This window comes from Lacerta agilis, chromosome 1 (assembly GCF_009819535.1).
Source record: "Lacerta agilis isolate rLacAgi1 chromosome 1, rLacAgi1.pri, whole genome shotgun sequence".
In the NCBI taxonomy this organism is placed as follows: Eukaryota; Metazoa; Chordata; class Lepidosauria; order Squamata; family Lacertidae; genus Lacerta; species Lacerta agilis.
In genome coordinates, this window is record NC_046312.1 from 72397338 (window position 1) to 72469426 (window position 72089).

The following is a 72089-nucleotide window of genomic DNA, read 5'->3' on the forward strand; positions in this document are numbered from 1 at the left end:
AAGGGTGTGGCATGTTTGGAGCTTGGGCGAACATGGATAAAGCCTTTATTACAACATGTTAAACTGAAAGGTGATGTGTGTGTGTGTATGTGTGTGTGTGTGTGTGTGTGGTTTATGATTAATAATATAAAAGAAGACTATTCTTAATTCTTAGTCCGGGCAAAGTTGCTGCATCAAGTTTGTTTGTTTCTTAAGTGAGTTTTTAATAGCCTGCTGCCTGTTAAACACACATTCTGACTTTGTGTATATAGGCTGCAACTGGTCATACTTCCTGTCTGCCGTTGATGATCTTTTTGTATTATATGCTTTGGGAAGTCCTTTCCTTTTCAGACTGAATGACATAATTGCTTGCTTGATAAAGAGGCCTAGCTCCACACCTGCCCTTTTACAGTGCCTTTTAGTCATCTTTTGTCCTGTATATACAGTTTTGGATTTCTCCATATCTAATCAGGAAAAAGAGTTTTCCTCTGGGCGTGTTATTTTCAGTTTAAAACTGATAAAGTCAGTTTTAAACAGAAGGCGGTGTAGTTTCAGCCTTCCAGATACAATTCTAGCCATGTCTACTCAGCATTAAATAATATTGAAAGCAATGGGGTTTATTCTTAGGTAAGAAGGGTTTGGATTAAGCAATTAGTTTTAAGCTGTTGAATACATCAATGTTCTTCCAGGTTACCCAGCAAAGAGGCTGAGTAGGTGGTATTTTATTCTAGTCCCACTCAGAGTAGCTACTCCCTGAAGTTAAGAAAAATGATTGACTTCATTTCAATGGGTTTTTCATTTCAATGGGTTTTTCTCATTCATTTCAATGGGTTTTTCTTGAGCAGGACTTAGCTGAATACAGCTGGGGTAGGGAATCTTTTTTAGCCCAAGGGTCATATTTTATTCTGGGCTGTCTTCTGATGGGCAAGTGGGTCTGATCAAAAGCTAAGTGGGAGTGGCCAAATGCAACTGAATTTTATTTTCACCGGAGCATTTTTTAATGTGTACATTGAAACTTGAATGCAACCCTCCTCCCCCCCAAAAACCCCCACAGGGAGAGCATTTTAAATCTGCAGCTCCATACTTAAATGCAACGAAAAAATGTTCACACAGAAAGAGCAAAACAGCCACATCACAATTTTATAACTAAATACATAAACCAAAATAAAAGTTCATTTGGTGAAAAATAGAGATAACTGGGGGAAAAAACTTATCCATCCTTAAAGAAATCAGGCCTGAGTGCTCACTGGAAGGACAGATCCTGAAGTTGAGGCTCCAGTACTTTGGCCACCTCATGAGAAGAGAATACTCCCTGGAAAAGATGTTGGGAAAGATGGAGGGCACAAGGAGAAGGAGGAGGAGTTTGGATTTGATATCCCGCTTTTCACTACCTGAAGGAGTCTCAAAGCCGCTAACATTCTCCTTTCCCTTCCTGCCCCACAACAAACACTCTGTGAGGTGAGTGGGGCTGAGAGACTTCAAAGAAGTGTGACTAGCCCAAGGTCACCCAGCAGCTGCATGTGGAGGAGTGGAGATACGAACCCGGTTCCCCAGATTACGAGTCTACCGCTCTTAACCACTACACCACACTGGCTCTCAGTGGGGACGACAGAGGACAAGATGGTTGGACAGTGTTCTCGAAGCGACTGGCATGAGTTTGGCCAAACTGCGGGAGGCAGTGAAAGATAGGCGTGCCTGGCGTGCTCTGGTCCATGGGGTCACAAAGAGTCGGACACGACTGAACGACTGAACAACAACAATTGTTATGGATTCCAAAGATATATTTTTTAATTTTAATTGCTTAAAATATTTATATACCACTTAATATTTCAAAAGTTTCTTAAGCCAACAACCAATGACATATCATTTAAAGACTGAACAAAAACACAACCTAAAAATCAGTAAAGCAGCAAGGGCAAAAAGCTAGGTCTTTAGAAGAGATCTGAAGCAACTCTTGGTTGCTGCTTCATGCACAACAGAGGGAAGGGCATTCAAAGAACATGGGCAACAACAGAAAATGCCTGTTTTTTGGGGTCACCACCCTATGATCTTCTGCAAGGTCCATTGCTAGGAGTAATATTTCCCCCCAGGTGATCTAAGTGATGTACCAGGTCCACACAGGGGCAGGTGGTCTCTCAAGTAGCTGCTAGGCAGAGTGGGCTACCTTCTCCTTGAGGTTGGGAAGAAATGAGGAGTTTGGGAGAGCATCAGTCGCTGGATCTGTCCTTTGAGTGGTGCTGTTTTATGCTTCCTTTTCGATGTAGAAGCAAGTTGCCACCTTGCGCTATCATTTATTCATCGCCTGACCTCAAAATCCCTTTTCCTTTCACGAAAAACAGCAAGTGCACTTGCGAACAGCAGACTTCGCAGGAAATTAAACCACTGTCCTCCTCCCACTCCATGTAAGCAAATACCACCACTGATGGAATTGTGTCAAAAAAGAGAGGAGCTTGCTAGCAATTTTCATGTTTTCTCCTCCTTTTTTGATGCCTAGAACAGTTAAACAAAATAGTAACCAAGAGAGTTGGCAGGGGGCCCTTTTTATTATTAAAAAAATACATTAGTGAAGAGAATAAAAGAGCCATGTAACGTATTTACATTTCCCTCCAATGTCTTGTTATCTCTCCTTCCCCCTTCCCCTTCATCTATATTTTTAAAACCACTAGAAGGGTGTAAACATGAGAGGAGAGGAAAGGAAATGGCTTGAGATGGCCAGAGCAGGAGCACAGCAATGAATAACAGAACGGACAGGCGATGGAAGGCAATTATTGGCCAAAAGTCATAAAGGTACATGGGGCTTCAGGTGGAGTTCCAGTGTTCAGATTTGTGTCTCCCTCCCACCACAAGTGAATGGCACCTGGCATGTGCAGGAGGACACAGGCAAGCGCTTTTTCTAATACCATGCTGGAAAATTCTCCCACTTTTGCTTTTAATCATTATCCATCAATGAAGGATGTCTTGCCAGAGTGGTGCATGCTCTAGTTATCTCCCGCTTGAACTACTGTAACACACTCTACGTGGGGCTACCTTTGAAAGTGACCCAGAAAATACAACTAATCCAGAATGTGGCAGCTAGACTGGTGACTGGGAGCGGCCGCCAAGACTGGTCCTGAAAGACCTACATTGGCTCCCAGGATGTTTCCGAGCACAATTCAAAGTGTTGGTGCTGACCTTTAAAGCCCTAAATGGCCTCGGCCCAGTATACTTGAAGGCGCGTCTCCACCCCCATCGATCTACCCAGACACTGAGGTCCAGCGCCGAGGGCCTTCTGGCAGTTCCCTCACTGCAAGAAGCCAAGTTACAGGGAACCAGGCAGAGGGGCTTCTCGGTAGTGGCGCCCGCCCTGTGAAACGCCCTGCCACCAGATGTCAAAGAAATAAACAACTATCTGACTTTTGAAGACATCTGAAGGCAGCCCTGTTTAGGGAAGTTTTTAATGACTGATGTTTTAGTGTATTTTAAATCTTTTGTTGGAAGCCGCCCAAAGTGGCTGGGGAATGAATAACTAACTAACTAACTAACTAAATATTATTAGAATAGAAAATGTGTTTGAAATTTATCACAATGGAGAGAGATATGCTTGGGGAAATTCTCATTGCTGGGGTGCAGGGTTCTTGCTCTGCTCACCTGTGGTGCTCTTGAAATCAGATGAAAAGAACTGATGCTGTGGTTCCTCCCCTTGCCAGCACTACGCTCCCAGAAACTAAGCTGGCCTGTGTGGAGCCACAGCGCCAGGTCCTCCCATGAGGTACCAGACTCCTGATGTTAGGAGAGTAGCATGAGAAAGATACATGTTGAGGAAGGTTCCACCCTGCTAAGGTAATGTCAGAACAGATTCACCCACTAACAGATTCAACCCACTAACTTGTCTTCTGTGTTGCCAGTAGAAGAGAATGGTAATGCAGGGCACATTACCAGAAAGACTTGGAGCTTGTCAGTCACTTCCAGCAATGGAATGCTTAGGACAGGATCCAAGTGAGGAGTCTCATCAGCAGAAGCCCAGTGTAAGGACTTCCAGTTGTGCTCTGGGCTTCCCTCTTCTTCTCAGCTTGGAGAGTGCATGACAGGGTCGGGGCAGTGGGATCATTCCATCTGGCAAACCAAAACGCTGATGCTGATGGAACACGGTGTAGATTTCAAAGGAGGATACATCTCCATTCTCTTATTGTTTTGGAAAGTGTGAATTTGAGAGATACATCTTTGAATGCAAACTGAAACTAATTTCGCCCCACCCCTCCTCCCCGGTAGATGTATATAGAACTGCAACCCCCTTCCTTCTGTTAGTATAGAAATTTTCCCTCCATTTTAAAAAAAATTAGATAGCGCTTATCTGGTACCCCTTCTCTTCTCAAAAACTCCCAGGGTCAAATACATTTTAAAAGTCTTCTGGTGACACTGAGGCATTGAGAACTGGAGTTGGTTGGGATTCAGGGAGACTATTACATTTGTGTTAATGCTGCAACCTGGTTAGAAAATTCTAGCGGCCATGTTAAAACCTATCATTTTCTAAACCTGCTATTCATTTATCCTAGAGCAGTTTTATTTTATTTTTTATTTTTTGGCTATGCTTCCAGAAACAAACATTATATAGTCTTCTGATACCTGCATTCTTGCAATAATTGCCCCCGTATTCTTGAAATATTTTAACTGATAAAATGCAGCCTCCTGCAGTCTTCACAAATGACTGCTAAAACATCGCAGAAGTGCCTCACATTGGCCTCACATGAAGAACTGGAAGCATTTGCAGAGAATTATCTGGGATTTAACTTGTCTCGCTGAAATTTCTCTAGAAGAATATGGATGATCAGCTCTCCTCCAGCTCAAGAGAATAGGGGTCTCCCCATGCAGCCAGCACTTATTATAGGGGAATCTACATGGCAGAACTGTTTTTCAGTTATGAGAATCCAGATGTCATTCCTAAAGAGAGCACTTCTGCTGTAGGGAAAATTTTTCCTAGTATGGACAATGACAAAATATTATTACTGGGCAAATGTGTTCATCACCAACACACCCCAACCCCGCTTTCCTGATACAGCTTCCAGCAGCGTAGCGTGGGTTGCCGGTGCCTGGGGCGGGGCAAGTGTTGCGCTCCCCCCGGTGGACTGGGCAACTGGAGTGGGGGCACGCGCTGGGGGGGCACACACAGAGCCCATGGGGAGGGTGAACAGAGCCCGCCTCCCACAGGCTCCTCACCTGCTGCCTCCACCCACCAGCCCAGTAGACCAACCTGCCCACCGCCACAGCTCAGCTGCTGGAGCTGACAGCTACCTGTCATGGGGGTGCCTGACTGCTTCCCCACAAAAAATTGTGCCCGGGACCATGCCCCCCCCCTGCCCCCATGCTACGCCTCTGACAGCTTCTGTTGCTAACATTATGGGATTACAGTGTTCTTCTTACTTGTTAGAGTGCACACTTTGGATTGCACATATACTGTTATATGAACACTTTACCCAGCTATATGCAGCCAACTTCTCCTTACCCTAGCCAGCAGTTCATTCCGTCCCATGTTCTCAATGCTCTTTCTTCACTCCAGAGCAATGCCTTAAAAGAAGAATTACTGTATGTGATGGTGCCAAGGGGGCCCAAGCAGCCTGGGTGATTTTTCTTCTGGGATTCACGGAGATACAGATCTAGGTTGCTGGGATGGTGCCAAGGCAACATTCTTTCTGACATCACTGGAGGAACAACAACCATCATGTGAATGGATGTAACTATTTACTCAGGTACAAGGAAGTGGGTTGCTAGAAGAGCTCACAATTTTTTTCTGATTTTGGAAAGATTAGCAAACTCTATATGGAATGGAAATATTATGCCTGTATTTTATGTGTTTTGTATAAGATGGCCTTCAGGGGACATCGGTTAGGCACTGAAATCAGTAGGCACTAAGCTTGACACAGGAGGGAAGTCTAATTTTTGAAGTGTGTGCCCAAATACTGGGGCTTCAGAAAATATGTATCATTCTTAGGGTTAGCAGCTGATTAATCATTAGTTGATTAACCACCTGCCTTTTTCGCTGAGTAGCACTGAGTAACTGACTTATTGATTAAATGTAAATATATCCGCATAATACTAATACCTCAACAAAGGTGTTTTTCTACAAATTGAAGGAAGGATGTGATAACCGAGTAATCAAACCCATTGTTCATTGTTAGGAAATATCATCTCATATTTTATTTTCCATTCCCTATTATGGTAATGTATTGGAACAACCCCCACCCCCAAAAGCAAGGCTTTTATATCTTATACCCCCTGATTAAAACTGGCTCTACTGATTAACCTATTAAAACTTGAATTGCTTCATCTTCCAATTAAATCCCCAGTTGTTATTAGATATAAATATAATGTACCATTAATATAGATTTCAATTGGAAGATGAAGACGTTATTTTCGTTGATGATTACGTTGTTGTTATTATTCACCATACGTTTCTGGGGTGGTTTTTTTGCAGCAATTTAAAATGTAGTTTAATGCAATGCATTCTCAAGTTCAGGAGATCCCTTAAAATTGCTAGGGGTCCATAAAATTGGCCCCGGCTATATTCTCTGAAATCCAAAATTACTGAAGAATGAGATATTTTGGCAAATCACTCACCCTTTCAAATGCCCTTCCTTGATTAGTTTGTGAGACAGAAACAGTAATGGCTTTTAAATAGCTCTTAAAAACATACACATTTACCCAAGCTTTCATGGACTCTGATTTGTGATTTTTTGTTTTGTACATTGTTCAGTTTCATTTATAATACATAGTTTTGTTTTGGTTTTATCCAGTGTTTAGGAAATGTTATTGAATAGTGCTGTATTTATAAAAAAAAAATTATGTAAACCGCCTAGACATTTTTTATTATATTAAGTTATATTAAAATTTATAGACAGCTAGGTAAGCCTTGTCCGGTATGCCCACTTACGATGGAACATGTTGATTTTAAAGGGCTGGAATGGGATTGCAAGCGTAGCCTTCTATCTAACGAATAAAATAACAGTTCTCTTCAGCAAGGTTTCTTCCTAAAACAAACAGAAAACATACCTAGCAGACTCTTCATCCGCTTTGTAAAATAAGATAAATGTTTTGCTCCTAGGGCTGCGTGTAACAACTAGCTTTAAAGCTGATGGCAGAATTTACTCAGTGCTACTTCCCAACCAAAAAATATTCCCCCTGCCAACAGCGAGTGCATAGGTCATTCCTGTGCACCTGATGTTTTGCTGGGAAATGTCCTTGGCTTGGAGATATAAAGAAGGCCAATGTAAAAAGAAAGTGGGAGTAATTACAGTTATCAAAGGCGTTTACTATATAACAGTAGTGGTTTCTGGCCAGTTACGCTTCTATCAAAGCAGGAGTGGGGTATGGGATGAATGCTTTAGGTTTCCTAACAAATGTAATCCTTTCTCTTTCTGTTGAGCAGGTGGCTGATTATCGAAGACGTCCTTGAACTTGGAAGCTTGCCTTCAATCAACTGTTTTGGGGCCGTGGCCACGAATCAACATGATAAAACTGCTCGCACCTAAAGTGATTCAAAGAATAAAGTTGGCCCAAATAGGATTGCATCCAACTGATGTGGGACTGTGCTTAATGGTTCACGTTTGCAAATCTAATCTGAGACACGAACTCCTTCTTGCCAGAGCTGGTGTGGTAAGCAATTCTGTTGATGTTTTGTTAATTGGCCAAAGCTCACTAAATTAGTTAGGCCACCTGAAGTAAACAAACCTCCGGCTTTTAGATATTAATATTTTATCCTGTGACCCTTGCTAAGGGGACCCTTTCACAGGAAGAGCTTATTCCAGACGGGATCTAGTTTGAACATTTGTCGATCTGCAAATCTGAGCAGATATCATAGAAGCTTTATGTATTGCCCCCACTTACAATCCCCAATACATACAACCACATGCAGCTATACTCGGAGTATCATTGGCCTCTAAATGATGCGTTGGCCACTATTGAAGGATGCAAACATTTTAAATAGGGTCTGAAGACTGGGATACCTGAAGTAACTATGTAAGAACATTAAAAGTGTGGAATCATGAACGATGACTGATGTGGTTCATTCTGTAATGCAGCTTGGCTTCTGCCAATGATAGAGCTAAGTGATGAATTCTTTGGCTTTGGAGAGATTATTGAGCTCAATGGGATGCTGTTGTGTTGTAACAAGAAGATAGGGAGTGCCTTACATTGTTTTATCAGTAACTATCCAGGTTTTATTTCTGTGGTGAAATTGCACACACTGTGGATGGGCAGAAAAAGAACTGCTTGTGGCAAAGCATGCTGCTCCACCCTGAACAGGCCCCAACCCCAGGGCTTAAAACTGTTAATGGGTCATTTAGGTATCACATACTCATTGCAGGTAACAAGGTGGGCTTTTTATTAAACTTCGTGGATTTTCCACAGGAAGGGAAAGTCCTGATTAAAATGGGGTGAAGAAATACAGGTTGGTATGTTGATGCTGATGATGTCATGTGATTGCTGGGGTGGGGCGGACCTTCATGCTTGAGCAGCACTGATCACACAATAAACACCTATCTGGAAGCATCTTGATTTAGTGTGTTTGTGTGTGTAAAGATTGTTCAGCCAAACCATGGTTGGCATTCAATTCAAATGAGCACGTAGAAATTCTAAAGGGATGGGGGTGGTGCTGTGGTCTAAACCACTGAGCCTAGGGCTTACTGACCAGAAGGTGGGCGGTTTGAATCCCCATGACGGGGTGAGCTCCCGTTGCTCGGTCCCAGCTCCTGCCCACCTAGCAGTTCAAAAGCACGTCAACGTGCAAGTAGATAAATAGGTACTGCTCAGGTGAGAAGGTAAACACCGTTTCCATGTGCTGCTCTGGTTTGCCAGAAGTGGCTTAGTCATGCTAGCCACATGACCCGGAAGCTGTCTGCAGACAAACGCCGGCTCCCTCGGCTTATAGAGCAAGATGAGTGCGCAACCCCAGAGACGTCTGCGACTGGACCTGATGGTCAGGGGTACCTTTACCTTTACCTTTAGAAATTCTACAGATGCCCACTTGAAGCTTACCTGAGAATTGCAGCAGAGGAGGATACTGAAACAACAATCCTAAGGAAAAACACTCTGCGTGATCCTGCTGCACAGGTTATTAGAAAGAGCAGCAAATGGGAATTCAGACAGGGTATATGGCCAAGCTGATAAGCAAAAAGTACTGGTAAACGCTGTGGCAAATAGCTTGACTGGGGGTGAGAAACACTGATTTCTGGAGGTGAAAGTTGCCTGATCTTCTTTATCCATGTGACACAAAACACCCAACTCAAATTCACACATTACAGGAAACAGTTGGTTTCTTCCATAGTCTCTCCATATGTGAAGCCTGCGATATATGAGCAGAACACCCCATGTCGGGGCCTTCTAACATTCTGAAAGGGAAGTTGCACCCATATTAACTAGGTGGTACCCTTTTAGCCTGAAAGAATACACGTCTGTGAGATAGTGGCACAAGGGCTTCCACTGTCTTCCTGGATCCTCGGGGTCCAATGTCTAAAAACAAGATTGATGTCAGGTACACACATTACTAACCTTTGATGTAGGAGTTAATGGTGAACAGAACATACATAGGTAAAGGTAAAGGGACCCCTGACCGTTAGGTCCAGTCGCGAACGGCTCTGGGGTTGCGGCGCTCATCTCGCTCTATAGGCCGAGGGAGCCGGCGTTTGTCCGCAGACAGCTTCCGGGTCATGTGGCCAGCATGACTAAGCCACTTCTGGCGAACCAGAGCAGCGCACGGAAACGCCGTTTACCTTCCCGCCAGAGCGGTACCTATAGGAGATACTAAAATACTGCTTCAACAAAGAGCTATTTTTGTAATAGCTGTACAAAAATATATTTAAAAGCACTTGGGTGTGTGTGTGTGTGTGTGTGTGTGTGTGTGTAGGCAACAGTCTAGGTGAGTGGAGAAAAATATTTATGGCTTCTTTCCCTCTTGTTCCACATTGATTACAGACTTTTGTCTGTCTCGTGGGGCACAGGCACACTTTATTAGCATGCATTGCCCACCTCTTCTTCTTAACAAATTCCAGACTAGGTCACTGGGTTTACTTGAGAATGGGGGTCTGTTTACACTCTGTGTATAAACTATTTCCCAGCAATATTAAGAAATGATGTCATTTTATAACTTTTATTGCTTAACGTTGCAAAGATTCAGACAAGGCATTTTATGCCCTATTAATTATAAAAAGAATTTTATGGCAATGTTAATAGATCTAGCTACTTTTAACCTTCAGCTAAAGCACCAGAAATGTGAAATACTATTTTTTTTCTTAGAGAGAGAGAGAGAGAGAAAAATCCTCACTGCTATTACTATAGAAGTCTAGAAGGAAGCATAGGAACATTAGTTTCCAGGGTGCATAGCATAGTCTCAAGTGGTGCCAAAATGCTGTTAGTTTTCCAGTTCAGTGACATTTCCCCAGTGGTGCGTGGTAATATCAGATGGAGACAACATGGACAGATACAGTGCTCACCTTCCACTCTTGCTTCTCCAACCCACAGAGCCTTGTGCACACTGATGTGGCAAGAAACAGAACAAATATTTATATGATTTTAGTAGGTTGATACTAACAGGATACTTGAGAGCAGCCCTGCTAGACCCTCCACTGCCTAGTAAAGAAATGGAATTCAGTTCTCCCATGGCCTGATGATTACCAGCTTGTGGTGACACAGAGGTGGACTTTTTTCAGTGGTGGTACTACTGTGCTGGAATGCTCTCTCTTCTGGAATATGAAAGGCTTCATCAGTACAGTATTGGCATCCTGCAGGATCTTGAAGATGCATCTGTTCACACAAGTGCTCTCTTGCTTTCCTGACAAGAGTTACCTGGTTTTCATTGCTTTAATAGGTTTCTTTGTTGTACATTTTAGTTATGGACGTTTCAGTGAAATTTTTATTGTGCATTTTAATTATGTTTCACCATATTTTTATAACTCATTTTATACTGAGAAACCATTTTGACAAGGAAGTCAGAAACAAACAAACAAAAGTGAACTGCCATCTAGTCCAGCATTCCATTTCCAAAAGTGGCCTGCCATATGTTCCAGTATCACTTGTCCACCAGCAGCTCATATTTTGAAGTATACTGCCATATGGAGGTTCCATTTGGACATCACAGGTATTGATGGACCTACCTTCCTTCCATGCATCAAGCCAGAGATAGCCAATGAAGTGCCCTCCTGATGTTGTGGATTACAAATTCCATCCGTCCCAGCAAGCAGGGACGGTGTGAGTTTTAGTCCTGAACATCTGGATGGCATCACATTGGCTACCCCTGTTTTAATCCCTTTTTTTAAAAGCCACCTGACCTACTGGCCATCATCACATATTGTCATAACAATTTTCATAGGTTAATTATGCAACAACAATAATAATTTGTTTGTCTCAGAACTACTGCCCAACAGTTCCATTGTATGACACTGAGACAGGAAGGGGGGGGCAACATGGAGTTGCTGCATAGGTGCAATAGCTTACCTATCAACTGCATCCATGACACAATTTATGTTCCATGGGATGGTGCATATCAGTGCAAAGCTGGTGCACAACAAAGGATCTTGTTTTGCACGTACGTGTGAAACAATTGCTGCAATCTTTGTAGTCCCATTCCCATCTTGGTAGTTTTATTTGCCTTTAATTTATACATAGCAGGGGAGCAGTAGGAAGGAGCAATCGTTTCCTGTCAGGAATTTTCAGATTATGAGCCTCTGAAAAGTTCAAAAACAGTTCCATCCAAATTGTGGGGACTGTTTGTTCCCAATCTTGGCGGCTTTTGAATGATGCATGAACAGCATCCCTTCATTAGTCTAATATGCTGCACCAGCTTAGGGCTGGCAGGGAAAGTTTTCTAGTGTGTTTCTTTTTAAGGATGAAGGAATGAATATAAAACCCCTGATATTTTGTTTATGTTGCTTGGTGAACTGATGAACTCTGTTCTGATTGGCTGGTGTGAATCACTAGGGAGTTATGGTGGTATATCCACACCAAGCAGTACTGCAGCCAATATGGATGTCTGCTTGGCAGCTGCATTAAGAAAAACGTTCCATAATTGTGTGCAGGTTGATTTTACTGCTTGGACCAGAAAAGCAGAAGGAATTGCCATATACATAGTCTCATGTTCTCCCGCTCAAATACACAGTCTTGTTTCCCAACCATTACAGCTGTGAAAAACTTTAAAAGAACCTAAGAATAGTCCTCTGGATCAGACCAAGGGCCCATCTACTCCAGCATCCTCTTCTCGCCATAGCCAACCAGATGCCTGTGGGAAACCTGCAAGCAGGACCCGAATGCTTTGCCTCTGTGAGATGGGACCAAGGCAATATGAGCTGTCAAAAATGCAGAACTTGCCCCAAGGATACCCTAATGGTTATTATCAACATAAAAGATAGGGGACATAAAGTAGCAGACCAGGCTGGCCCTTTGCTCTCCCTTTCATCATTTTTATTTTTGGCACGGGAAGTACACAGTTCCTATTCTTTTGCTGTATGGGATCTAAGCAAATTCCTCAAGGCACCACGTCTGTTGCAGCAAGATCTCCATCTCCCAGCACTGAAACGGCGTGGCTTTCTGCAATTAGGAAAATGTGGGAGAAATAATCACATTTTCCTAATAGTAAAAAGCATTGCTGTGCTAATGCAGCCAGGTGTCGCTTTGCAGGATTGTCTGAATAAGCTGCAAGGCTTGAGCTAGTCCTAGCTACTGCTCACAGTTCTCTACAGTCTAGTTTGTGCCCCAGGTGCACCCAAGCATCTGTACTGGGAGCAATGATCCCCATGAGATAAGAGTGCGAGTTAAAACATGGCCACAACTGTTCATTACATCATTGCATTGCAGCATGGGGCAAGGGCACGGAGGTTCAGCTCCGAGGGCCTTCTGGCAATTCCTTCACTGCAAGAAGCAATGTTACGGGGAACCAGGTAGAGCGCCTTCTCGGTAGTGGCGCCCATCCTTTGCAATGCCCTCCCATTAGATGTCAAGGAAATAAACAACCACCTGACTTTTAGAAGACATCTGAAGGCAGCCCTGTTTGGGAAGATTTTGATGTTTGATTGCATTTTTTAAATTTTGTTGGTAGCCACCCAGAGTGGCTGGGAAAACCCAGCCAGATGGGTGGGGTATTAATAATAATAATAATAATAATAATAATAATAATAATAATAATCCTAGCATGCAGCTTGTCTGCTGATAGGCTGGGCTACCAGGTAGTGGTTGCTGGATTCTTACTACCACTATGGCACAGGCCATTCCTGGTTGGCCTTACTGGCAACTTGGCTACATGGCAACTTACCACGCTGCCCTTCCAAGCTATGTCTGAAGCGTTAAGGTGCCACTCCTCCAATACCTCTTACGTTGATTAGCTCACAAGCTATGGAGACTGTTCTCCACATTTCCACATCTGTTTACTTTTCCAAAAAGTCCTTGTTAAAATCCATCAACATTTTAATGCAAATTTATCATAATATGCAATTTTCATGCAGTTTTGCCTAACGCACAATATACCTAGGAAGCAACCGTAGCATTGTCCTGAGTAAGTTCAGTCCCACAGTGCTGGAAGAGCTCCACTAAATCTGGTCTGGGTTCTTTGGATCGTTCCTCTGCTGAGCAAGCACATAGCACAGTGCAAGAGCCCATGCTTTGCAGGTAGAAGGTCTCCTGTTGAAATCATAGCACCACCAGGTTTAAAAATAGCAGGCCTGAGGAAGACCTTGGCCAGGGAAGGGCCACTGCCAGATCAGAGTAGACAATCCTGGGATGGCTGGTGCGACTCAGTAGAAGGCAGCTTCATGTGCACACCATATTTGCTTTGCCGTTTCTGTCTTCGTGTGACCATTGCACAATATGAAACAGCCTCTTTTCCTGCACTCCAAACAAAGCCTGGCTCTTGTAACGTGGATCATAATAACTAAAATGTAGTAGATCTGTCTGAATATTTTAGGAGCAGGGTGGAGAAGAAACCATCCTGCCTCTGAAGGGTAGTGCTCGGGATAAGGGTGACACCAGGAGATCTAAATGGTATGGAAAGAGAAAGCTTTCCCCCACTGGGTAACCCGGCAGCAACTGCTATTTCAGTAAACATATCATTTTGTGTTCAGTAAACACACATTCCAAAGGAATGCTCTCATTGTTTTTTTGCTCTGTAATGCATTAATGAAGAGATAAAGTTTAGGTTGTGTAATGGTGACAGCTTGAAGTCATTTTGCCGAGTGTTATTTCACAGTGAAGTTTTGGAATGAGAGGTAGAGGAAAGACCTGATTTGATTTTTAACGTACCAACATGTGCAAAAAAATAGAAACATATGGGGAATTAATCTACATGCCCCACCCCAATAAAACTACTTCTTTCACTCTGAACTTGTTACGCATGGGAGTGTCTGCAACAGATAAAGCACAAAGTGGGTTATATGAGGCTCTTGTTTTAGTTTTAGTTTTATATTTGCTTTGAATAGTCTTTGAATAGTGAATTCATTTCCCGATGTAGTAAACATTTTCGATGGCCAGGATCCTTTTCCACAAATGAACACAAAACTCTGGTCTAGCTCACCAGAAGCGCAGACTATGCACAAAGATGTATCAGCTACATCTTCACCTTAAGCACACAACAAACAAACAAACAAACAAACAAGCAAACAAGAAATATTGTTGGTGTGTTTTAAACATGTGACTGTTTCAACCTCCCATTGCAAATGGTAAGTGAGTAGACTTTTACATCTGTATTTACCAACTTAAGTGGATCTTTCTGCATGGAAGTAATACCACCATCATCCAGGAAACAATTTTTGCTGCTCCTTGCTCATTAACAACTGAGGATTGAATATACACATTCCTACTCTTTATGACTCCATGTGCAGTATGAAAATGTCTTCTGACAGCTCATCCTTTCTGCTATTAAAGCAAACAATGGCTCTATTCGAAGAAATCAGCAACGGACAAAGCAATTTTAATTCTGGAGCCAGGAGCAAAATATTAAATAAAAAATTAGCATAGACAGCTATTTTTCTTCCTTCAAAATTACTTATCATCATCATAATACTAAAATTTACCTGAAGACTTCAGTTCTAAATGTCTCTTGTGCATGTTCACCATGTTATGTCTGAAACATCAAGTAATAAGAACAGAAGAACCCTGCTAGATCAGGCCAATGGCCCATCTAGTTCAGCATCCCGTTCTCACAGTGGCCAGCCAGATGCCTGAGGGAAACTCACAAACAGGACCTGAACACAACACAACTCTCCCCTCCCGTGGTTTTCAGCAATTGATATTCAGAAGCACTGCTGCCTCCAACTGTAAATCATCTTTGATGACTTACTAGTAGTAATGAGCCATGAAATACCACAGATGGAACTTTCAGATTACCACATCTCATTTAAGAATATAAGACGAGTAGGTGCTGGATTTGACCAATAGATAATTTAGACTGCCATTCTGTCCTGGCAGTGGCCAGCCAGATATCTGAGGGAAGTCTATAAGTAGGACAGGAGCACAAAAGCACTCTCCTGTTTGTGATCCCCAGCAATTGGTATTCAGAGGCACACTGCCTGTAATACTGGAGGTAATGTAGCTATCATAATTACCACCGAGTGTCTTCAAACAAAATGCTTTTAATACAGTCAGTTCATACATTCACCTGTGAGTAGCTAAAGGAAGAGAAATAGAGCTGCATAAATCAGGGATGTGGAATCTGTGGCTCTCAGCTGATGTTGGCCTATAACTCCCAGTAACCCAGCATGGGCAGTGGTCAGGAAGGATGGAAGCTGTAGGCCAGAAACATTCGGAGCGTCGCAGGTCCCCCATCCTTGCTGTACAATTGCATGGGTGAATCAGTCCAGAGAATCTTGAACATCTAAAACCATTTGCTTTGTCCAACCATTTTCTGACCATGAGTCGACATAGCAACAAATTATATACGTTGGTAAAAGCCACAAGTAAAACCTGTAACAACCACTTTGAAGGGAAGGGAAAGGGTTCAAACCCTAGTTCAGTCATTGACACTTCCCAAATTATAAAAGGGGAGCAGTAGGGATCTATCTCATAAAGCTAAGAAGAATAAAATCTCCAGTGTTCTGAGGTATCCTGCAATGGCTGTCCAGAACTTCCCATTAGTTCTGAGAGGAGCACAATACAATATTATACAGCAAATGGTGTATGTCCAAACGGGACATGTACTAATCAGTAAAACCTCCAAGAAAGATGAGGTGCACTTTTGAGGTATACTTCTAGTTTAATGCAAAGCCACTTTCTTTTAGATTACACCATTGTTACTACTGGTCATATTATTAGGGGGATAGAATCAGGGGGGAAAGGTGGGTAATCTGTCTGTCTGTCTGACTGTCTGTCTGACTGTCTGTCTAGATACACCAGGTGTCCAAGACCAGGGTAAAATGGAGACTCTTCAGCATATAATGGAATCTATACAGTGGTGATGCCTGATGCACTTCTATGGGGAAGGTTCTACAATTTAGGGGCTGTCACAGAGCCAGTTTAAGAGATGCCCTTCCTGGGATGCCATACCCACACTTCTGAGGGTGTCATAAGTATCAGTTTGCTGATCTTAACACCTGAAAGGGACTGTAGGGAAGAAGGTAGTCTCTTGGATATTTTGGGCATAAGTCATTTGTGAGCACCTTAAACTGGTCCTAGAAATAAATGGGCAGCCATATATGAGCATGACTCTCTTCTGTTTTTGAGTTGCCAAGCCTCTTCCAAAACTGCAGCCTTGAATTCATCAAGCAGTGTCAGCCAGCTCTGCCCTGAACAGCCCACCACAAAACTCCTGGGCGTATCCATCTCCATCCTCTTCTTTGGAGTTCTTTTTTTTAAAAAGAATGTGTTTTATATATTATTCATGTCTTCTGGTTGAACTTTTTCATGGTTGTATTTTAATCTCTGTAAACACTGAATTCTAAGAAAATTGGAAATGGAGCAAAACAAGGCCAGCCTGCTCAAAACGATGTTACAATCTAATTTGTTCTTCGCTAATTGTATTTGTAGGAAATGGACAATAAAGGACAAAGCAGTGCACTGTGCTTTCCAGAACATCATAATTGTGTGCACATGCCAAAACATTGATTACATGTAGGCATTCTGGTTGATATTATGTTGAAGGGAAATGAGAATGAACTTGCTTAAGTAAGGGACCACACGGGAGCCAAGAAGGATGACATAGTGGTTACAGAAATAGCTTGAGGCTTGAGAAAGGACGGTTGTTGTTTTTTAAAGTCCCAGGCTCCGCATCATATTCCTTGTATTATCTGAGGAAAACGCATAAGTAATGTGTAAACGATCCAGTCTTCAGTTCAGCTTACTTTCCTCTGGGTAAATTCATTCTGAAGCAAATGCAAGGCTTGCATACATTACAGCGGCTTGGTGGGAAGGAGCAGAACTCAGTGGCGGAGCATGTGCTTTGCATGCAGAGTGGGACAAGATCCATCCCTGGCATCTCCTCGTAGCACTGGGAAAGGCTTCTCTCAAAAACCCCAGAGAGCCACTGCCAGTCGGGATAAAACTGAGCTAAGCGGACCAACAGTTCTGCTTGGCAGGAGGCGGCTTCCTATGCTCCTACGGTTGGAGTTACACAGTTAAACCGATGGGAGTGCTGCTACTGATCCTGCACTCCCAAATGTGTGACTCCCACCTTGGTGCTGCCCCACTTCAACCCTGCCCAGGCAAGCCACAGCGACACCAGTGTCAGGAGGGCTGCTACATAGCACTGCCCCACCACACACAGCACAGCTGGTTTTAAGTCTGTCCTGGCTCATTGCTCCTTTTTTATATATCGATGGGATAGGCTCAGACAGAGAACTTCATGGCTGATCGGGGTTGTGAATCCTGGTTTTCCTAGCAAAAGTTCAACGTGTTAATCAATACACCACCCTTTACCAATTCCCTGTTGTGATTGTTTCAGCTGATCTGAAGAAAATGGACTCCCTTTGGGGGGCATTGCTAGGGATGCTCACCTAGTAATCTCCTGCACTTCAGAATTTACCATGACCACACTGCCCTTCAGAGATGGAAAAGGTGTGCTTGTCCTATCTCCCCACTGCCCCAACAACTCTCCACTGGCACTGGTTGCTTCTTCTCCAACAGGTGTTCCAGGCCAGCATTTCCTTCTCTCGCCTCCCACCCAGGGGAGCCAACTTGAATAAAATATGGGGGGGGGAGATAAGCCCCACCCCACATAATTGCTCACATGAGACCACAACCCACCCACACACACACGAATGGCAATGCCCATTAAGTTGGGTGTGTGTTGAAGAGTCTCTGGCCTCTAGGAGTTGGCTGCTATGCTGCCACCTGTTCCCTGTGAATTGCCCCCTCCTACTGCCACTTTTCAAAACAGAAGCAGCTGCTGAAGTTTCAGGAAATCAAGGGGTGGCATAATGTGGACTTCCACCTATGGTTATCAGTGACGACTGTAGGTACTGCAGAGTGTGCACAGAGCAGAGCATGCTGCACATAAAACAGTTGAGGGGGGTGTTTACAGAGAATCAATGTTCACATGGGACAGTTGCTCTGAAGCTAGTACCCTTTCACTTGTGGAGGCAACATCATGTTTCCCGTATGAGCAGATTGTGCCTCCTCAGTAGAAACCACCTCCGATGTTTATCAGCTGCTCACTGCTCAAGGGAAGCGAGCAGCATAGGAAATGCGGGCCTAGAATACAAGAAAAGCTCAACACTTCAGAGAGCAAGATCCTACTTGAACAATTAGCCCTGAGGGAAATATTAACAAATTTGACATGTAGCCTTGCAGTCCACAACTATTCCATCTGCAAAAGTGGAAAATAGCACAAATGCTTTACATATTTTGAAGCATCCAGATATTACAGTAACGTGGGCCAGATAAGTATCGTAGCAGAGACCATCAATCTTTTCCCTTCATTCTTGTTTGTCTGGTTGGTGTTTGTTGAAAAATGGAAATATTAGGAGGTAGTGAAAAATTCAACTGCACTCCACGAAAACCTGGAGGCAGGTGGTTAGGCGGGGAGGGGGGCAGGTTTAGGACATATTATCTAGGCTCAAAGGCCATGCATAGGAGAAGACTGGGACATGCTGTCCAAATAGGAAGTAGAGGCCACATAAAAAGGTGACTCTAGGAACAAACATTTCTGGGTTAGGCTTCAGGAATAATTGGCGAAGGCAAGAAATTAAATAGCCTTAAGCACAATAGGAAAATGACTTGTTCACAGATATGTCCACCATAAAAACAAAAGGATGTGAGACTAAGCCTCAGGCTTGCATGACAAGTAACCTTTAAGGCAGGGGTGGGAAACCTCAGGCCCAGACATCAAATGTGGGTCCCTCAGAACTCTCCCACAAACCATACCACTTACCAACCCTGCATTTATGTATTTATTTATTTTAAAATATTTATACCACTATATCATTAAAAAATTCAAAGCAGTATACAACAATATCTTTATATAACAAAACCTAACCAACAAATTTAAAATCAGAAACCAACAACTAACTATAAAAGGAGACAAATTCTTGGTTGCCTTTGTATGTCTGGTGGCACAGGAAAGTTTCCAGGAGGCATTTAAAGGTTGGAACAGAAGGCACCTGCTGAGTTCATTGGTAGAAAATTCCATTTTCATACTGCTGGAGCTTCTAAACTAGACATGGTAGCCAGATAAGGGCATTTTCTTCCAAGAAGAAGGTATGGTAATATTGAGACACAATGGTTCTCCACAATGGCAGCCATATTTGGCATTATCTGTCCTTTTGTTAAGCACATTCCTTGCCCTACTTCCTTCTCTGAGATGGTTTGTCTTGCTTGCCACACTTGCCGTTATGCCTGCAGAGGCTGCCACCCAAAGCTACTTATAACCAGTGCTTCATCAGCCATGCCTCATGTAAGCAATGTGAAGTGAGAAGAGGGTCCCTTTTATGTCAAGAAGAGTACTAGGTATAAAGGAGGCCTCTTGGTCCTGCTTATGGCATCCTTTGGGGCATTATTTATTATTCTGTATCCCACCCTTTAAAAAGCAGAGACATCTTAAAAAGCAGAGACATCACCTTGCTGACAAAGGTCCATATAGTTAAAGCTATGGCTTTCCCAGTAGTGATGTATGGAAGCGAGAGCTGGACCATAAAGAAGGCTGATCCCGAAGAATTGATGCTTTTGAATTATGGTGCTGGAGGAGACTCTTGAGAGTCCCATGGACTGCAAGAAGATCAAACCATTCCATTCTTAAGGAAATCAGGCCTGAGTGCTCACTGGAAGGACAGATCCTGAAGCTGAGGCTCCAGTACTTTGGCTACCTCATGAGAAGAGAAGACTCCCTGGAAAAGACCCTGATATTGGGAAAGATGGAGGGCACAAGGAGAAGGGGACGACAGAGGACGAGATGGTTGGACAGTGTTATTGAAGCTACCAACATGAGTTTGATCAAACTGCAGGAGGCAGTGGAAGACAGGAGTGCCTGGCGTGCTCTGGTCCATGGGGTCACGAAGAGTTGGACACGACTAAACGACTAAACAACAACAACATCCCACCCTAGGGATACCAAGGAGGTTGTGGTGGAGAACATGCCCTCTTCTTTGAACATTTTGTGGTCACTTAAGTTGAAATGGTGTGACTGGTCCAAGCAGAGATCTGAACACATATCTCTGTGGTACCAAGAGGTTCATTCAGTGAGTGTCCTTCAGATTAATCCTTTTTAAATAAATGGATCCCTCCTTATTTGGATACAGGGAACTCCTGCCACCTGCCAAATGTTCATTACACTTTTCTCCCTTATTGGAGCAGAATGAAAGATTCGAATGGATATCCTGTCCTTCATCTTTGCAAATCTCTTGTCCTTTTGCAGCCATTGAAGATAGCGTGGGAACAACACATTAATATTTCCATTGTTAAGCTATATATAGATCCTCCCCCTACAGTATTTATATATTCTTACATCATATAACCATTATAAAAAAGAAAGTGATTGAAACTGCTGAATAATGTAAGAATGATCGCCTGTACATTAGTTCCGCTGTCATGGACATTACCCGTAGCTCTTTGAGGTTTCTGTATCTCTTATTCCGCCCAGTGTCATATGGCATCTATGGTGACATTACAGTAGTGAAAAGCTCATTTAATAAAACAGTAACTTTTCTAGTGTATTGAGCTCAGTAATTATATAACAGAGAAGCCTTAGCAGACATTGCATTGTGTTTAGGCTCTTGTCTATTGCTTTGCTGCTGCTCATTTTCCATTCCTTTAGGACTTAAGTGTAGCCAGTGTCATTTTGTGTAACTATTTGGACAAGATTCTCATTTTTAAATTCACAAGCAAACATTTTCTTCCTGAAATACGGGTCTATCTATGAATGACAACCACTCCTCCTATTTTCAAATGAACTTAAGCAAGAACTGGTGGATAACCTTGAAAACTATCAACAAAATTTCACCAAAATTTTCTCCCCCCTTTGATAATTTTTGAAAACAGTTTATTTTCTTCACTAATTGATGGGAGAATGTTTGGGGCCAAATACAGCAGAAATGTCTGGCACAACCATAGTTTACATTTAGAAAAGAACCTCAAGTCCTTAGCAAAGTAAATCTTTGTTCTTTGGATGATACTGCAGAGAGACTCATTCCTTGACTTTTTAAAGGGACCTGGTAAGGTCCAATACTGCACTGCAAAGTCACTAAGTAGATCAGAAAGGGGAAAAGGAAATACCTTTGAAAATTAAATTCTGTGAATTTCCAAATTTCACCATACAAAATTTGAAAGAAAGATTTCAAATCCAGAATTTGAATGTGCATTTTGGATGTTATATAAATATATATAAAATAAAAGCATTATATATATCTACTGTATATATCATATCATATCACATCAGAAATATGAGTAAGCCTAAAGAATTTTACACACACACACACAAAATTCTTTGAGCTTATTCATATTTCTTATATGCTTTTATTTTGATAGTCATCAAATGTGGAATCTGATGAGCTGTCAGTAGTTAAAGACTAATCAACACTATTATTATTAAAACAATATTTAGAACCTGAGAGCACTTGATGTTAGCCATCAAGTGCTCTCAGGTTCTAAATACTGTATTGCTGAAGGTTTTCTGTCAAATGCTCTCAGATATTAAATGCTGTTGAATGCCAACCATGAAATACTGTTAAAAACAATACAGCAGTGATTTTTAACCTGTCTCTTGAGAGAACTCTGGATTCCTTGAATCTTCTTTGGGGTGCATTTCCTCCATGAGAAGATGAATAATGTCAGGCAAGGTTTCTGAAAAACAAACAAATTAAAAAACACAATTCCCACTGTTATGCATCTGCTTTGCAATGTTCTGAAACTATAATTTTCTTTTCAGAGTGTTTTCAGAGCACACTCACAGTTGCCAAACACACATGGACTGAGTGTGCCCCTTAGAACCCTAGAATCCTTTGCACTCGGAGAATCTTTGATTTTAAAGTACCTTGGGACTAATCCAGTGTGCTATCTGCTGCTCAGTGCAGGAATCTTGCAACTACAGCCTCCCTGGCAGATGGCGATGTATTGGAATCCTTCGTAGCAGATGTACAGGGACTCCTTGGCAGACAAATCCATGTGGAAAGTGTTTCCTAAAGACAGAAAGTTTAAAGCAAACCACCAGATATCAGATATCAGTACTGCCAAGTAGCAACACCACTGCATGTTAGCTATCAAGTGCTGTCAAAAATATAAACTGTCAGGTGTCAGACCTTGAGTTCCAGTATCAATGAGTGACAAATACAGGCATCCAATATTCATTATGCCTGAATTTGCCCTTTCCCCCACTCCTCCCTCCATATCTGTTTACCTTTTGTATCTTGCTGTAAGGCTAAGAGCAAGAACTATATTTATTATCGATTGTAAGCCATTTTGCAAGGCTTTTTCACCTGATATATGGGGTGAAAGTATTTTAAATAAAATAAACAAATAAGTTGGTCCTTACTATGGTCTCCTCCTCATGTTGCATCCCGGAACGTCATCTTGCTGCTAAATCTGCCTGTTGTACTAGGGTTGAAGTGACTTCTGGATTTCCTTTCCTATCCAAAGGGATGAATGCAAGGGTGACAAACCATATCTGTTTTGAGGAGGGCAAACAAACTGTCAGATCATTTTCTAATGTAACCTATTCAACCTCAGTAGCTTCTGGTGGTCACCATATCAGCTGCCGTCTCCTTTTTATAGCTTGCAAAATACTGCTGCTGTAGTAGCACTTCAAGTTAGTTGGCACCCTAGGCCTAATTTGTATATTCTGGCCTGCCACAGCTTGAGAGCTGCTCCCTCCTTCAGCCTCCCCTGCCTTTAGTGATCATGAGGGTGTGAGTGACTTGGAGTGAGAGTCAGAGCCAGATTGTGCCGGTTTGTTGTACTGCCACAATACAGCATGGTGGTTCATGTCAAACAAGATATGCCCAAGCAGCCCTGCACCATAGCTGTCAACCTTTTCCTTTTTTGCAGGAAATTCCCTTATTATAGCATTGGGAAACAGCAGGGAGGGTTGACAGCTATGCCCTGCACAAAGTGAGATACTGCCCCAGTCACACAGTGTGCAGGGAACATGGTGATGCTGTTCCAATGCTGGCTTCTGTTATGATTGACCCCCTCTGCCTCAGATGGGTTCCTGAACTTGCATGAGCATGCCACCCTAGCCTTCCACTCAAGTTCCGTAAGGAGTTGTTTAGGTTATGGTTTTTATAGGCATTTAACACACATTTGACGCAATTCTAATGTTCAGAACTGCCCTGGTGAAAATGTGAGTCTGGTCCTTCACTTAATCCAGTTGAGTGATGTAGTGGTCAATTTTGAAGTGCAGAAACTCAGCCCTTAGGCTATAGCCATGCCCCCAGAGTGTGTCCAAAGTTGCAGGCAGCTGGGTTTATCTATTGATCCATATCAGCACACATGGGTACAGGTGTGGAGAACCTCTGATCTTCCAGATGTTGCTGAACGACAACTTCCATCAGCCCCAACAAGCATGGCCAATGGCCAAGAACAATGGCAACTGCAGTTCAGCAACTCTGGAAGGCCAAAGTTTCCCCACACTGGGCATAGCGTAATAGCCAGTTTATCAGAAAAAGCACAAGTAATATCCTAATTTGCACAGTTTCCTGGGAGTTAGCTCCGTTGAACCCAGTAGTGCTTATGTCTGACCACATAGGTTCAAAATGTAAAAGACACTGAGCTTTAATGTCATGAACTGGCAGGACTATGGGGAAGGTGGGGGAGGAGGAGGAGGAGGAGGAGGAGGAGGAGGAGGAGGATCCTGGTGAGGGGGGTACACGGGGCTGGGACACACCAGGGCAAGTTGGGAATGGGGAAGCAGATGTTAGTGTAGGAAGTACTCATGGGGTGACAAAGGAAGACGAAGGGATGGAGGTTGGTGCTCAGGAGCCAGAGCAGCAGGACCCATCACCAGAGACAGAGGGTCCCCTGTCTCCATGTACATGGTGGATTCTGAGGCACACGGAGCAGTGAGTGGGGTGCTCCAGGAGGCAGAGGCAGGCAAGTGCCCACAGCCCAGCTCACTAGCAGACCAGGCGGGGCTCAATTGTTCTGGTATGTGATTCCCCAGCTGCAGTAGGCTTGGAGCAGGTGGGGGTCATATGCATCATCCAGCACAGATGCTGCAGTTAGCAGGCATAGTACAAACTAAGGCACTGTGGCTGCTCATTTGCCTTGTCTAGGATACTCCTGCACCTCCATGGGACTGTACTTTGGCCTTGACGCTGGACTGCATCCTGACTCCAGACTTGGATTGACCCTGAACCTCATTTCCTGATCTTTGGCCTTTCAGCGTTTGATCTTGGACTGTGGACTTTGTGGATGCTGATCGACGCTCAGGTTTTGAACTCGGTCTTGGCACACTGTCTGGCTGCCAGGTAGGCCAGGGGATTAGGATGTTGATCAAAAGATCTTCATCCAGCTGAAAAGGTAACATTTAACTGTTGCTCAGAAATCCAAGCCATCTTGCAAAGACACCTTGCCACTTAAACCACTAGTGTGAAGTAGGAACGCCATCAAAGAAAATGTAAGAAGGGATAGGTTTGGGCTTAACTTCTTCATCCTGCCCCTTCCACATTCTGTCTGCACCTGCATCTGATTTGAAGAAACCTTTCCACAATAAGTATTGCTCAGCAGAAAGTGAGTTAAGATGGCTGAGTCTGTCCTGTCCATTTTTGCTGGGCACAGCAGTCCATAGGGAGCTAGGTGGCTATGAGCACTGATTTATGTTCATTAGTATAAATCCCATGGATCTTCAGGTACAGTGTTATTTTTACTCTTATGAATGTGATCTTTTGGGCTACTTTGCAGACGGGTCAGAAAATTTTCATTGATAACTTGTCACCTTCTCCATTTTCACTATAGCCATTGCCTGCAAACATCACATCCTTATTCCGTTCTCCTTAGCTAACTAATTTCCTCACTAATCTTTTATTATTAATCTGCTGATATATGGGATGGGATTTTGAAAGCTGAAGGGGATTTGCATGCCACTTTGAAAAGCAGCCTTAAGTCTCTGGTTGCTTGCCCATAGGCTTGCTGTATTGTTTAACTCCTGCCGTACTGCACATTGTTGTTCTGTGTGGCCTCGGAGCTGAAGCTGCTGTTTTACTTCAGCTGGATTTACTGGCATAGAAATCAGGCAACCCTGACATGCTATCCCTGTAGGAAAATAATGCAATCTATTTCATGTGCGTGCTCTACGAGGTGGTTTCAACGGCGGGGGGCGGGGGAGCGGCAAAGAGAAGAGGCAAATTAGATGTAGCTGCTGAAGGTGCAGGAGCTCTGACAGAAAAAGGTGACAATGGCAGATCCCAAATAGTATTAAATGAGCAATGATTTGGTGAAATGGTTTTTTGCTTCTTTCTTGCCCTATTGGACAAGCATGACTTCTGTAAAATATGCGCAGCTTCATAAACAAAAGCTTTTATTTGGCGATTTAACATTACAATACAGGGTGCACACGTATACAGTTTTCTGTTTGAAGGTCTACAAGGTCTAAGCCTCATTTAAGGCTAAAGGATGCTAAGAAAATAGATCAGGGACTTCGAAGATGCTCATCAGCATCACCTGGACAGAAGTCTGAACAGGTGCACAGGTCACTTGGTCACAATTTCCCCATTCCAGTGAGTGCTTTATATTTCTATTTAAATTCTAGCTTTGCAATCAAGGAAATTTTATGCAAACCCCCCTCTGTCTCTCTAGATGAGTTAAGCGCCTGCCTACAATATAGAGAAGTTGCTATTTACATGCCACTCTAAACTGTCCAACCACAACTGCCAAGCCTATTCTTATCTGGAATTCTCAGCAAGCTCTAATATCTAAAGGTATATTACCTCACATCCTCCCTAGACCCATTTTCATGTGGCAAATTTATGCCCCCCCTCACTTTCTTATACATCCATCCATCCATCCATCCATCCATCCATCCATACATACATACAAGCCAGGTTTTCCCAATTTAAATCTTTCCTCTGCTCATTATCTAAATCTAGTACCTAAGATTTCTTAGAATAATTAGTACCGTTATTTACCTTGGCCACAGGCTAATGATTGAAAGCTATCTGGTTCACACATATTCTCCATTTTGATAATTGGTGAACAAATGTCTGAATTGCTCACCCTAATACTGGATTTAATCTAATATTTGATTTTATATTGCTGTTGCTTTTGAGTCTTGTGTTGTTTCCTTGTTCCTATTACAGTCAATGGATCTCACCCCCCCCCCCCCCAAAAAAAATCTCCCCAACAGGTTCTATAATGCCTGTAAATGTGATCATATAAAAAGTTAATGTTTCCTTTTAAAAAATCAAAACTTTAAATATGCAGGCATAAAACACTCCATATCCTATGCCTATACTTCATCCTCCATGGAGACTACTTGGGGCCAGATTCAACTAATGGGTCCCACTAGTGAAAACCCATGCAAGGATTTCCATTACCACAATAGGACTTTCTTGCCCCCCACCCCCGACTCCTCACACTGGAGAGTCAGGAGGACCTCCAGAACAGCAGGCAAAGAGGAGGAGAAGGAAGAAGAAGAAGAGTTTGGATTTGATATCCCGCTTTTCACTACCCTAAGGAGTCTCAAAGCGGCTAACATTCTCCTTTCCCTTCCTCCCCCACAACAAACACTCTGTGAGGTGAGTGGGGCTGAGATACTTCAAAGAAGTGTGACTAGCCCAAGGTCACCCAGCAGCTGCATGTGGAAGAGCGGAGACACAAACCCGGTTCCCCAGATTACGAAACTACCGCTCTTAACCACTACACCACACTGTTCCACCAGGCATCCAGAAATGTTTGTGCTTGCAGAGCAATTTTCTTAGTAGTACACTGAAGCCCTCTCATTGCCTGCAAAGTTCATTCACTTCTGTCAAAAGGGGGCGGGGTTGGTTGGTCATGTTTTTTTATATTCCAATAATGAAGTGGAATGACTAGAGGGGGAACAGAACCTTATTTTTTTTTCTGAAGTAGACTTGAACCCTGAATCAAGACACCCTCCAAAGCACTTCAGGCTCAGGCAGACTGTTTCCGAAAACTCCAAACTAGTGTCTGAACCAGATCTTGCGGTTGCTGCATGCTCTTACTATTTCCATACCCCTAAGAGACAAAAATGTGCTTTAAAATAGAAGAACAATAAAGTAATGTGATATTATAATAATGCTGAATTCTGCACCCCTTTCCAAATTTCATACTTGTGAAATGCAATTGCCAAAATTCATGGAATACGTTCCACCCTGACATGTTTATTTCCCCATTTTTAAATGCTCCCAGTTATATTTGACTATTCCTTTATGTTGTGAGAGAATTGCCCACATTCTAGACTTAAGCCAGAGTGAGTCCCTGTGAGGGATTTTTTTTTTTTTTTTACCTCAGTTTCTCGCTGATTAGTTGTCACCCTGGGAAACTCATAGCCAGGCAATAACCGAAGCCGCTAGCAAAGTGAAGCAGCCAAATTGTGAGACTGCGTATTATTGTGTCAGCTGTGTATTATTATAGCTTATTATTAGCACTGAGGGGCTGCATCTACATGGTGTAGTGGACCTTTGCCAAGCAGTTGTTCAGCATGCAATGCTTTGTGAATGACACTTGGATTGCTTTCCCCAGCTCCTCCCCAGCAACTTTGGTCATGGTGTTACAGCAAAGTCTGCAGCTGCTGCACAACACTGCATGGAGAACACCGTGCCAAGTGTGCATGTCAGCTTGAAGTGACCCACATTGCACCAGCGTCGGCTCCATTATGAGACACTAATCAGTTTCAAGGGTGTGTTTGCATCATCATCTCTTTTCATGTTGCCTTGGAAGGCTTCTGTCCTTATACTTTTGTTATTGTTTAGCACTGAGCCAAATTTTAATGAGATTTGATTCTCACTGATGGCAAAAGTTGCTGTTTCATAGGGGGGGCGGGGGGGAGTTGTCCAAATCCCCAGCCTTATTTTCTTTTTCTTGCACTTCTTTTCCCCTTGCACTTGTTTACATGCATTGTCCTCTGACCTCCTGCGGTGTTTGAGGGCAGGAGGGGAGAAAGGAAGAGGAAGCACACTGCTATTCCACTGGTAATTGGTCTGACATTTCCTGCCTTGCCATGCTGCACTTGTGGTTTCATTGATTGCCAGCACGGCATGGCAAGACTTTTGTCTTCAGCCAGCTCTAGTTGTGTGTAGTTATACATGACTTGTTGGGGCAGAATGTAGATGGGAATGTGCATTCAGATACACATGCAAGCGCATATTTCTGCAGGGGAAAAAATGCATTTCACATGGATGACATCCAGGTTTGAATGCACATCCTGATGTTGATGTCACCCATGCAATCTCCTTTCACTTCCTTTTATCAGGATCTGCATTAGGATCTGTATTCAAATGCACATTTCTATCCATGTTTTGCCATAACTGGTCAATGAAGGGCTAAGGTAGATCATACAAGAAACATTGTGATAACATTTCAAGTGCCTGGTTTCTTAAATAAAGTGGGAGAGGGAAAGCAGGATGGGCCTGTAGTCCCCTTATAGAACAACCATTCTTGAAATGGTTTAACAGTCAATCCTCCTCCTCATGGAATTATGGGAATTGTTGCTCTGTGAGGGGAATTAGGGTCTCCTAACAATGCTTAGCATTCTTAACAAACTACAGTTCCCAGGATTCTTTTTTTTTGGGGGGGAGCCATGACTAACATGATATGACACTGCTTTAAATGTACAGTGCAGATACAACTTAGTATACAGTATGTGACTCCAATCATTCTGCATCATGGTCCCTGCTCTGTGAAGCAGAAGTTACAAGCTGCTGAAAGAATATTTACAGTGCAGACTGTAAATAGTACACTGTACTATTGTAGAATAACATTACTCAAGTCACCCTGCGTCGCAGTTCCTACTCTGCGAAGCAGACTCTAACATTCCTGTGGAGCTGCTGCAAGGATATTTGCAATGCAAATATAAAATATTATACTATACAATTGTACTATATGGGAAAGTAGATGAAAGGTCTTCCCTGTCACTTTGCACACTCCTGTCTCGATAACTCAAACCCTTCACAACTATAATTCAAGGTGTCTTTCCCCCTCCTTTTCAGCTTGAAATGCCTGTGAACAAGCTGTGTCCCCTCCTCCTTGCAGAAGTGTCCTGCTATGGCCTTGACCACTGATGCCCAAGAGGCTTGGGAGTTTGCTTGAAACAAAAGGAAAATATTGCGAAAGGCAGTGGTGTCGAATAATGCTCCTATTTAGTAGGAATTTTTCTCTCCCCCCCCCTTGCATTCTCAGGCAGCACCTGCTGTGTGAGGCTGCTGGCCAGCTCTGCTGAGCCTCTGTGATAAAACAAACAAAAACAGCAGGCAAAAAAATTCCTCTTTATAACGCCTGTTATCCTCAGGCTACCTTGTAGCACTCCCTGGTTTTCTCTCCCTTTCCCACCCCTTCCGCTCTTCAGTCTATCAGCTCTCCTAATGCAAGTGCCTGTTAGGAAGGGTTTCTGCTCATGGATCAAGGGACAGTGCAAGAAGAGTCCCCTTCTTGCTTGAAAAGTATGTCACATGCACCACACACACACACACACACACACACACACACACATTTTTCTTAAGATCTCTAGGAATTCGGATAGAACTCTCCACCCAAAGGAAAAGAATGAAGTGTTATCACTTCAATAGCAAATTTAGAATAGAAATGGGTTGGAATGAAAATGGCAGAGGAAGAAATTACGACATGGGGAGGTGGAAAAGTTCCAGGTGTCTTTCTAATGGCTGGATCATATTTTACATGGGAAATGGATTTGCCGCTTCTCCAGCACAATGCAGCTGGTGAATATCCATAATGCTTAAAGAGGAGCCCTGTGCCAGTATATACAGTATGTGGTAGGAACATGCTAGGAAGGGGTGCCAAATTGTAAATCATCTGCATGGGTCCACTTTATGACCCTTTGTGTTTGCAGACATGCATTTCTCAAAACAAACAAACAAACAAACCACCAAACCCCCCTCCCCATTATTATCCACCAGGAAATATTTGATGAAGAAGCAGCAGCAAGTTTATATGCCATGTAAAGTGTGGATCAACAAAGGGAAGGGTGGGGAAAGAAACAATTATTCACAGAATATGTTGAATAAATTAACAGATAAGATCCCATCTTGCCTCCCAGTATCAACGGAGCATTACTGCTGGAGGTCTAATGCTGGTACCATGACCCATCAACAGACCTCCTCCGGTGATACAGAAGCATCTATTGGGAGCTCCCATGCTAGTGGTTGTCCCTTGTTGTGGCACAGATGTATCTGCACAAATCCTGGTCTGTTCAATACAGAGAGGGATGAGAAACAGACTTTCTAGCATTCCTGTTGTCTTTCTCATGCACAGAGCCTGTCAAAGCCAGTGCCGCTGGTCATCAGCAGAAGAACCAAATGATCAGGTGACACTTAGTAAAGATTTGTATGGTTGACATTGTGTGGTGTTGCTGCCGGATGGTGTCCTTTCCTTTTGGAGCATTGTGGATCTTGCAGCACAAGGAGTCACTCCTCCTGCTTGTATAGCATTGGAACAACATGGCACTCCTGCTTTTCACCTCTTGATTGCCCAGCAGTGCTCTGCTTCTGGAAATACTAGAATTATAAAGAGGAAGAGAAAATAGTAATAGTTTTGTTCAGAAGTGAAACACTTTGGTTATTTACTGGCAAAAGAAGACACATATATCTATAAATATCGATACATTTAGCTCTTACATTCAATTTGTTGTAACAAATGTACTATGGTAGCCTGTTGCATATGTTGTGAACTACCCTGAGATCTATGGATGGAGGGCAGTATACAGATTTTAACAACAACAACAACAATACTACTTTAATAGATTTCCATAAGGTGTAATCCATGTCATCTATATATTAATACATAAATTTAGAACAGACAGGTGCTCTGTCAGTCGTGCTCCATCACCTCAATCACAGAGTTTGCATTCCTTGGATTCTTGGTTCCCAGAGTTAAACCTCAGGCCTTGCAGGCATTTGTCCAGTTGTTTTACCTGGGCACAGGACAAACCTGTCCTTAGATACTGGCCACGAAAGGACAGCACTCTGCAGCTACCCATTCAGGCTCTTGATGTGGCTGCTGTATTGTGAACTCCTGGAGCCAATGGGCACAATAGTTATTTATGCTGACATCTATGGTCTCTTACTGAGTGTAATACTGGAGCACAAGTAGCAGAACAACCAGGAGAGGTGATCACATGATTTGGGGCCACTTGATGTAGGATACTATTGCTTGCATCAGATGCTTAAGCTGGGCTTTCTGCTTGCCCTTTGGAAGCAATGCAAGGGAGCAGAGAGAACGAGGTAACAGGAAAGACCAGAGCTTTCTTAGAGAAAGAGTCAGAGGCTGAGCTCTGGCACCCGGGGTGGGGCTAGCCCGTGGTGAGGGGCGAGTGTCCCAGGGGGTTGGGGTGGCAATGTCACACCCCCTCAGCGATGACACCCGGGGCAGACCGCACCCACTGCACCCCCTACCTCCACCAATGGAAAGAGTATCCCTGTTTGGCACAAAGTGGGGAAAGTCATACCTGGAGCAGCCACATGGTGGTATATTTCAAGAATCAGGCTGGAATCCAAGCACAAAGAATTCAGGAAACAAGGCATCAGTAGGACATGATTGGCTAGTACATGATGCTTTGTTTGAGAATGACTAGTATTAACATTATTTAAAAAAAAACACAATTCCTTGTCCATAATAATTGCAAACATGTGCATAGAAAACCAGGCACCAGCCTTTCCATGGCAAGTTCCCCTTGCACCTGAAGGAAGAGTTGCCATGGGAAAGTGCCAGGCGGGGAAAGGGTTAAACACCCTCCCACCACTCCCACTGCTCTGCTTTGCCTCGGCAGCAGGGAGTGTTGGGATTTTGTTGTGCATTTTTGTGTGTCATATGCAGCCCCACCCACTGCATACACCAAAAGTAGTTCTAAACAAAGTAAACATCTTCAGTCCAAGTTCATCCAGATGAACTGAGAAGAGAATTCTCTTTTGCAGCCCTCTCCCAACTGTTGGAGAATTCCATTTGGTTCTCTTCTGCTCTGAATATCTAGAGAAACATGTGGAATTTCATCACCTGCAGATGTGATGGAGGATTTTACGAGGCCAATAGCTTGCATGGTGGCACTGGCAGCAATAGGTCATTTTGCCTTGCCAATTCAATAGAACCAAAACGCAGGACGACTGGATTATCTACGCAGAGTTAAACTCTAACACCACAAGTGACGTATGCTTCATAACCACCCTGACACATCTCTAAACCACCAGTGCAGATAAGGACTAACCACTTTTTCCTTTGCGACACAATACATGGGTAAAGGCTCTGGTATTATTATTTTGCTCATTAATGGTTACATTTACGCACAGACTGACCCAGGAGCCCATATAAGACCATCATTTTGGTGATGACCAGAAAACAGCTTACTACTGCCTTGGTAAATTGATGCCCTTCCCTAATGCATGTGGCTACCCTGGAACATGTCTTGCAACACACATACCTCGGGTAAACAAGCATTATCGTGTGTTTTTATTCTGTTTTTCCTCCCTCCAAGTCAGACGCAGTGCATTCATCTTTCCCTCCCAGCTCTGTAATTTTAGCCTAGGGTTACCACTTAGAAAGTCAGATTGGTGCAAACTCATATAATTACTGTCTTCATTGTGATGCATAGGCCTGATGGTGAGGAACATTAACTAAAGAAGAAAAAGAAAACCCTATTATGAATACCAGAGCTTAAGCTATATGTTAGTTCATATGCTGGCTGTTTGGTATGTACCTGTTTACCAGCTGGGGCATTTGCCCAATCATTCAGTAAGGATTACCCGGCACATTGTTCACACCATAAATTGACAGTGTTGGTGCTTTGAACACGGTAACATGGTGTACGGTTGTTGTTCTATCATTTAGCAAGATGGTATTTAAAGAGAAACTTCACATTCACCAAATCTTCCTATATACATGAAAATCTAAGTCTTCCACCACCGCCTGGTTTTGCATGCAGTCAGAATGCAGCCCCTCCATTGGAGGGTTCGTTGCACCTCATCGCAATCTAGATTTACATTAACGAACCTTTACCGCACACCCGACCACCACAAGGAGCCCAAACTATACATTTACAATCCTTTCTCTCCTCGCTTTCTTTTTCTAAATGATTAATAAGAGGATGTGGTCTTTAAAGTCTGCAGTGAGCCCAATGTGCTGACAAAGCAATAGGCTGCCTCTTCCAGGTCACCCGGCAGCAAGCCCACATCTTTGTGAAAACACAAGAATGGCAGGGATTTATTTAAGGAATTCAGAGTCCGAGACACAAGCATTTTTGCCCTTCAGACCCTAGCAACTGTGCATCTGCAGTGGTCTCCAGCGACTGCCATAGAGTGGAGGAGCAGCTGGTTGGCAGACGCACAGCTTTGAAAACAACTTTTTAATATGCAGACATCAACCCATATCCCATTTTATACAGTTGTCTCTGGCGTGCAGCAAAATGTATCGGATGACAAAACAGAGGGCCATAAACGTCTCTGATTTGAATGCAAAAGTGAAACATCCTTCCAGTTAACACAGCACCTGAGCATGCTCTGAATTCTTTCCTGTGTATTTCAATATAGCACAAGAATTCCGCCCCCCGTCTTTTGAACATATTAGAATTCTGTCAATGGGTGGCCCAAGCACCTGTTGTCTGGCAGAAGCGTTACATAAGCCATTGCATGCTCAGGATGATTCCTTTGATATCTGTCACTGTGGCACATGTTTCTCAGCACACAAAAGAGGGATAAAAATCAAGGGCAGTAAAGAATACCAAAAATGTTTATTCTTTTTTAAAAAAACAAAACAAAAACACACACCAGACACACCAAACACACACCAGACTTTTTTTATTGCTGGAAGAGAGACACTCCCCCCCACAAGGCAATCAGCAGGATAAATAAATAAATATCTGGCAGTCAAACTTCCATTGAGAAAAATTTTATATGCCCCCAACATGTGTATGTTAAGTTATTTGGGGACACACAGCCTCTGTTTTAAGCCTGAGGGCTGGGCAAACTTCTGAGCCAACAGGCACAAATAGGCAAATCAACAAATGTGAATGTTACCTTTATACACTAGGCTAGTTTCTACAGATATTCACCCACCTCCATCCAAGAAAGTAAGCAGCACTATCAGAGTTCAAGGAGGCATTCTAGCAGGTGAAAGCACTAAGAGAAGATGCAGAGCAGGGCTAGTAAGAAGCATGGCTTGGGCCAGGGGCAGACTTTGGTAATATGGCACCCTGAGAGAGGACAAATTTTGCTGTCCCCTGCCCATGAAATATTTCTTATGTTCACAATAATTCCCATTCCTACAGTTGCCTTTTATGGATCATCTCAGTAGGTACCCATATAAATGTATTATTAATTAATTAATTAATTAATTAATTACTTAATTAGCAACCCCTCAACTTGGCACCTTGTGTGGGGGAGCCACCTGCACCACCCTAAATCCATGCATTTGGTCCCTCAGGTCTGAGATTTCCCAATATTGTGTTAAATTATTAAGACTTTTTGTTTGTGGCCCTGGATATGTGCACAGGCATTCATGGCCACTGAGGTAGCTGGCTGGCCTCTGTTCTTTCCATTGTATGATTCTCAATGACAGTAACTCTCAGTACTTGCAGTCGTCTCAAAGCGGACTTGGAAAAAAAATGACACAGTGAACTCCACAGTGTGGAATTCACAGTGTAATCTAGAAATCCTGACAAAAATGCCCTCCGTATGTGCTCTTTATTTGTGAAAATGGAGCCTCTTAATATGAAAGGAAGACTATGTGGTTTGGTGGATTAGAAATGGAATACAAATTGGGGTGAATGCAGTGCGCTGTGCAAATTAAATGTGCAGTATACATGATGGATAGTAGAAGGGGGTGAACCTGCTTGGCTCTGCCTTCTAGTTCCGCATACACATGGCAGCCATGATGTCCCATCACCACCCCCTGAGCACTTCCAGTTTGGAGTCTTCCCATGGAAAAGAGAGTGACTCCTCTACTGAGAGTCCAGGGGGAAACTGGCAAGGTTTCAGATTTGTTATAATTAATGGACAGACCAGATGCATTAGTGAAGTGCTCAATTACCCTCTGAGAGGCAGGGAAGGATGTGGCAATATTAATAACAAAGAATGCTGTATCATCTGGAAATGGTGCCAGTTCGTGATGCATGCCTTTAATGGCCACCTCCAGTAAATTCTGAATGGTTCCTCAATTCAATGGTTAAGGGTCCAATAAACAGGACTAAAAGCAGCAGGGATTAGAACCACTCTTGCTGGGCACTCCTTTGCAATCGGAAGTTCCACTTGACTTTGGCCATTACTGGCATTTAGGGAGTTTCAAATTTGGCCTCATACCCATTTTTATGAGGAGCGGCTTCCGCTTCAGAAACACCCGTTCTATGCAGACATCTGAAAATTATTCAGTGCTCAGAAGAAGTCAAGGGGCAATTTACTATAAAATATTTAGGTCTCACCATATTGTCAATAATTTCTCTCCAAGGACTAAGCTGATCTGGTGCAGATGAACATAGGATATAATCAAGGGATGGGGAAAGTTGTGCCCTTCCTGTTATTGTTGGACTCCAAATCCCAACAGCCCCAGCCAGCATGGCCAATGGTCAGGCACAATGAATGCTGCAGTCTGGAGGGCAACGGATTCCCCTGGCCACGGATTCCCCAACGCTTTCCTTCTGTGCATAATCTGGGAAGTCCAGATTCATAATGCTGTCAAGAGGGCTGATCCCCTGCTAGCCATTATGGAAAGGAGGTGGGAAAGCTTAGACTTATCCCATTTGAAAAAGTGAAGTGTACACTTCTAAACCAACTCACAGGGAAGTAAGTGAGCATCTTAAGCATATTTGATTAGCAAGGGAAGAGAGGTGGGGAGTTGACATGTCCCTGCATCTACCATCTTGGTTCTTAAACCGAGGTACCACTGTATGTGTCCTGTTTTTTCTTTCCATAGGGTCAAAAAAGGGGCCCCCCAAACTCCAAGAACTGATACTGTACCAACAAATATCTGCTATAAGGCACACACTATACCCCATTGGTTTTTGAATACTTTACCCCCATTTTTTGCCGCATTTATCCATGAGAAATTATGTGCAGCCTGATCTGATGTCGTGTTCTGGGTCTGAGGTAGACTCTTACAAAGAAAGTGGCAAATTCAATCATGGATAACTCCAAGTGAGCAACTTGCTCCAACAAAGGTTGTGAGGTCTCGACTTCAAGCAAAATCATCTCCCTATCTTCAGCAGTTAGCTCAGCACTTTGATCCTGGCCTGGCACTTGTATCTGGTGCCTCTGCAGCCTCTGACTCTGTGTCTGCATTACTGCTAGATTCAGGGGTCATGACACCTATCCATGTGGGATAGCAGGAATGGAGTGGCAAATTTGGAAGCTCAAGGTCTCTTTGTGGTAGCCACATCCTTTTCCCTTTTACCGCTACGCCCCCCTCATAGCCACTTCTGAGTTTATGTAACCTTCTAAGATTATACACTAATATTATAATTATGTAATAATAACAGTTAGGGATGCATTGCAACAATCAAGGCACATCTCCATGTGTTGCCTCTCAGCTAGCTCTACTATTTTCTGTGCATGCACTCCTGAAAGCAGTCACAGCATGTGGGACAGGGCACCACTCTAGGATAGTGTGGGGTAGGGCAGCAGGAAGGGAACACTGAGTTGGTAGGAATGAGTGCAGGTGTGCTTGGATATGTGCTCACTACCAGCAACCTCATGCTTCCACCACCATGCCCTGCATTGCCCTATCCTGGTCTCAGCAAGTGGCGGTGCCACTGCAGCTGAGAGGGCAGCACAGTAGAAGCACTCCCTCGCGCACAAACTGTGAGTGCCTGCAAGCATGAACTGCAACATCTGAATTCTGAGAATGTCAGTGTTTAAGGGCTCTTTATCCTGAGACTAATTTGCCTTTTGTAACAGTTGGCTAAGTGAGTAGGGTTTGAAGTGGTTTTAATTTGATGATAGAACAGAACTCCGGGAGTGTGGCATCCCTGAAATTAGTGGCCAAGCTGACATTCTCAGCAAGCAAATATTGCCCCTCCATTAAAACAGTGACCTTGGCTGAATCCAAACTTCTAATCAGCCCGCAAAAGGCTCAACTTCAGCCTACTTAATTCTTCAAACCATCCGCCCCTGACTTATTTTACAGCCAATATTTTTCAACAAAGATTTCCAAGATTTCTTTGCCTGCTCATCTAACTGCCCTTTGAAAAGAGTGTTATCCATCCAGATGTTCAAGAGGGGGAGGAAAATACTGGAGCTCTCCAAGATGCTCTAGCAAATCTTTTGCTTCTCCAGCAGATGCTTCTCACTCCTCTCACCCTGCAGCTGAGTAGCTGTGCAAAGACCGCCAAGATAGCAAGGCTGGGTAGATAAGGAGTCCAGTGCAGCTGGGTGGGGGAGAAACAAGTAAAAGTATATGGAGTGTGCAGGAGACAACAGTGAGATGTGTCCCCATTTCTTCTATAATATATTTTAGCAAGTTTTTAAGAATCAATAAAATGCATTCAACTGTATGTGAATTCAGCAAACCAGAGGTTCCCCACACACATTGCATGTAGGAAAAGAGTTACATTTAACTAAACAGATTGACAACAGGGTACATAGAATCATAGAATCATAGAATCATAGAATCATAGAATCATAGAATCATACAGTTGGAAGAGACCACAAGGTAACATAAGTTACCGAAAAGAATTGTTGGATGCTGACCTGAACACTTTTTGCCCCTAAAGAGGACATTCTTCTCCGTGTGCTTCTTCCAGCACTTTTTGCAAGATCTGAATGCACATTCATTTATTGGTTAGGTTTCACAGCCTGCCCTTCAATCAGATTGTCAAGGCAGCTTACAACAAAATATTTAAAAATTGCCACAAAATAACGAGCACATGAAAAATAAGCTAAACTAGCACATCTCTAAAAGTGGCGTAAAATACAATTCAGAACAAAACAGATAGTCAAAAGTTTGAAAATATGAGGAAGTAAACCTGGTGGTAGAAGGAGATACTAGGTGAGCTTTTCTGATGAGATTGTTCCATAGCCAGGGCGGAATCACTGAAAAAGCCAAACCCCCCCCCCCCCAGCAAACACTGGCCTATCTATGCATTTGTCAGGGTGATGCAGATGTATGGGTCCTTTGACCTTCCAGATTTTGCTGAACCACAGCTCTCATCAACCCCACCAAGCATGGCCACTGACCAGGAATGATGGGAGTTGTAGTTCAGCAAAATCTGGAGGGTCACGTGCTTCTCATTCCTGGTGTAATGGCTCCTTGTCCACTTCTGATTCCTGGTCAGAACACTGCTGGAAGGCTTGAAGAGTGATCTTGCTGGAGATGCTCCAGCTGTGGATTTCCTACATTGAGCCTCGGTGATTGTAACTAGATGCCCTGCGTTGGCCCCTCTAACATCATTTTTATTATATGTCCTGTGCAAATCAAGTGAGAAGAACCCATTCTGTTTCAGAGGGCAGAATTCAGCTCGAGAGTCCTATCAGTAGAATCCCTGTGCAAGGAACTTCTCTTCAGCAATGGGGCTTTCCCCAATGTCATCTCCCTGCCCCTCCATCAGAGCCGTCTTTCCCATTGGGTTTACTGGTGTGTTGCGCCAGGGCGCCGGCCTCTCAGGGGTGTCCCAGCGAGTGGGGGAGCTCTGCAGCTTTGCCAGTGGCCTCCCCTTTCCCTCCTGCATGCCTGCCAGCTGCGCCCCGTCAACCATATGGGTGGCAGGCATGCAGCTTGCCTCCCAAGCTCCCACGAGAGGAGAGTGATCCCCACAGATGCTTAGGATGGAAGTTGCGCCCCACCAACTATATGGCTGGTGAGTATGCAGCTTCCTTCCCAAGCTCCCATGGGAGGAGAGCAATCCCCGCAGAGGCTTGGGAAAAGGTCGACAACTCTGAGAAACGGGGGGTGGAGTTCCGGAGGGATCTTTGCACCACAGCGCCAGATATGCTTAAGATGAGGGAAGAAGAGGGGGACAATATCAAAATGCTTGTGCTGACAGAATGATCAAAAAGAGCACAACACTGACTTCTTCCCACTGCAGATCTATTTGCATTCCCAATAGACCTGTATGCATACTTTGGAATGAGTCCCACTGAATTCATCAGGATGTATTTCTTGGACTGAAGCTACATCAGCTAAGGCTTTTTAAAAAAAATTGGGTATTTCCTATAGCACAGATAGTCAGAAGGTACGTAGATAGGAACCTACTGGTAGGTATATGGATGATGTGATATTGTTTAACAATAGCAACAACTAACAGACCTATTCAAATAAGGTTGGGCTGCTGAAATGAGGCTCGCTTGAGGGAAAATGAGGAGTTGATTTTTTATTGAAATGACACAGAGAACTCAGTTCTGGGCCTAAGTACAAATGCCTGGCTTGAATGCCTGCTCAGGGGCATCCTGCTCTTTAATTCCAGATGGTGTGTCTGCCCTCTGAGACACGATTTTGCACTTGACTCCAGTGAGTAGATCTGAGGGGATCCAGTGAAAGACAAAGTAGATTCCCACAATCCTGAAAACTGCTCACCACTGTCCTATAGAGAGTGCATGAGGCCTGGATACTTAAGTAGAGCAGCTTAGATGCCTAATAGCTATTGGATAGTCCTACACTACAGAAACCTGACTCAGCTAGACTGGTAAAGAAAAAAACAACGATTTATATGCGTTGTATGTGCAACATAACATTGTGCCACCAGATGGCGGCATGGAGTCCTGTTTATCTGTACCTGTTTTCCCTGTTTAAATTTACAACGCTTTAAACTGAAACACTTCTTGGATGTGTCTAGATCCAGCCCAACTCCCTTTTACAGCCATCTAAGCTAGTGGTTGCCACATGACTTTGCCCAAATACCTGTCATCATATTTGGCATGGAAACTGAAGTTAAGAGGGATCAAAATATCTGTTTCAAGCAGAGTAAAAAAAAAATACGACATGCCAGCATCCCTTGTCGATTCCCAGTGAAATCTCAAAAAGAGCAGTTGACTGTAAAAGGTTGTGGTGCGTGTGCGTGCGTGCGTGGAATTAACTGTGCTTGGCCACTTTGGAAAGAAAGCTCAAATTCAATCTCTTTAAATGATGTCAGTACTTGATAACACAGAAGCTGACTGGTGGGGTCCTTCAGTCACTACCCATTTCCACTGCAAATAACAAATAGTAAATGTGTGTGTGGGGGGGGGGGATTAGCCATTAATTAGGACTGGCAGTGGTGAGAAGCATGGCTGGTTTCTCTATTTGCAAACGTAGCCACCTCTCTTGTTGTTCAGTGTAACTGAATTAGAGCTGGCAAGGTGAGGCTTGCTAATGTCTCTTCAGAAGTTAATAAGCCAGTGGAGCACAGTGTCCCAGGTTGGCCAGTATCAGTCCTGTAATTTTAGAAGATCTCGCTGCCCTTTTTAGCAGTGCTGTAAGATATCTGTAGAAAGAACCATTAAAAATACAAACAGAGCTTGTGTGTTAGAAACAACTGGACCATAAAGGAGGATTTTTGGGTAGGAAGGAAACCAAAGGTATTAGACCTGTGGAGTTTAAAGCACCCTAGCAGCCGCTGTTCTAGGCACGAACACTTGTACACTTGTACTTTATAATAATAAAAAAAACCTGTTGAACCTGAGCTGCTACATCACAGCAGATAAAAATTTAGAGACTTTTACTTTAACTTAGAAACTCTCCCTGATCCATACAGCACATATTCCAGAAGGCGCTCCATATTCCCCCAGGGAAAAATGGTTTAAAGGGCAGTGTGCACTTCATGGTTTCTATAGAAGACTAAGGAGAAAATTTGTTAAAATAGGTTCAACACCTGTGGTTATAACAGAGCGGAATGAAAATGCATGGGATAGATATGCTGCCAAGCATAATACAAAGCTCTTGTCAGCAGCTAGTTTTCCTAATGGGACATTTAAAGGAGGGAGTAAGGAATGGTGGCAAAGCAGGAACAGTGGCAAAGCTCTTAAAATGCACTGCCCACTAGTTCCATTGCCACAATTGCCACTCCGCCCCCAAGCCTCTTTAGTTTCTAGATTAGTAACTAAACATCACTCAAGGGATGTTCAGATTTGCCCAAGTGATCTCCAGTGGGTGGCAAGGAATGCTGTTGGGAGTGTAGCTTCGTTCTCAAATGACTCTTCTGCCAAAACAAAACAGAAAAGTCCAAACAGGGCCCCTAGAAAGATCACAAAATAAGGAAAGGGGTGTATTTTGCTGTAGGAGATTATGTCCCCAGTTTGATTCAGCACTGGCTGTTATGAACAGTGGTATTGTGTTGGAATACTCAATGCTTGCTTTTCAAGATAATGACCCAAATCCACACACTACTTAAGCCAATTAAAATAAATGGTCTTAAGTGCACCTAGCGCTGGGTTGGTTTGTAGCCCAATGGGTGGAACCAGCTCTTAATGAAATCAATAGGAAAATTCCCCTCAAAAAACTGAGCAAGATTGTTCACAAAGCCGCTCCACTTATCCGTGGAGTGGGGATGCGGTTGGCCGCGCAACCGGCCACTCTCTCCTGGGCGTGGGGGACGTTGTCCCGCGTTGCCTGGGGGATCACAGCCACGTCATCGTGGACCCATTTAAGCCGAGCCCCCACAGCCAGGAGGCTCCCTTTTCAGCTCTCTCTCTCTCTCTCTCTCTCTCAATATCCCACCCTCCCTCCCTACTTTTAGGTTCTTATCTGGCCTTGCTTTGGACTTCGGTTGGTCACCTGTCTTGGGTCAGGGGCCTGGTAGGAATTTTTTTCCACTTGGCAGATTGGCTTAGCCATTTGGTTTTCGCCTACCTCTTAGCAATCGTCACAACTTTGTAAGGTTTGCGGTTAGGCAGTGGGTGACCTTATGATGGAGGAGGGGAGGCCCAGCCATCGCCTGCCCCTCCAAGCTTAAGGAATCCGGGGGTGTGGATCTTGTCTGAAGCCCAGGGTGGGGCTAGGGCCATGCCATGACCCCTTTGGGAATCCAGGGGGAGCTCGAGTTGGTCTGCATTGACAGGGCTCCCCTTACCAGTGGTTTACCCTTATCGGATTTCCTGTACAGCAGGCAGGAGTCAGATATAGTCTGGTCTATCCAATGCCTAAGCCAATTACTGCTCACATTCTGTAACCAATAAAGTTGTGGCCAAAATTTGCCCAATAACATTCACCATATACTTTGTGTCCACGTGTCTTTATTCATCTCCAAGGGGGTGGTTGCGGGGTCTCGACACGCAAACCAAAGTCCTTAACAGATTAAAGTGCAGGTATACATACACACTGTACAGTGGTAAGGTATGCAGAGCTGCTGATGGTGTGATTGGACTTGTTTTGTTTTTTTTTAATTGCTGGTTATTTTGCTTGTTAGTTTCCACAGAGTTACATCACCACTTCCTAAGCTAATGCCTCTTCATTTTAAAAGGTACTTTGTTAGGGCTCCTGACCATGTCACTGCATTCTTCTCCTCCACACCCATGAGATAATATCAGCAGGCTTTGTTGCCAGTTTTGAATCACCAAATTGTTCTGTTGCCTTAAGTGACTAAAATTCAGGAGACAATATCTGAGGCAGAATTCAACACATGAGGCATCTTAGAAAGGGCAAACTAATGGATGCATCCACAGACTAATCGATGGGGACATGGCGACTGGTGATTGGCTTGCGCATGTGCAAATCATCACATGAAAAATTAGTGAAGGGAAATTATGCTTATTTATTAAATTTTAGACTGCCCTTCATCCGAAAATCTCAGGGTGGTTTGCCTCATAAAGAAGCAACACTGTATCATAATAATAATAATTTATTTGTACCTTGCCCATCCGGCTGGGTTTCCCCAGTCACTTTGGGTGGCTTCCAACAAAGATTAAAATACATTAAAATATCACACATTAAAAACTTCCCTAAACAGGGCTGCCTTCAGATGTTTTCTAAATGTCAGGTAGTTGTTCATCTCTTTGACATCTGATGGGAGGGCGTTCCACAGGGTGGGCTGAGAAGGCCCTCTGCCTGGTTCCCTGTAACTTTGCTTCTCGCAGTGAGGGAACCGCCAGAAGGCCCTCGGCGCTGGACCTCAGTGTCCGAGCAGAATGATAGGGGTGGAGATGCTCCTTCAAATATACTGGGCTAATTCAGCCATGATACTGTGATGTTGCCTCCTATATTATTCCATAGTTTCATAATGTGTTGTGTGAAGAAGCACTTGCTTTAGTCTGTTTTTAACTTACAAACCCATCGACAAGACTAAGATTCTAAAACAATTGCCATGATCCACCATTCTACACTACAGTCTTGTACATGTGTGTAAAATGTTCCCATTCATTCTTGTGGGTGGGTCCAACACATGAGCACTAAAAAAAGAAGAAAAAAGCACACATGGCTTTATTCCCAAGAAGCAGGGAAGATGTATAAGGGAGGGAGAGAATTTTTCTGCATACACTGAAGCTGCCCCATCCCTTCATAAGGTTTGGATGTATGTTTCAATTCATGAAGTCTAAAGTCCACTATGAGACCTTTCATAAAAGCCGTGCTTGCTTTTGAACTGATGCTTGTTGCTGCGTATTGGGAAGTGAGGAGGGGTAGAAATGTTTTTGATGATTCATTGACCTCCAGATGCCAAGCTACCAAACACTTGTTGGGTTCAGCGATGCAAGTTGCAACTGGTCAGCCCCACCTTTTCAGCAAAGTCAAGTGGACATTTCTGGAGAATATCTGTGGTGTGAGAAATAACTGCACACTGTCCATATCAGCTTCTTTGGCATATCTTGAGAGATATGCAGGTGCTTAGATAGTAGATGCAAACACATTTTCACTGAGGTCAGCATTCCCATCTGTCTGTGGAGGGGGAAAGCCTCTTGCTCTCCAGTTTCCCCTAGGAAAAATAATAATTTTATTTTATTTTTTTTTAAAAAAAATATTGGCTAAGCTCTTTCCTCAGAACTTTGTTTATGGGGGATGATTGCAAAGCAAGAGAAACAGGGCTGGTTCTGAACAGAGTGTAAGGGGGGGGGAGGGAATAACACCTCACCACTTTGACTCATCTGAAGACTTGAACTGAGCCCAAACTAAATAGCTCAAGAGGCCCCCTTGGACTTTACAGCCTTAAAAGGTTAATACAAGTTTGGAAGTGCCCTGATAAACATCTGAAGTACCTGTACACTTGGAAAGAATGAAGCCTGTTTTTCAGATACCTGCTCAAATTTGGCATGCTTAGAGAGAAAAAAAACACCATGCGTCAATCTATAAACACAGGGCAACACTGATACAGCACAGATATCAGGAAGAAAAATAAATATAGGAACATAAAAGAATGGTGTTTTATGTTCTTGTTGAACTTTATCCTCAGTTTTATAGGGGACTGAAAGGGCTATCAAAAGAATAGCAAAAATACATTATATGTTGACTAACACAAGATCAGTGACCCACGCTGGCATGGTGATTTTGACCTGTGCAATTTTAGGCATTCATGACTTCCGGCGGCGACGCCATTGCGGGACGTCGTGGGCTGCCTCGGCTGCGAGGCGACCCAGTCCGTCCCGGGGGTTGGAGCCCCGCTACCGCAAAGCGGGGCTCCGGTGGGGTGCGGGAAGAGCGTCCCGCACCCTGGGCTCCCCAGCTGTGCCCATTGTGGCTCCGAACCCTTCCCTCGCTCCCCCTGTAAAGGGGGAGTGGGGGTGAAGGGACGACAGAGCCGGGCTATAGGGGACATGCCCCAACCGGGATGCAAATGCGGCGACAAATCCCGTGATGAGCGTCTAAGTTCTACCTGTATTTAATGGTGTTAAAGAACCCGGTGGTTGTGAGTATTTGACTGATTTTTACATCTTGGGAACGATCCGGGGGGAAGAGGAAAGGAAGCCTGCCTCCCTCCCTTCGGGAAAGAAAGAAAATAACCAGTTTAAGTGACTGCTGCTACAGTAATGGATACAAAGTGTTTGAAATTTGAAAACTGAGACTGCTGAGATTTCCCTTTGGGGAGTAAGTGGGCAGAAAATATCTCCGTTTAAAGTTTTGGTCTTTACGCTCTGGCTTCAGAAAAATGGTGATGGAAAATTTGGACTGATGTGGGAAACAATTGAAACAAAGGGAGGAAGAGACAGGAACTGAAATTTGACACTCACCCCCTCCCCCAACATGCTGGACTTTGTGTTTGAACTTGTTTTGAACTCTGGATTAACGGATGAAGAAATGCTTACTGTCTTGAGGCTGGAACTGCTTAATCGGAAATTGAAAGTCTTGAGTGGGATAATAAATAAAAAAAATCTACTTTCCACAGAGGAGGCTTTTCAAAAGTTTTACACAATGGAAGGAAACCTTTGCAAAGAGTTAGAAGGGATGCTTGAAGGATGGTTTGAAATGTCTGGGCGACTCCGGGAAAAAGAACCGTTCTTTGGGGGTGGCAGTCCCGGAACGGTGAAATTTACAATATCCAGACCCCGAGGTGGGAGCTCGGGGGCAAGGGACAAGGAATTAAGATACTTACAAGAAGAAGAAGTATGGTACAAAGAAGCGGAGGAGCCCAGAAAAGAGATGATGTGTATCCTGAAGCTCGATGCAAAGTTTGTTGTGAATGCTGCCTGGATCTGTGGACATCTGGGAAAAGAAGATAACTGGAAGATTGGTCCCGGCGAAAAACAGAGAAAGACAATGGACAGAGGGGGTGTGGGGTGAAGTATTTAATGTAAAAGTTAAATGGTCTGTTATGGTACCTGAAATCGGAGGGTGAAGGTTGTTAATTGTAAGTTTATCTTGAATAAGTAAGGAGATATTGAGATTTTATGTTAATAGCAGCATGATAAAGGACACAAGAAATAAGTTTAGATTTTATAAGAATATTTTGTTAAGATTTATGATAGAATATGATGATTAAGATAATTGTGTTATCTTTAATTGAAGTTAAATTCTTTTTTCAGAGATAAGATGTTAAGAAAGTAGATTATGGATTTAAAACCGAAGGTGAAAAGGCAGGGGAAGTCAACCGTCAAGATTCGGAAATAGAAATTTTTCTTTATGTATATAAACAAGAAGAAGAATCCTGGCAATATATGTATTTGTATTTGTTTTATATTTGTAGGTGTGGGTTTGGGTGTGTGTTGTGTTATGAAAATGCCAATAAATTCTTCATAAAAATAAATAAATTAGGCATTCATATCTACAAAGGCTTTTTTCCACACTGTAGTGTCACCATTGCTGATGAATATTTATTCCACACCTTCTTGGAGATACCCAAAGCCTATTGGCACCTGAGCTGCAAACCACAATAGGGTTCAGCAAACCCCCATGTCATGTAATTTGTACATAAGAAGTTGTTTGCTCGGTCAAACCAAAAGCCTGTTAAGTCTAGCATCTACTTCCTACAGCAGCAAGCTAGACGTCTACAGGAAGTCTACAAGCAGGGTATGCTGCAGTTGAAGCAAGGGGGTGTTTTCTGGCTCTCTGCATGTTTTATTTTTCCTTACACAATCTGTGAATGACATTGTATCTTGCCTTTCCGCCCAGGAGCTCGGGGCTATGTGATGTAACCTGCTCTCCCTTCTTTATCTTTGCACCAGCTCTGTAAGGTAGGCTAGGCTGAGTTGATATATGTACATAACCAGCATCTCTTGCCCATAGATTGGGGGGGGGGATGCAGGGGCTCAATTCACATACAGGTGCTGGACCCTGCTGGCATTCCCATTCTCTCTCCTCAGCCATTCCACTTGGCTACATGATCTGAGGGGGAAATGAGGTGAAACAGCCATTTGGCTCCTACCCTCTCAGAAGGACAGTCTCTTACAATGACTGACCATTTTAACCTGGGCACAATGTGGCATATAAAGGTTAGTACCAGAATGTACTTATTTTCCTCTTCCCTTCCCACCACTTTTTCATTTTGTATCTCGTCTATTGCACTGTAAGGGAACCAACTATTTTACTCCTTGTGCTCCACTCAGAAGTATTTGAAGTGATTGAAAAATCATCACAGCAACGTAAGAACACACTTTAAAAAAAAAACACCATTGTCTATTTAATCATATCTGGCATTCTCGTAATGACCAACCAAATGCCTATGGGAAGTCTGCAAGCAGTACAAGGTTGTGCAAGCAGTAATAGCACTACTATAGCCAATTCCCTGCCCTCCCACAGGCCTTGGAAGCCACTTGCCAATGTCACTAAAGCCTAGCTAAATAAAGTCTGTTCCAATAATTGAAAGAGTTTTCACCCCTTTAAGAACCATATCTTTCAAATCTGGAACATTCTTGGCCACTATGGTGTTCGGTAGTAAAAGGATACAATAAAGTGAGATCCCCACAGTGGGGGCATTATAAGTCTTTTTAGTCCAACTCTTGATCATCTCCTTTTCCCCACCTCCCCCATTTTTGTTTTAAACCTCCCCCCACCCACCCACAAAACCCCTCAAAGGCTATCATAGTCTATTGGACTTTGTATTTGTCTGTGTATTTTGGGCCGCAGAGTTGTGTTGTCATTGTGGCTTAAAATCAAAAAGAGCATGACAGAAAAATAGACCTCAAACACAGATGATACTGAAGGAAAACAGTGTAGCTACCCTCAGTTATTGTTGTGGTGTGTGGCTCTCTGGTGTGAAGCATCACTGGGCACTCTTGGGCTCAGGTCACACAAGCAGAAAACTGAAAATGGGTGTCATTGTGAGACTGGGATAGACTTATATCAGACCCTGCAAACGTCCCTATTTTCCAGGTATGTCCCTGATTTAGAGAAGCCATCCCAGTTTCTGATTTGATCCCAGAATGTTCCACTTTTCCTTAGGATGTCCTTATTTTCACTGGGCAAATGTTAGAGGGTATGTGGAGTTATCCAACCCCTGAGCCGTCTGAAGGCAATCCTGTATAGGGAAGGTTTTTTTAATGTTTAATGTTTTATTATGTCTTTATATATGTTGGTAGCTGCTTGGAGTGGCTGGGGCAACCCAGTAAGATGTGTGGGGTATAAATAGTAAAATTATCATTATGGAATGGAACATCCCTATTTTCATCAGAGAAATGTTGAAGGTTTTGTTATATCATCTTTGAATCTCTCTTATTTCCTTTATGTTGACGGCTGGTCATGTTTCATGTGGAAGGGGAAGCTACAACAGATTTCTCCACATCTCCAGGAGAGATTTTTGTAATGAGCATTCTGGGCATTGTGGTATTGTAATGTGAATGTAACCCATTATTATTATTATTATTATTATTATTATTACCACCACCTGCCCTTTGCCAAACGTTGCCAGGACAGGACATAGCAATGTAAAATACAGCATTAAAAGCAGTTTAAAATAAATTGCAATCACAACCCCAAGCTTCTGAGGGCAGTGGAACTACCAAGAAGACCCTCTCTGCTGCTCTTAGTATGCAAGAGAGTCTGTATGGAAAGAGGAGGTTCTCCAGATATTTGGAGCCCAAATCATTTAGGACTTTAAGCGCTAGTGTGAACATCTTGAATTGGGCCTGGAAAGTGTACAAAAGTGTCTCCCTAGACCCACTTCCCTTGTGGTAAGAAACACATTTTTGGAAGTACTGTGCAACAGTGTCAGGTGGACCAACACACAAATATACAAATGAGCTCCTCTCTAGTGTTTTCACTGCATTCATTCATTCATTCTTGTTCTATGTTTGTTGAACTCAGGGATTTTGCGCTAAACATTTTCTTCACCACTGTAAAGCAATGGGATGAGGCAGTTTGTCTTATTTTGCCACCTGAGCCGAAATGGGATTGTGCCATCTCTTGCCCACCGCCACTGTGCCCCAACTGCCCCACCACTTCTGCTGCCAGTGGAATACCCTGCTATCACCAAAACTCGGTGAGAGGTGGCATTCTGCAAGGACTTCCTCACCCCAGGGGCAGGGAAGATGAGTGGCAACATGGCGCACCAGAACACATTCCTCTCAACGAAACAGGGGCATTGGCAGAAGCAGTGGGGTGGGCAGAGTACCACCTCTTGCACTTCCACGGCCTGAGGCAGCTACTTCACCCCACCTAATGGGTGGGCCAACTGTGCTCATTTACCGGTACCTTCACTTGGGACCTGTTTTTAAAATACTTCTCACTGGGCACAAAAGTATGCAATCCATTGAATATGGAGCATAATTAGCTGTCTGAGGAGGGCTAGTTCTCTCTCATGGCTTTATTCCACAATGTTCCAGTAATATAGGAATACAGAAATCAAATTAGGGAAGGGGGGGCAGAAACTGAATCATATTGGAAGAACCACAACCATCTCAGAGACTACTAGGTCAGATGGTAGAGAGGGCACTGGTTCTGCATTCCTAAATTAGCAAGAAGAACATCAGATGGAGAAACAACAAGCGGCAGCCATGCCATATAAGAACAGGCCCTGATATATTGCTCATTTAAGAGAACTTTCTGAAAGCACAATGACTTTAAGAGCATTATATGAACTTGCTCATCAGGCAGCACCCAGAAAACAATTAACTTGGGCATCATGCAAATGATGGAACTCAGTAGCTAGGTAAGGAAGACAGTCTCCCCCTGCCCAAACTTGTTTCCTTAACTCACTGTGGGATATTATTCAGCCTCAAGAATGTGCCAGTGATGCCATTTCCAGGGCTGGGAAGAGAAGGTAGAGCATGACATCCTGGCTGTGGGCTCCTAAACTCCGCTGGGTATATACAAGCTGAGCCAGCCATGCTCTTTAGGACTGGGAGGAGCCAACCACAGGTAGCTCACTCTGATCCCTCAGTAGCCTCAGTCAGTACCTGTGGGAGGAGAGTGGGAGAAGAACTCACCCTTGTGGTTGAAGGTGCTCCAGGGAAAAGTGCTGCCTTGGCTGCTGAACGACTCCAACATTCAACCGCAAAGGAGTCACAGCTAATGTTTACAACCTCATGTGAATCTCAGCCAAAGTTTAACCACCAGAAAATCACAGGAAGAGCTGGGTAAAGAGAAAAGGAAGGGGTCCTGCCAGGAAATAAATGAGATGTTTCCTGTTGTAAGCCCCATCTAATATATATCGGTATCCACTACCAAAGCCAATCTATTCTCCATTGGTAGAGTCACAACTATACACAAACTCTCCTGAGTAAAAGGTTCTTCAGTGTTAGGTCTTCTGCTTTGACTCTAGTGAAAAGGACCAGGATCTTTACAGTGGTGATGACTGCAAACCTGTGGGAAGATGATTTTTTTCGCAGATAACAATGTTGCTTTGGTGTGACAACACAGTGCTGCATCCAGACTGTCAACAGCCAAGCATTCTAGTTTCACACTCTGATGTACTTTTGACATATTGCATAGTAATCTGGGCCTGTTGTTAATTATGGCTTAGCTCAGGGGTGAAGAACCTGTGTGGCCCCTTGGATATTGCTGGCATACAATTCCCATCAACCCTGACCACTAGTATTGAGGCTAGGGTTGATGGGAGTTAGGAGTTCAATAGCATCTGGAGGTCCACCCCATCCTCACTGATGTAAGCTGACATTCTTACCTTGGAGTAAGTCGCATTGAACTCAGTGGGGATAGTTTTATGTATTTATTTACTCAATTTGTATCTCTCACCAGTATGATTCCAGGGAAGCTAACAGAGTAGCTAAGTAGGGAGAGTGGTATGAAACAACAATCAAAAAGCACAATTTGAAATTTTGTGTTCTCTTGTTTTTAGGTGAAACATTTAGGGAGCATGGAAGCCTCTTTTATGCCTTCCCTCTGTGAATATACTGACTGTGTAGAGGGGGGAGCAGGATAGTGGCTGATGGCTCAGCACCCCGTCCCCTGCCTTCATTGGAAGATGTGGAAAGGGGCCTCTATATGCAAACCATTGTATGTGCTCTTCTATGCGATCGGTACTTGTGTGGTGTAGTGGTTAAGAGCGGTAGACTCTTAATCTGGTGAACCAGGTTTGCATCCCCACTCCTCCACATGCAGCTGCTGGGTGACCTTGGGCTAGTCACACTTCTTTGAAGTCTCTCATCCTCACTCACCTCACAGAGTGTTTGTTGTGGGGGAGGAAGGGAAAGGAGATTGTTAGCCGCTTTGAGACTCCTTAGGGTAGTGATAAAGCGGGATATCAAATCCAAACTCCTCCTCCTCCTCCTCCTCCTCCTCCTCCTCTTCTTCTTCTTCCATAATTATTTGTATTACAAAACTCTCCTATAGCCTATAGCCCCATCACACCTTCTGACCATGCATATCCCAAACACACAAAGGCAGAGTCAGATGGCATCTGCTGCCACCAGTAGAAGGTAGTACAAGGCTTGTGTGCTACCTCTCTTGCCTCCAACTGCATGCTTAAAGCACATATTGAAAACAACATACAAGGTGACCCAAGGGCTGTGCCCTGTCTCTTTTGTTCCCCCTATTTCTTATTTCGTTTTTCGCTTGCTGCTGCTGCATGCCATGAACAAACAGTGAATAAGTCCCCCTAAGAACAGCAGGACTTGCCTTTGACCCCAGTGGGAATTGTATAGAAGAACACAAGGGCCCCTCATGTAAACACAGGACCAAACCTTGGACCACCTCATAAGTTGATTTCAATGGTGTTTTTAAGGAGTAGAGGATTCCAGGTGGATTTTTAAGGATCCCCCCTAAAAATCTGGCTAGAAATAGAATGGGATAGATTTATTCCCATTCATTCAGGCAACTGGGACAGGCTGGACTTCAGTGGATCCATCCATCCCTATATATACACAAAAAATAGCATGGAAAAAGGCAAGCCAGGATGCTTCACTCTGAGTTCTACTTTTTATTGTAAACCACCCTGTGATCTTTGTTTGAAGGGCAGTATAGAAAACAAACAAAGAACAGTTTTGCAAGGTGTCTTGAATGTTGGAAGCCACCCAGAGTGGCTGGGGAGGCACGGCCATATGGGCGAGGTATAAGTAATAAATTAATTTGTTGTTGTTGTTGTTGTTGCTGCTGCTGCTGCTGCTGCTGTTCTGTAGCCTGTTATTCAGCTAGAGATGCTTAAGACTTATGGACACCTGTATCTTTGCAGGCAGAAAAGCAGCTGGACGAGGAGAGAATTTCTGAATTGAGTAGCAGCTATTGGGAGTTGGGGATAGTCAAGGAACCTCCCATCATTTCGTTCTTCACAGACTCACATTGGTGCAAGGATGTTGATGATAATGACGACTACTGTTGTTATTTGCTTTCGTTGCCATTGTATTATTTGTTTAAAATTGCCCTGAAAGCATTTGCTGGGATTGTGGGGTATGTATAAACACAAATAAACAAAGAGAAAAAGTTATGTGGAAAATACACACAAGACCCTTGGCTCACCCACACTCCCATTTGTCCTGTGATTTCAAGTGCTTTTAAGTCATGTTTCTGAGTGGTTTTTTTTTTTTTTTTTTTGTCCCACCATTTTCACTAGGAAAACCTGCTCTTTACTGCTGAATCGGAACCAAAGTCAATCTGCAGAAAACCCAGTTGAGGTTTGTTCCAATTCAGCAACAAACAGTGGGTTTTCCAGGGGAAAGCAGCAGGACCGAAACAGAAAACAAAAACCCATCTCTCAGACCCATGACTTAAAATCACAGGGCAAATAGAAGTGTGGATGGGGGCCCTGTGTTTTGGGCCTCAGACTACTTTTTACAGGGACAGGCTCAGTGCAAACTGAAACTGTTCCCCCAAATATTTTACAATGTTACAGGTGTATCTGGACCATATGTCAGTTCATGGAAAGACACCCGTCTTGCATCAGTCAGCAAAGTACCTCAGACCTGACCCTGATTAAACTCCTCTGAGCCCAAAGCAGTTAAGATGTCTGGCACAACACAGCTAAAGAAGAAACAGCTGCACCATATTCTGGTTTCCCCTGAGCTTCCTTTCAAATAACTTTCGTAACAAATTTCCAAACTGTTTTGCAAATGCCAGTAAGTGTTAAGAAGCAGTTGGAGATTAAGATAGCTGATGTGAAAAAAGTCTCTCAGGGGGGAAAGGGGGTGTGCACAGGGATGTTTCGTAAACGTCCTCCAGAGCAAAAGCCTGTCGTACCAAAACAGTTATAGGTAAGTTGTAGCATAGTGAACTTTAACCTTTAAGACATGGGTTGGCAAACTAAGGCCCCCGAGGCGGGATCTGGCCCAATTGCTTTCTGGATCTGGCCTGTGGACGGTCCAGGAATTGTAACCTTTAAGGTGTTCCCTCCAAGGCTTTCAAGAGTTCCAGTGAGTGTGATGACTTTAAATCTAAACGGATGAGCTAAATAAATGTTGTTGTAAAGTAATAAGATTTTGTAAGCAACAGCCTTATATTAAGTGGTACAGCAATAAAACTTCTAGCAGTTTTTGCAAAAGCTAAAGAAGGGCCAGTATGGTTTCAAATTGGATGGGGGACTGCATGTTGAGATCAGGAGATTGGACAAATGACCCTCAGGGTACCTTCCAACTTTCTATGATTCTGCTATTCTAAGTGCTTTTGCTGTTTGGAATGCTTCTTTTTATTACAAATCAGGCATCTTTTCACTTGAAATCATTACTGTCTTCATATTAATAATGAAGTGTCTTTTTTGGTGACGCTTATTTATTTAAAAAACGCTATATGAAAATTATAGAGTGTTGTATCGGATTGTATCGGATTGTTGTTGTTGTTGTTCAGTCGTTCAGTCGTGTCCGACTCTTCGTGACCCCATGGACCAGAGCACACCAGGCACACCTATCCTTCACTGCCTCCCGCAGTTTGGCCAAACTCATGTTAGTAGCTTCGAGAACAGTTCTATCGGATTATAAGATGTGAAATACCAAGGAATACAAACAGCACATTGTTTAACCATCTTGATCAAGCAGTTGATACAAGGAATGTACATCCACTTTGGACGAGGCCTAAATATTGAACAGCAGCAGGCCACTCTGGACGTATCAGGACTTCCTCCCAAGAGAACCTGCTCTTCTCACCAATGGACTGCAGTGAAGCAGACTGGTCCCAAAGCTTCGGATCCCCTTTAGAGCTTCACAGAGTATGAGGACAACTGAATGTGTGCTTTCAGCTTGCAAACGAGAAGTGAAAATTTCATTCAAGAATGTTTAGGAGAAATTTGCAACAAATGCTGAAAAATTTCTACGAGGGATTTAATAAAGAAAATCCCCAAAGTGCTGCAGAAATGTAGAGAACCAAAATTAAGAGTGGAAGGGGGGGGGCGAGAGAAAACCCAAGAGAACCAAAATTAGTGGATTTTTCTACCCCTAGTATGGGGACAGCTGTCCAAAGAGGAAAATAAAAGCTGTACCCCTCCCCCCAAATGAAAGGGGAGGGTGGAAGGTGAGCCCCATTGAGGCGCTTATAGTCCCATGGGCTAGGCTTCCTCCAGTTGTGATTGGGATTGCAGTCTCCCCAATCACCCTGCAAGTCAATGGGGAATGGGGAATCCCTATAGACTTGCATGGGGGGGGGGACACAGGGTGCATGCATCCTCCAGAATGGCTGGTAAGTGAGAAAAGTCCATGTTCTCTCCCAGGACTACTCTTGGGGCAACAGATTATTCGGGGGGGGGGGGTAGGCTGGAGTTTGCTCCCTCCTGTTTTCAGATCGCAACCTTTATTTCCCCTGTTCAACAGCTGTCTCAGTGAATGCCTTCCTGGCTTGCACTGACGGAAGTGCAGAATAGATTTGTACACAAGAGGTTTGGAGTTAGTGAAACAGTTCTTAGTGGCAGCAAAAATAGTGATAGCTCATTATAAAAAGAAGCCTTTTTCCACCCCTATTTCTGTTTTGATTGTTTTGAGTTAGGAATACAACAGGCATTGAAAATACCACATTTCAACATAAGCAGATTTGAGAGGCGTGCAGAAGGCATGGCAAATTTATGCAGAGATGGGAAATATTTGCAGTATGTTGGAATGAGAAAAATAACAATGGAATTAGATACTTCATACACATCTCATTATTTTTATCACTTCGTGAACAATTTGTTCAGTACTTATGTATTATTAATATTGTTGATCAATCTGATTGCCAGACACATTTAACTACTTATCAGATGCCATGAGATTGGACACCTGATTTTATTTATAGTTTGGTGGCCATTTCAAGGGATACATTTGGAACTGTAACTGGAAGTGGAGGATTTCCTCCATAAGACTTTTCATTTCTTCTTCATATATAAAACACTTATATGAGCATGATTTTTAAAATCAGAACAAGCCTCAATTGTCTCATCAAACTCAAGAGTATCTTTGCCACCATAGATTTCAAATATGTTGGCCAATCAGAATTATTATTATGCTGTCATTGAACTGTCATTCTCTGTCTATATCCAATGGCATTATTTCTTCAAGTAACTTGTTGAATATATCTGCTGGTATTTTAAGCATTTTTGTTTTGTTTTTGTCTTTAAATATTTTGTCACAAGTGTCAAACATTAGTAAAGTATTCAAATAATTTCCTCTGCAATCTCCATGTTGTCTTTAACAGTGGCCATTGCTCTGGAATCATTTATATTTTCAATCTATTCAGCAATGGCAGAGGTACCAAAAAGGTTTAGTAAAGGTAGCGGGGGTTCTCTTTGGGATGTGCTTATTATGACCTCATCTATATGACCTAATTATGCCACTGTGCCATCCTGACAAGTGTAGGCTGTCATCAATAAACCTGATACCGCCAGTATACTGTGGGTCAATCTCAGGAGATATGAATTTGAAGGGAGTTAACTCTGACAAAAATGGATTGGGACCCCATCAGACACATGAAAAGGAAGAGGGAGAAGATGTGGAGGCTACAATTTGTAGGGAAAGGACCTTGAGAAGATATGATAGAGTGAAAGATACCTTTCCCAAACATTAAACAGAGTGGGTCACCAAAGTTGCTCCTTTCTCAAGGCACTCTGTCGTCTAGGCCTGGACCCCTACTTGACCATGCCTATCTGCTTGCCAGTGGATTCTTGTGCCTCTGGGGTCTAGCCTAGCATGACTACTGCTCAGCATCTTGACAGTGACCAAGATCTGCCCTCATTTTTTCTTGTTTACCAGGAACAGAGATCATTTATCACGTGAGTATCTATATCAGGTGTTGTGGCACCAACATTTCTGACCTCTGTTGGTAAAAGTCAAGACCAACTGAAAGCCCAACAATGATTAACCCATCTTCATTTTAATCTTTTATCAATAAAATACAGGATCTAGCATGTTTCAGAGATGAATATTAAACATAAGTCTCATGACTCAAATATTTCCCACGTTCTCTGCTGGCTCACCAAGTGCCTTCAATATATGACTCATTTTCACCCTTGTTTTCATCATTTACTGGTAAGTGTTGGTTTCTATCATGACAGATTGGTAACCTCATGCCAGAGGCAATGGTGCAACATGGAGGGTCATACAGTCCACAGGGCACATTTGTCAGAGGTGATTCCTGCAAAGCATTATTTATATAGCACAATATCCTATGCTTTATACCTGCAGGGCACAAGTGGCTCAAGTCTGAATACTGATGCCTTCCTCAAAAATCAGAGATGAAGAGATGTGTGAAGATGGAGTAAAGAAAGGAATTAGAAAGGGGAAATTGCTTGCAAAAATATGTATATTCAATAAAATTGCATACAAAAATGTGTATATTAGGTGAGAGACACACTAAAGTGCTGACAAATGTTCCTGATAATATTTTCTTTAATTCACAAATTGACACAAAAAATGGAAGATTGGGAGAATGAGAAACTGTGAGGAAGTGAAATTTACAGATTCATTCATTCCTAATCATGTTCCCCACCAGACTAGCTCACCTGCTTTCTAAACTAAAAAGCCCGAAACATAGACTTCCCTCATAAAGGAGTTGCTCCGTTCCCTTGATTATTTTGGTTGCCCTTTTCTGAATCTTTTTCAGCCTCACAACATTTTGAAATATGGCATGACCAGAACTCTGCACTGTAATCCAAGGCATTGTACAAAGGCATAGACAAGGTGCGAGAACATTGTAAATGGGGATCTATTGGTGGTCCATGTTGAGTAGATCAAGAAGGATTTCTGACTCTCAATTGTTAAATAGTAACAGCAGTGACCGAGAACTCCCAGAAGTGCAAGCTGGATTTCGAAGGGGCAGAGGAACCAGAGACCAAATTGTGAACATGCGCTGGATTATGGAGAAAGCTAGAGAATTCCCAAAAAAACATCTACTTCTGCTTCACTGACTACGCAAAAGCATTTGACTGTGTCGACCACAGCAAACTATGGTAAGTTCTTAAAGAAATGGGAGTGCCTGATCACCTCATCCGTCTCCTGAGAAATCTGTATGTGGGACAAGAAGCTATAGTTAGAACTGAATATGGAACAACTGATTGGTTCAAAATTGGGAAAGGAGTACAACAAGGCTGTATATTGTCTCCCTGCTTACTTAACTTATATGCAGAATTCATCATGCAAAAGGCTGGACTGGATGAATCCCAGGCTGGACTTAAGATTGCCAGAAGAAATATCAACAATCTCAGATATGCTGATGACACAACCTTGATGGCAGAAAGTGAGCAGGAATTAAAGAACCTTTTAATGAGGGTGAAAGAGGAGAGCGCAAAATATGGTCTGAAGCTCAACATCAAAAAAAACTAAGGTCATGGCCACTGCTCCTATCACCTCCTGGCAAATAGAAGGGGAAGAAATGGAGGCAGTGAGAGATTTTACTTTCTTGGGATCCATGATCACTGCAGATGGTGACAGCTATGGTTTTCCCAGTAGTGATGTATGGAAGTGAGAGCTGGACCATAAAGAAGGCTGATCGCCGAAGAATTGATGCTTTTGAATTATGGTGCTAGTGGAGACTCTTGAGAGTCCCGTGGACTGCAAGAAGATCAAACCTATCCATTCTGAAGGAAATCAGCCCTGAGTGCTCACTAGAAGGACAGATCCTGAAGTTGAGGCTCCAATACTTTGGCCACCTCATGAAAAGAGAAAACTCCCTGGAAAAGACCCTGATGTTGGGAAAGATGGAGGGCACAAGGAGAAGGGGACGACAGAGGTTGAGATGGTTGGGCAGTGTTCTCGAAGCTACCAACATGAGTCTGACCAAACTGTGGGAGGCAGTGGAAGACAGGAGTGCCTGGCGTGCTCTGGTCCATGAGGTCACGAAGAGTCGGACATGACTAAACAACAACAGCCGTGGATCTTAGCCTGGAATGACTGTGAGCTCAGCTGGTGCTCAAAACAAACCCATTTGTTCAACAGCTGCTGAGAGGCAGTATACTCTTTCATGCTAAGTATGTGTCTTTTGCATCTGGCTCCAGCTGGAGGATCTTGGGATTCTAGTAAAACACCAAGTAGATTCCATAAGCCCAAAGTCTACCTTCCTCTTGGCTAGAGATCAGGAAGAAGTGATGGACTTTCCCCTTTTGCTGTCAGCCACATGAGCAGTGAAATCTCAGCTTGGATCTCAGTCTGTTGACACAAGTCAGGTGTACTTGCATGCAATGCTGGAAACAATGTACATGTTCTGTTCATAGCGGTTTCTTTGCAAGCAATGCAACTTCTTGGCCGGGCAACTGAATGTACAACATCCACAGTTCCCTTATCTGCTATGTAACCACCCTGGTCTGAAGACATCATGTACTTGTCTATCCCTGCTCTGATAAAAATAAAGCATATAAAATACAAATACATACACACACTATCCCAGGCCAAAAATGCTCTCAGGAGAACACACTGTGACTAGATAAGAGGGGGCAGGCTGGCACGTAGCTAGCTACCTTTTTGTATGCTGATGTCAATAGGACTATCAGCAAGAGGGAGGGACCAATTCAATTTACAGGAGCATCAAAATGTGGATCCGGACTGAGGAATAGTAAAGAGAAAGATTGCTTATAGACAAAACAATGAGGTGACCTCATTGAAAGGTTATAGGTTTAATTAGTAGATTAATCAACCAAACCTTTAGTTGCTTAACTGCCTAGGATCAATAGCGGGCAATCTGAAGTAGTAGGGTGAGCTAGGTGCACCTCTGTTTATTGAATCCAATTTATTTGAGTTGGATCCACACTAATAGTACAACCCTGTGGTACCTGTCTACTTCGAAATAAGTCTCATTGAGTTAAGTGGGCACAGAATGCCTGCCTAAGTCATTTGTAATTGAGCTGAAATAAATGAGAAAAGGTAAACATGATTTCGATCCCATTTATTTCAATGGGAATCAAGTAGAACTAAGGCTATTGGCTCTGCCTCCATGTAGCGTTGCCCTCCCTGCCTACAACCCTACCAGCTGCCAGCACCAACAACATTAAGATTGCCATATTCCCAAGAGTGAAAATCTGGGTGGAGTTTTTGAGCTTTTTCCCCCTTAGATTTTTAAAAATAAAAATAGCCCAACTGGCCATAGGTTTTTCTACAATGTTTGATCATAGCCAGACAAGTTTCACTTTCTCTTGGCAGTGCTGTGATGCCCCAGAGGGCTGGATATATATACTGGAACCTTGGTTCTCAAACTTAATCCGTTCCGGAAGTCCGTTCCAAAACCAAAGCGTTCCAAAACCAAGGTGCGCTTTCCCATACAAAGTAATGCAAAATGGATCAATCCATTCCAGACTTTAAAAAAACAACTCCTAAAACAGCAATTTAACATGAATTATACTAATGACACCATTGATCCATAAAATGAAAGCAATAAACAATGTACTGCAGTCACACAATCAATCAATCAGCAGCTGAACTGGGTTCTACACAGACACTTGCTTCCGGGTTTGCAGTGTTTGGGTTCCAAGTTGTTTGAGTACCAAAGTGTTTGAGAACCAAGGTACCATGGTATAAGTCTCATATATATATATATATATATATATATATATATATATAACTTTATTTAATAAATGTGCATTTTATTCAGAAAATTGTGATATGAATGCATCTGCTGAAAATGCTCAAGCAAAATTCAGTGTGAAAAGAAGGTAGATGCACCCCACTGTTCCTTTAAAAAAAATTGCAGTGGGAAGCAGATTAACACTGCAATCCTAATACCATTTACCTGGGAATAAGCCTCATTATTCATGGGTGGCGCTGTGGGTTAAGCCACAGAGCCTAGGGCTTGCTGATCAGAAGGTCGGCGGTTCAAATCCCCGCGATGGGGTGAGCTCCTGTTGCTCGGTCCCAGCTCCTGCCAACGTAGCAGTTCAAATGCGCGTCAAAGTGCAAGTAGATAAATCAGTACCACTCCAGCGGGAAGGTAAATGGTGTTTCCGTGCGCTGCTCTATGCCGGCTCCCTCGGCCAGTAACGCGAGATGAGCGCCGCAACCCCAGAGTCGGACACGACTGGACCTAATGGTCAGGGGTCCCTTTACCTTTAAGCCTCATTAAATTCAGTGAGATTTGCCTCTGAGGATACATGATTAGGATTGCAACCTCTTAGTGCACATAATCTACCATACAACAGTTCAGAAATGGAGAAAAGCAACAAGGTATCTGCTGCAGCAGTTATATATTTATTTGCCTATTTACTTATCCTGTGTGTATGGTTTTCTTGTTTAAAAAACACATTTTGTTGTAGTCAATTAAACAAAACAAAAAACATTTGTAGCAGAAGTCAATGCTATGATGAGGGTTGAATGGGAGAACAGAAGGAAATCTGCTTGACAGTCCATTTTCAACAGATTCCTCTGACATCTCTGTGCGTAATTAAAGTTGGTTTGGTGGTCTTGTGCAACAAACCCACTTCCCCTCAAATAGGACTTTTTGCAGTTGAGAAAGTGATGGAAAACTTCACTGGAAAGTGTGGGGTGACAACTACTTGACACAATGTCATATAGCTTCCCCACAAACAAATAAGTCATATTACCTCCTCACAAACATTTGTTTAATGAGGAAGAAATCTTGATAAACAGCTTGTCTAGAAGCATCCTGCATTACCTGGAAGTGAAACCCATTGAATTTATCAGGACTTACTTCTGAGGAGACATGGTTGGGATTGCAGTCACAGATAGCTTAGAGGTGGGCCATTAACTGCTTCATTAACTTTGCCTTTAAGGTGCCGCAAGACTGTTGCTTTTGCTGCAAAAGACTAATAGGGCTACTCCTCTGGGAGTTCATTAGCTTTGAAAAGAAAAACATAGGAGAAGCAATTCATTTGTAATTATCTGTTGATGACTGATATCTGAATGACTATTGTGTGCTGGTAGATCTGTTAAAAGGGGGGGGGGTATATTTCTGCATCAGCAGACTACAAAACAGAATAAAGGCTTCTGCAAAATAAACCAGTTACAGCTGGACAGAAAATACCAGATGAAAGTATAAATGAATTTCAGAACAGATTGGTGCATATTTGCACATCTCTAATTACACCACTTGAATTTGCTGGTATGTGATTGAATTCCACCTGAAAATAGTGATAGCCTGGAAGCACCAATGGCCTTATCTAACACCCAAACACAGAAAAAGTGGAAATTCTGTTGTGGACAAGAGAATATTTCAGGCAATAATGTGCCACGGTGTTCATACATATCAAATTCCACTCCTCTGAATAGCTTGCAGGAAGCATTGGGAAAGGGCTGGGGCTGGAGGCAATTATTAACAAAGCTTTATTGCAAACACCAGTCTTTGGGCCACTCTCAGGCACTGTAGCAAACTTCCCATGAGAACACAGTGTGCCTCTTAACACACTGCAGGATCCAATTAGAAGAGACAGTGACCGTAATTAGCATGCTCAAGAAAACACATCTAAAGACGGCTGTGTGACATATTCCTTTGGGTCAGGCAGGAGCAAGATAGAATTATCAAAATCGCCCTCCCATCCAGTCAGCTTAAAAATGAAAAAAGTTTTGACCTTAACTGACACAGTGGTGAAGCTTGTTCTACCCTCAGTCATCCATCCCATCTTCCAGGGCCATATGGCCTAATACCTCACTCACCAGCTTTTCAACATGTGCCCTCTGACTTCAGGGCTCCAATCCTAAGCAGTCAGTAAAGAGCCATTTCAAAGGATTGCTGGGTTTCAATTTGTACATTGTTTCAGAAAGTGAATTGGGTAGATTCGCCTTTAAATGCTAAGTGAATCAAATTTCTCCCTCATCCCTAATCATGAGTGATAGTTGGTTGGATGGGATGAAATGATCTGGTTTCAGGAGACATCTTGACTGGCAGAGAACAGAAGTCCAGGAATGTAACGCAAATAAATAAATAAAGGTTTGACTTCAATATGTGAACCAAACTTACATGCTGTTGATTTAACCTTTGCTTATCTAATAAGTCCAAGAGTTGAACCATTGAATTTTAGAGTCGGAAGGGACCCTGGCAATCATCTAGTCCAGGCATAGGCAACCTTCGGCTCTCCAGATGTTTTGGACTACAATTCCCATCATCCCTGACCACTGGTCCTGTTAGCTAGGGATCATGGGAGTTGTAGGCCAAAACATCTGGAGAGCCGAAGGTTGCCTATGCCTGATCTAGTCCAACCCCCTGCAATATGCAGCCGTCCCATACAGGGATTGAACCTGCAATCTTGGCATTATCAGCACTATGCTCTAACCAACTGAGCTATCCAGGCCTTCAACTTCCCTAATTCCTAAAAACTAACCAAGAGATAATCCAGGTTGTTTTAACAGACGCTAATTCACACAACCATATCAGCACACTATACATCTGAGTGGTGTGGATTTGTGCAGAGTCCGGCACACGCTGAAGCAGGTCATATGATTGCTTCAATGTATGCCCAGATCCAACTCCACTCTATCCCTGTTCTCATACAGTCATGGCAATGTAGAGGCAATTCCAGGGAAAATCAAAATGAGAAAAGTACATATTGGAGAACGTTCATCAATATGTGGAGATCGTGCCTACTGTCCTGACATGATACTTTCAAATGAAACAATAATTCCAAAGCTATGCTGGAAAGCCTGGGTCAGTCCTCAGCAAAACACTTCTGTGAAACAGCTGCTGAACAGCAGTACCCTGGGCTAAGCTGCATTGGTTCCAGCACATCTGCTGGGAAGTGGGGAAGGCAACTATGTGGCATCAGCTGCAAAAGGGAGAACAAATTTCTCAGAGAAGTGTTCAAATTGATCTGTGCTCATCTGGGCCCTTTGCTTTAGAGTTACACCAATGCTTGCATCCAAAGTGGTACCTGATTGTCATCCAACAGAGAACCAAGATTTGTAGGGCTCTGTGTTACAGCTGCCCATCACCCATTATTACAAAGTGCTATTGGTTTATAATTCTGATGAATGGTTTAGCTACGTTTTCCTGCCACACGGTATAGAAAAAAATGATCATTGATCAGGTGGAAATATAACACACACAAATACAGTAGGTCCATTGTAAGTCAAACTACAAGAGCAAGAAAGATGATAGTAGTACTAGATAGAGGAAATGGGTACTGTGTGTAATTTCAAGACTTTAAAGGCCTGTCCCATACCTTTTGGGTTAATAGATTATTCTTTATACATAAACCTTCCTACACCAGTGTGAGAATGCTAACAATTTCACCCTCATGGTAGTAGCATAAAGAGAAATACAGAGAGATCCAAACACTTGTCCTATATGGGCTGCAATCTGAAGACTTCCTTGCCAAAGTATATATGTAATTTTAAATCACGTAATCTACCAAAAGATTAAAAATTCAAATAAAAGCAATATAATAAAATAGCAAAACAAGCAAATATGGATCAACAAACTCCACAACTGGCTTTGCTTCTAGGACATGTTGAAAATTATCTGTCGGACAACCAGCTCACAAAACATGTACATTGGCGGACACACTTTCAAGCTTTTAACGTACATTTAATTAAGACAAAAATAGAGGGTACTAAGGCCCAGGTCTAGATCTGTCAGGCTGCCAGTTGTATCTGCATGTCTCCAAATGAAGAGGACACCAGGAAAGGCAATTCTCAGAACTGGATTAGGACAATATTTGCTTGGAATACTTTAAAACTTTTCTTTCCAGTTATTTCCAGGAGCTCACTAAACATATCCCTCAGAAGGAACATTTCCAAACTTTATCTGATCATCTCTTGCTCCTCATGATCGTGTGGCTTGGCCCTGGCTAATTGAGTATAAAGCAATGCAGTAGCGAAGAAAACCAATCCATCTCCCAAGTCCGAATAACTGAAACCAGCTACTTTTCTCAGAAGAAAAATGCACCAACCTGAAACGGCAAGGAATATCCATGAATTCATTAGTATGCTCCCATAAATATTTCGAGCACATTCTCTTGCAAAGCTATCCATGCCGGGTGCTTACAACCCTTTAGTCATCAATTAAATTGGACCCTTTGCAATGAACCACTTTGGAACTAAGAGAGAGAGAGAGAGAGAGAGAGAGAGAGGGAGAGAGAGAGAGAGAGAGAGAGATATCCTTGGGTCAAATGCAGCCGCCAAGGCTTCCCTTTGTGACCCTTGGGAGCCAGCTCAGGCCATACACCTTCTCCAGCCATTTCCATTAATATGGCTCTCCCAATTACAGGGAGAGATTGGGGTAAAAGGATGCTTTCTTTCTTAGCTGCTTTCACATTCATGACCAATAAAATCAAGGCAAATCTTACTCTGAACACCTCAAGAACTGCTATGAAAGTTTAGCCTGTGTAAGTATGCTAGATCTTAAGACTAAGAGCACAATTTTGCTTTTTCCTCATCCTGGTCTAGCGAAAAATACTTAATCCCAGGTGCACAAAACCTCCTGGTTGCTTCAGTACTTCGTCAATTTTTCTGTCAGGTACACAGACTTAGGATGTGCAGGCAAAAATGGAATCCCTTTGCAAAGTTTCAGCTGACACTTAAACCCCTGTGAAATTTTAAGGTATTTAAATAAGCATTTAGCAAAGGAACTTTTTTTTTTTAAGCAAAGTTTTCTGTGTGATTCTTTGACTGGCACATTCTAATTCAGGAGAATTCTCCCAATCAGGCTCAGAATTAGACTAGGAAAGCCAAACTATTGTCAACCCCTCCTTGAAAAACCTTAGGAAATAACTTGGCTTGTTCCAAGCCCATTTCCCAACCAAACAGGAAGTGTTCTAAATCATCTTCCCAACCCCCTGTTCCCTCAGCAGCTGTGTGGTCCTTGTTAATATGTAGTTCCTCCCTGTTTTAGGTAAGGACCTTCCTCCTTAAGAGAAGTTTCTTGTCGGAATGTATCAAGGTGAATTTCAGGTCTCCTCCTGCATATGTAGGCGTGTTTATATCTGCAGCTAAGATGTCAGACTGTGTTTTCACTCATTGTGGAGCTGGGAGGAGGTTCTCTATGTTGGAGTCAATCATATGGCTACACAGTGAAGTCTAGCTCTGGCCTCTGAGGTGTTTTGGCAAGCTAATATTACATATACATTTATGCAACTGATTTTATGACAGAATGTTGAAGAAGCTTGCAAATAATGAACTCATAATGCGAGTTTTATTTGCTCACAATACTTCATCTTATTGCGAAGCAAGCGATCTCCCCCTGCCAAAGCAACCCCCCCCCTTGTCCTGTTTGTAATTCATATTGAAGCGCTATGAGTTGATGTCCTGCTTCTGCATCTGTACAGTTGGCATTCATCATACAGAGCTACTGTTAGGGCATGCTCAGCATTTGATTGCTACTAACTCCATACTAGGTTTCAGAAAGTGATATTACTTCCTGGCTCAGTTGCTTTGTACCATAATGTACAAAAGAATGGCCTGGCTCCATCATGATCACAGAAGATTGGAAAGGGTGGGTATGTTCCAAGGGCATGTTCTCTTCCACGATCTGTTCTAACCAATGCTAGGCAACGTTTTACATGCTTGTCTTCTACTTTGACTTCTCCAACAACCCATAATAGTTGTAGCAAAGTTTTATTGGGCTGCTCAAAGAAAAGGGGGAAAGCTCAAGGATCCACCGTTATGGGAGGTTTGGATTATCTTTTCAGCTACTGTACTTTTAGCGTGTGTGTTTTTAATGGCCCTATAAATTAATGAATTTTGGGGGTCAAGGCTCTTTTTCTAGCCTTGCTACAAACCGGCCTAAGTGTCTAGTTTCAGGAAAAAAAGAATGATAGTTTACTTTACAAGGGCTAAAATGGTTAAAACAAACAGCGAAAAGGGCCACCCACCCCTACACTTAATTGTCCTTTGGTAGTCCGCAGGGGGCAGCCAAATCAAAGCAGTTCTAGGAAATTAATAAAACAACAAAAAACCCTATTTTCACAAGAATCTGTCCTTGATTAAAGCTGAAAACATGGCAGGCAGGCAGAAAGGGAACCGATTGTTCAGTGTGGTGTGCATAAAGATAAATAAAAAGAGAGAGTTTTATTTGTTCAGGGCACGATGTAGAAATCTGTGAAGTCCAAGGAAACAATGGTAAAACTCTATCACAGTCACACAGTGGTTTTTTAAAGCAGACCTTAGGTTGGCGCTAAAGGTAACAAATCAAATTGCTGGAAAGGGGGGTGAATGGAAACATAGTGAACAACCTACCCAGTGCAGGATTTACGTATAAGCTAGACAAGCTATAGCTTAGGGCCCCACTCTCTTGAGGGACCCCCAAAAAATTAAAAAATTAAAGGGAAAAAACCTGGATGTACATTTCCAAAATATAAGATAAAAAACAAATAAAATAAAACCTACATACAGCAGCAGTGTTTTGTGTTGTGTTGCAAATATTTTGTTATGTGCAAATGGCTTTAGATACGTATTAGGTCAATAAATTACCATATAGCATATATTCAACACAAAAACAGCGACAATTTGTTGTTGACAAAGGACAGCAGGACATATAAAGGGCCCCATTACCTTCAGTAGCTTAGGGCCTTATCAAACCTAAATCTGGCCCTGAACCTGCCAAGCTATTTGTACAAATCGACATGAATAACTTAAAGTAGACCTCCATAACAGAAACATCTATCTCATTGATTTAAAAATGGTGGGTACCTTTGTTCAGGGGAATATTCTTGGGCTGCTAAATTGTCAATAACCCCCCATTTTCGCCAATGGCTGCTCCCAACCACCCCCAACCCTGCCTGTGGATTATTCTGTTTCACATCACTTATTTAAATGTATAGAGAATTCTCATGGCAAAGAGTGGATAACACCAGAATCCTGATCAGATGTTCACCCACCCACAAACAAATAAATAAATAAATAGAAGCACATGATGGGGAGATTGCGGGCTCCGGAGCACCCTCCTTAGCCCCATCCACCATAGCTATCAACTTTTCCCTTTTCTTGCGAGGAATCCTATTCGGAATAAGGGAATTTCCCTTAAAAAAAGGGAAAAGTTAACAGCTATGCCATCCACACTGTTGCATTTCCATTGCTCAGCTCCATTGCCCTCCACCTACTGGAGTGAATAACCTCTCCAAAGGGTGCCTGCTCTATTTGTGGAGGTTGCCTGCATGATTTAGAGCACAATCAGGGTTCTATGTCAAGTAGGAAGCCTACATGGGAATAGCAGAATCCTTGCTGTAGAGGTTACTCTTCCGGTGCACTGACAGCGATGGAGTCAAGTGATGGGAATATGGCAGAGCAGGCAGAGTCAAGAAGCACACCTCCACTCTCCTTGTCATACAGTGCTGCTCAGCTGGAGGTATCAACACCCGAATTAGTGTTGGTTGGTGCCCATTGGTAGCATAGAAGGCAGGGAGACCAATAGGAGGTGAAGTCAGAGCCAACAGCAGGCAGAGCCAACTATTTCTTGTTTTGTCCCCATCCTCCTCCCTAAGGAGGAGGAAGTTAACAGGGAGTCCCACACCCCTGGCTGGTTGTAAATAAGAAGACCGGCAGGTGGGGACTGACTGAGCGGAGACTGAGGTTGTGGAGCAATGCCACACATGCCCTTATGGACTAGTCTCCACTGGGCTGAACAGGGCTAATGTTGAGCAGCAATATAAAATACCTAATGGAAACCCTGTTGAAATATCTAATGCACTGTAAATGGTAAAATCTCAGTCTTCTATAGTCTCAATTCTGTTTTCTGCAAGCCAGTTTAGGCACTGGTTCCTTTCAGTTACTTTTCCCTACATGGAAGCAGCTTGGGGCTGTACTTAGGTACCTAATGGGGGGGGGGAGTTGGTTGGTTGGTTGGTTTATTGAATTTATATACCGCCCTATACCCCCGGAGGTCTCAGGGCGGTGCACAGAAAAGAAAATAGCATATAAAATAATAATAAAAACAATAACACACACACTCCAAAAAAGGAGCTGCATTTTAAAAGGGTATAGGATGTCAAGCAGGTCAAACAAAGGCCTGGTTAAAAAGGAACGTTGATTTGGAGCAAGAGGGAGACAGATATAGCTTCACCAATTCCTGTGATTGTAGCTGCCAACTGGAATTCTTTGCAGCAGTTGTAAGAATGTGCACGGCCAATCAAGGATTCAGGCTGTTGGCCTGTAGAGAAAAATTACTGTTTTTTACAACATTTCTTCAGTATGTTTAGGCTTAAGGCCTGGATGAGTCCTCGATAGAGATGCATGAAAGCCTGGCCAATGCTACCATGGCTGATATTTCTGTCTCACTGCAATGTGATAACACATGGTTGGAACACTTATCCATGACTGCAGATTCTTAATTCCCAAAAGGACATTTCCCAGGCAGTTACTCTGCAAGTTTAAAGTGTGTGTCTTCTTATTCAGCGTACTGATTTTGTTGCTATTGCATGGGGTGTCAGCTGCAGTTTGCAATTGTTCCCCGTTTAAATTCCGACCAGTTTATTACATTATATACTGAGCTTTTCTCGAAAGGCTGGACTCTTCTATAACCTTCCCCGTTGAGTGCAGTTGGCAGCAACATACAACATCCTGCATAACAAGTTCATATTTTTACCCTGAACGCTATATGCACACTTTCCTGGGAGTAGGCTGTGTCAAACTCAATAGGCTTTCTTCTTAAGACATTCACAGGTACATACTGGGGTCTGTGTGTGTGTGCATGTGTGTATGTGTTTGCAGATTTGACATTGTTTTTGGAACACTTGTCCATAATTGTGAATATGTGGTTCTCACTTTGGGAATAAAAAAATAATACATGCATTTGTTGCATCTTTAATTCTTGGGGCTCTATAGTGGTCCTGGAGAGGCAAGCTACCAGCTACACTTCTGTAAGTGCTCCAATTGCTTTGATTTGGTGAACAGATGGTATTGTCAAGAGGATGCTCTTAATCAATTTTAGACAAAAGGATGGCCATAAAGGGAAAGGGCATATTTCCTGTGTATTGCACTCAATATCCCTACAGCATTGTGAATAAAAGATGTTTTCCCATCCTTCTAATTTCATTGGTAGCTCTGGTGAAAGTGCTAATAAGTAATGCACACAATAAAATGAATAATAATCACAATGGTAAAAGTACATTTAAGCCAGGATTTAAAAGACTTATTAACCAACAGATCCAACCTATTCTGAAAGAAGAAGCTTTTGGAAACTCAAGAATCAATCTAGTATTGTGAACTTTGTTTGGAAACCAAACCAAGTTTCAGCCCACTGATTTTACATAGAACAGGAAGCTAGAAAGGGAAATTGAGAACAGGATACCCTGAATTCCAGACCTATGTGCTGCAGGCAAGTTTACAGGTGCAGAACCTGGCATATATGAAAGAACGGGAGATCTAGTGAATTAAGGCTTATTCAGTTCAAACTGGCATGTTGCAGGTTTTTCTGTAGTATGAAGGTTAAGCAGATGATATGACTGGGAAAGTGTAAGTGGCATCCATTATAGATTCCATGTATGCCTTTTTTCTGAGCATGTGGAGGAGAAACACTCTCTCTGTGAACAGTGCCTGAGATTTCTAAGGAACAGAAGAAGACCTGGCATGCTAATCAAGAAGAATAACAGATTGGAGGGGGGAGACAATAACTGAGGGGGTTGAGGGTCACAATATCAGTTCAGAGGCAGGAAAAGTAACTGGGAAGACTTCTAGGTGTCTGCGACATCTCTCCAAAAGCAGTCAACTTAAGAAAGTTCTTGGACACTGAAAGATTATCTGGCAAGCTTCAGTGGCCCATCCTCAAACTATCCCCTTTCTTTTTTCCCTTCTCTCCTTCCTTCCTCTCTTGCTCCATCTTTGAACCCTTATACTAGTTTGCAGCAAAATGTTCCGGATCTAGTTACTTACCCGGTAACTTTTTTGTTGTTTTTGCAATACTTTTTTAAAAACACACACAAACACACATCCATTTCTGCATAATTGAATCAATATGACATTTGCTGGTGTGTTCAGTTCTGTGGTATCATCATGCAGAAGATGATGGGGGGTGTTGCTCTATCAGTAGATGTTAAATATTCAGTGCACTGGTCTGCTAGTGGCAGCTTTAAAGAAAATTTGGAAGCAATTGATGGGCAGTGGGTTTTTAAAAGCTGATTTTGGAGGCATCAAAGTGTTTTTGTTGTTCAACCATCGATTTGCACAAAACCACATAGTGAACGCTCTGGAATCATATATTATTGGTTTGTGGCTTGCAATTTAGAAGGGAGTAGAGTGTGGTGACACATTAATTATCTCTACTTCTTAGTGATAGAATAGAGAATGCAGGACTGTCTCCACTCATTTTTCCACTAGCTGATATATAAAAGAGAGGACAAAATGTAAGATATACAAAACTATGGGGAAATAATGAGGTTACGTGCTTTCAAAATGTGATTTGTAAAGCTCTTTCCAATTTGGGGTTTGTGGGTATGGTGCTACAGGTATAAAAAAAATGCTTTCCATCTCAGTAATCTTCATTGGCAGTTATACTGAATAGCTACTATTACGCATCATAGCCAGAAGTAATAGGTGGCGGCAGTACCAAATCATGTATTTGGCTAACAGTGAAGTCTTATACATGTTGACTTAGAAGTAATTAATACTTATTCCCGTATAAGTAGGCAGAGGATTGCAGTTCTAACTTCTTTCCAAATTCAGCATTTATTAATAGGGATGGAAATGGGCTTCTTTTAAGGCAAGAATGTGGAGTCTGGAGCCCTTCAGGCATTGTTGGAATCTAGCTCCCATCATCCCTAACTTGCCTGAGTCTCAGACAAGTCAGGGATGATGGGAGTTGGAGTGGAACCACCCCTAGGTGACCATAGTTGCCCCAGCCTCTCATCTAAAGCCTTCATTTAGCAGAATTGTTTGACCCCTTCCTCTTTTGGAGCCTGGGTGATCTGACATGACCTCCTGAGAAGCTGAAAGGTTGTCCTTGCAACCTTGATGCATCATCTGACATAAAGTACCTATAAAGGTTATAGTACAACTCATATAGTATCTGCTTCTTTGAACTGAATGACTATGGTAGCCACTTATTGATTTCCTTTCTTACTATGGGGCTGCCCTTGAAACTGTCCCAGAGACTCTAGCGGGTGCAGAATGCTGCAGCAAGGCTCCACACGGGGTTCCTGCCATGGGAAGCATATTCACCCTGTGCTTTACCAGTTGCACTGGCTCCCGTCCTGGCAGAGTATAGGGGTCAGGTTCAAGGTGCTGGTTTTGACGTTAAAGCCCTTTGTGGCCTAGGGCCCTCGTATTTACGGGACCGCCTCTCCTGGTATGCCCTGCAGAGGACCTTAAGGCCCATGAATAGCCATAGTTTAGAGGTCCTGGGCCCTAAGGAAGTCGACCTATCCTCCACCAGGGCCAAGGCCTTTTCAGTGATTGCTCTGACCTGATGGAATGCTCTGTCCCATGAGACTAGGGCCCTACAGGACAACCTCCTCCCACCGGGCCTGTAAGACAGAGCTATTCCGCCTGGCCTTTAATTTGAACTCAGCTTGATCTTTTATTTCCCTTCTCTTCCCCCCTCCCCTTTTTATGAATATTACACACTCTGGGACCCCACAGCCCTGTCCTCCTCACTGGCCC